Source organism: Capricornis sumatraensis, chromosome 11 (assembly GCF_032405125.1).
Source record: "Capricornis sumatraensis isolate serow.1 chromosome 11, serow.2, whole genome shotgun sequence".
NCBI classification, from domain to species: Eukaryota; Metazoa; Chordata; class Mammalia; order Artiodactyla; family Bovidae; genus Capricornis; species Capricornis sumatraensis.
Window position 1 is genome coordinate 65,917,340 of NC_091079.1, and position 72,089 is coordinate 65,989,428.

At 39.7% G+C, this 72,089-nt stretch overlaps 1 protein-coding gene across 2 annotated transcripts; it reads right to left on the reverse strand.

Moving 5' to 3' along the window:
• Positions 1 to 8,820: 8,820 nt before the first annotated feature.
• MED30 (mediator complex subunit 30) lies at positions 8,821 to 32,552 on the reverse strand. Of its 2 annotated transcripts, XM_068983958.1 has the most exons (4): positions 32,242 to 32,552; positions 25,162 to 25,320; positions 23,137 to 23,238; positions 8,821 to 9,209 (listed from the first exon to the last, which is right to left on the reverse strand). In XM_068983958.1, exons 1-4 carry the CDS (start codon positions 32,416 to 32,418, stop codon positions 9,114 to 9,116), a joined length of 534 nt encoding a protein of 177 aa, XP_068840059.1. In that variant the 5' UTR covers positions 32,419 to 32,552; the 3' UTR covers positions 8,821 to 9,113. The 2 variants fall into 2 exon arrangements, with proteins under 2 accessions (XP_068840059.1, XP_068840060.1); XM_068983959.1 differs by lacking the exon at positions 23,137 to 23,238.
• Between the last annotated feature and the right edge of the window lie 39,537 nt (positions 32,553 to 72,089).

The window sequence follows — 72,089 nt, forward strand, 5'->3', positions numbered from 1 at the left end:
TCCAGGTTGAGGAAGAGGATAAGCCAATGCTGGATTCACCAGCATGTGACATAGAAAGGCTGGAAGTAGAGCCTTCTGAGAGGGAGCTGTCAGCTACCAGGGTCAGTCCCAGGAAGGTTAGCGTTTAGAATAAAACAGCCAGGGATTGGAGACTGACAGGACAGAAGTGAGACACAAACAGATGGAATAGAAAAAGCTCAGGGCAGGGGGAGAGTTGGGCTTCCCACGTGGCGCTAGTGGTAAAGAACCTGCCTGCCAATGTAGGATACCTAAGAGGGAAGGGTTCAATCCCTGGGTCAGGAAGATCCCCTCAATCCGCTCCAGTATTCTTGCCTGGAGAATCCCCATGGACAGGGGAGCCTGGCGGGCTACAGTCTGTAGGGTTGCACAGAGTCAGACACGACTGAAGTGACTTAGCACGCACCAGGGGAAGAGTTAGGGATTTGCTGACAGAGAAAATGGCAACGGCAATGCATCTGCTTGAGCTTTGACATTTCCTCAGTGCGAGGACACCTGAGTGCTGCTTTGTCAGAGGCAGTTGGAGGAAGAAAGGCTGCAGAGAGGGGAAAATAATTGATGAATTGCAACCTTTATTTTGAACTGAACTCCACATAGAGATAAGGATATCTAACATCTAGGTATTCCTTTCCCTTCTCTGTGGAGACACCAGACTACACCCTTATTTCATCTTATCCTTGTAAATGGCCAAGGGGGTTGTTAAGGGAAGCAGTGGTAGATTTAAAGTATTTAGCTTTTGTAAGTATAAACTTTCCAGTTTTAAAAAACGAAGATCATGGCATCTGGTCCCATCACATCATGGCAAATAGATGGGGAAACAATGGAAACAGTGACTCTAAAATCACTGCAGATGGTGACTGCAGCCATGAAATTAAAAGATGCTTGCTCCTTGGATGAAAAGCTATGACCAATATAGACAGCATATTAAAAAGCAGAGACATTACTTTGCTGACAGAGTTCCAACTGGTCAAAGCTATGGTTTTTCCAGTAATCACGTATGGATGTGAGAGTTGGACCATAAAGAAAGCTGAGCACTGAAGAGCTGATGCTTTTGAACTGTGGTGTTGGAGAAGACTCTTGAGTCCCTTGGACTGCAAGGAGATCCAACCAGTCCATCCTAAAGGAGATCAGTCCTGGGTGTTCACTGGAAGGACTGATGCTGAAGCTGAAACTCCAATACTTTGGCCACCGGATGTGAAAAACTGACTCATTGGAAAAGACCCTGATGATGGGAAAGATTAAATGCAAGAGGAGAAGGGGATGGCAAAAAATGAGATGGTTGGATGGCATTACTGACTCGATGGACATGAGTTTGAGCAAGCTTTGGGAGTTGGTGATGAACAGGGAAGCCTGGCATGCTGCAGTCCATGGTTTTGCAGAGTTGGACATGACTGAATGACTGAACTGAACTGAAATATAAACTTTTCAGTTTTCACATCTGTTAAAAAATAAAATCCATGTAACATACTATTTGTCCCTTGTACAGAGAGGAAAACCAGGTCATAAGCAAGCTGAAAAATTTGCCCAAAGGAACAGCTGTGCATGATCAGCCACTCAGTTGCGTCTGACTCTTTTGCGACCCTTTGGACTATAGCCCACCAGGCTCCTTTGTCCATGGAATTTTCCAGGCAAGAATACTGGAGTGGGTTGCCATTTTCCTCCTCCAGGGGATCTTCCCAACCCAGGTATTGAACCCGTGTCTCCTGAGTCTCCTGCACGGCATGCAGATCCTTCACGTGCTGAGCCATCAGGGAAGCCCAAAGGAACAGCAGGTAAGCAGCAAAGCTGGAATATAGCGAGTTTGTCTGTAAGACTCACACCCTTGCCAACTATTCAGCACTCAGTCTCCTAGGGTGAGAATTCTCTAAGAGCTGAGCTATTACTCTCATGATCTAGAAGCACGAGACTCTTCACTATCTTCTCCTATCCTCTTCCCCACAAATACAGTGTCTTGTAAACAAGTAAATAACCCAGTGCTTGTGCAGAGATCCTTCAGAGGTTCAGGGGAAAAAATACATGCTCAAAACAGAAGCTAACAGGCCCAGGAAATGCCTCAAACTCTCTGACCTCACAAGGCCAACAGACTATATTTCTCCAACCTTGCATGGATTGACAAGAGCAAGCAACATTTAGGAATCCATCAAAATGAGCAAGGTAATAAACACGCTACAACTCTGTTTTATGCTTTAGTTATTTCTCACCTGGACTACTGTTAGCACCTTGGCAGGTCCTTTTCTTTCATCCATCTTGCTTTTACTGTCTATTCAAAACATAGAAGCACATTTATTTTTTTCTCCCCCACCAACTGTAATTCTCAAACCATCCTTTGTGCAGGCAATTACACCAGTTTTCTATTTCATCAGAGAATTCAATTTAAAATTTTAGTGCCAGTGGTTCAAATACTTACTTCATACATAGCTTCAGGTTTGTATGCTGTTAATTTACATTTATGTTTCCGTTCACACCTTGCATTCTTTAATTGATTTATTTGTTAGTGATGCCATCTGTAGATTTTAAGTATTGAGCTTTCGCAAATGACTTTTATTCCCCTTCCCAAAGCTGTTTGGAAAACTATTTCCCCCACCTCATTGCAATTAAAGCGGAGCTACATTCTTATTTTCAGAGTGGAACATTTTTAATGCATTGCCTTCTTGTATCTTTAGGTTGTTACAAGTCTGGGCATAGACAGTAATTTTTTAACCACAGAGATACTCTTTTCCTGTGGAACCTCTGGGAAGGAGACCTCTAGCTTGAGCTCTGTTATCTGCTCTATAGGCACCAAGAAAATCTAACTCCCTGTACTATAAAACCTGGCCATTGATTCTTTGGGTTGGTTGCTGAGCCTCTAATTTGTAAAGAAGAAATTATCTGAGAAGCCTGGAGTTTGTGTATATAGACAGCTCTCTTCTAACTTGTATTCTGTAACCTTTGAGCAAAGGGTCCTTTCTCTCTTGGTATATTCACCTCCTAACCTGGCGCCGAGTCTGTAGGTGATCTACAAATGGCTGTTACATGAATAAATTATATCCAGGTTAGTTATTTTATCGGTCTTAAGACATGACCATGTTCAGCATGAAACGAGGAACAAGAAGTGTCATCTTCCTTTTGTTTTCACTCAGTCTCTCTAATGTCTTGAAATGATTATGACCTGTAAGGATAGAAGATCATGCATCAGCCTGCTTTTCCTTTGCCTCTAAAAGTTGTTGACTAGATGGCCTCCTCTCTCCAGTTTTTCCCTAGTCAGTTTGATTGTGACTGAGAAGAGTGAGGGCTCTTTGCCCCTGAAACATGAGAGTGTACAGTCAAAAATACCTTGGTTTCCAACCTAGAACCTATTATACAGAGTGAAGTAAGTCAAAAAGAGAAAGATAAATATCATATTCTAATGCATACATAATCTAGAAAAATGGTACTGAAGGATTTACTTACAGGGCAGCCATGGAGAAACAGACATAGCGAATAGACTTGTGTACTTGGAGAGGGGGGAGGAGAGGGTGAGATGTATAGAAAGAGTAACATGGAAACTTACATTACCATGTGTATAGCTGCCAAGTCACTTCAGTCTTGTGCGACTCTTAGCGACCCCATGGACTGCAGCCTACCAGGTTCCTCTGTCCATAGGATTTTCCAGGCAAGAGTACTGGAGTGGGGTGCCATTGCCTTCTCTGGTAAAATAGATAGCCAAGGGTAATTTGCTGTATAGCTAAGGAAACTCAAACAGGGGCTGTGTATCAACCTAGAGGGGTGGGATGGGGAGGGAGATGGGAGAGTTCAAAAGGGAGAGGATATATGTATACCTACGGCTGATTCATGTTGCAGTTTGACAGAAAACAGTACAATTCTGTAACGCGATTATGCTTCTATAAGAAATAAATTTTAAAAATACCTTGGTATATAGGTGAGTTTTAGGGTTTTGTCTTAAGTTCTTTGCTCCAAATATTTAACTGTTACTGGAAAAATCAATCCTTCTAGATTATTTCCATGCTCATAAATCTACATGCAGCAATGCCTCCTACCTTGGCTGAAGGTTGGAATCACTCAGGAGCTTTAAAATACATTGCTGCCTGGATCACACTCAAGCCATCCTGATTGAATTGGCCTGGGACACGGCTTCTGCACAGGAGTTTTAACATTTTTCCAGTTGATCCTAATGTTCAAGCCAAGGCTGAGAACTACTCCTGTAGAGCATTATTTTTAAATACTTAAAAGGCTAGAACTCTAAATATGGCATGAAACATTTTATATCAATATGACTATTTTTAAGACTTTTTATGTTAAAATACTCATGACTATCACTGAACTGCCTAGAAAAAAATGTTTTTCGAGTGCACTTGGATATCTTGTATCAAATATGCATATATTTAGACCCTACCTTAGAGATTCTGATTCAGTAAACTTGCGCTAAGTCCAAAATCAGCATTTTTATGTGCCTCACACTTGATTCCTGTGTTCACTGAGCTTGACAAGGTCCTGCTTCAAAAAGGCATAAGTTAAAACAAGTAAGTTAAAACAAGGTAGTTCTGGACAACCTTAGGCTCATGCCACTTGGTGATCTTGTGATCCTGTGTCATAGAAGAGTAAGACCTCAAAGTACAGAGAAAATATAGGTTTACTTTTTCCCTTTAAGTTTTGAACTGTTTGGGGAATGCAAATTACATATTGACAACAGTAAGAATTTTCCCAAAAAAATGCATGCATGAATGAATCATCAGTACATTCATACATTTAGTGATATAAATGCATTAGTGTACAATTCAACCCTATGTAAAAAGATAAAGATATGAACTTAAATATATTAGCTCTACTTCAAGTTTTACAAAAAGATATGAAAAAATTCAAGACTGCTTCCATGTTAAAAATATATATGCATCTGGAATACCTTTCAATTTGGTCTTAAAAAAAAAAAAAAACAGTCCTTGGACCACAAATGTTTTAAAGGAATAGGAAAAATTTTAAGGCATCCAGTTATGTTGCACAAATTTAAGAATACTCAGGATAACAAAGTCTTTGAGCTTTAGGACAAAGTACACATTTTAGTTTAAGGCAGAAAAACTTCTCTATCTAGCTTAAACTTCCTTGGGAATTCAAGGAAAAGAAAATGAATTACTCAAACTGGAACTACATCAAAATGTCAAGTTAACACATTTTGGCTTGTAATGGTGCCAAAGGATCTAATGCCTGAGTGATGAGGGCCTTCGGTTTCCAAATCATTTTAAAGATAATTTCATTACCAGGATGCTGGAGCTTTCATTTTATTTTTTCCTTAGTTCTTTTCTATTTCTGTTTTAACCCATGCAAGGCTAACCAAGACCTGATAATATCACATTGCAATTTATAGAAAAACTTGCAAAACAAAACAAAAGACTGCAAAGAAAACTGTCAGCACAGAAGACCACAAATCAAGAAAAAAACGCACAATTTTCTCAGGATAGTCAGTGATGCACTTAGTTTTCTCTAAACTTTTGTCAGATTTTTGAGAGCTGAATAACTTATATTGTCTGAGACAGTATTAGAACCTGTGGTTGCCATTGTTGTTAGGTTTTTCTTACAAACTTTTCGGATTGGTTCTTTTCCCCCTAGTATGTGTTCCGTGCTCAGTAACTTTTCCATGATTTTCACACCCAATTCCTAGCCGGAGAGATGGGCTTATAACCTGGGTGATCTAATCTTAGTGCCCATGTACGTAACAGTTAGTCCAAAGGTTGGCTACTTGACCCAAGCTGTGCTGATCAAGGTCCACTGGAGTTCTTAACATAGAGTGGGAGAAGGGGCCCAGCCTCTGGGGCCAGGGCATAGAAAAGATGTAATAAGCCAGTGGGAGGCCGTCTTTCCCAACATATGGAGAAAGCCTGTCTACAATAGGAGAGGATGAAGCAGAGAGAGACAGGAAATTAGGGGTAAGCAAAGAGAATCCTAGGGCATTGATTCTTGGTTCTATCTTGAAGCCTTGGTTTCTGCAGCTTTTCTATGCTGCTATGAGCACTTCTCAAGCATCATTTCTTGCTACATGAACTAGTAAGTTCCCTTTTTGGCTTAAGCCATTTTGAATTGGGTTTCGAACACTTGCAAGTAAAATTCTAAGACATAATATAAGATCAATTAATCCCACTTATCATTGTACAGACAAGAAAACAGATTTATTTGCGCGAGGCCACACATCATGACTGAATTGCCTTTCTGGCTCTTCGGTCTCCTGGCATGCTCTCCCTCAAGAAAAAGCTGAAACTTTGTTAGGGGAGTCTGTGTTTTTACTGACCCTCGACACGTAAGCAGGGCTTCCCAGGTGGCACTAGTGGTAAAGAACCTGCCTGCCAATGCAGGAGACATAAGAGACATGGGTTTTATTCCTGGCTCAGGAAGATCCTCTGGAGAAGGGCATAGCAACCCACTGCAGCATGCTTGCCTGGAGAATCCCATGGACAGAGGAGCCTGGCGGGCTACAGTCCATGGGGTTGCAGAATTGGACATGACTGAAGCAACTTGGCACAACACATAACCAGTCTCAAGCAGACTAGTGAGTGACTAGTTTTGAGGACTTCAAGAGCAGAGAATTCAAGGTTCTCAGAATTTGGGGCTCCTGCTGTGTACCTGAGTAGCTGCATTGATTCTTGCTCCACAGAGAGGCTAGCTATAGAATCAAGCCCCCAAAGATGCAATTTCCACATTCCCTTCAAGAGCTAAGTTTGTGACACCTTGAATGATCTAAGGAGTTGAGTATTTTTTTTAAAAAAAGAAAAAACAGAAAACCCCACTTGGTTAAAACATTTTTTATAACTGTTTTACAAGTTGTCAGTATCAAAACACTAAATTCCCAGTAGTAACCTGCAATCTACTATGCAAAGAACATACAGTGAAAACCTGTAAGAAAAACCCTTACATGTCCACCTGATGGTAGGCTAAATAAACTGTAAAAACCCTTAGATACTGCAGACTACTGGGGCAGATTGAATAACTGTCTTCTTGTCATAACCTTCTATACCTTTGGGCTTCCCAGGTGGCACTAGTGGTAAAGAATCCAACTGCCATTGTTGGAGACACAGGTTTGATCCCTGGGTCGGAAAGATCCCCCAGAGGAGAAAATGGCAACCGCCTCCAGCATTCTTGCCTGGAAAATTCCATGGACAGAGGAGCCTGGTGGGCTACAGTCTACAGGGCTGCAGAGAGTCAGACATGACTGAGCGGCTAGGCACACAAAGCACATCTATACTTTTACCTTCTGCTTTGCAACTGTTGTGCTTTCCACTGTGGGCAGAGTCAGCTCCCCATTTGACTAACACTGTGCTTGCTCGCTCGGGTGAACTTGTTCTGACAAATGTATTATAGTTGGGTCTAAAGATGCCTCCATGCTTTGGCTTGTCTTGTGCTTCCACTTGTGAAAGGTGGGCATTTGCATAACTTAACATGAATAGGCAGTATTTGCAAATGCTAAAAAAATCCCACAGGTACCTAAGGGTACACAGTAAAAAGTAAGGATCTTCTTTACCCTCATCCTCAACCACCCAGGTCCCTCCCAAGAGGAATTTGGTACCCTCTAGAGATTCCATCAGAGAAGGCAATGGCACCGCACTCCAGTACTCTTGCCTGGAAAATGCCATGGACATAGGAGCCTGGTGGGCTGCAGTCCATGGGGTCGCTCAGAGTCGGACATGACTGAGCGACTTCCCTTTCACTTTTCACTTTCATGCATTGGAGAAGGAAATGGCAACCCACTCCAGTGTTCTTGCCTGGAGAATCCCAGGGACAGGGGAGACTGGTGGGCTGTTGTCTATGGGGTCACACAGAGTTGGACACAACTGAAGTGACTTAGCAGCAGCAGAGATTCCATATATTACCAAGTCAAATAGCAGTATTTATTGAGTCAGAACCAAGGCCAGGGGGTAGGAGCTACTGGATCAGGCTGGAAAAAGTCCTTCCTGAGGAAAATCTGACTCTCTCTTGAGGATGCACCGTTTATAATCTGAGAGTCCAGCTGCTTGTAGGCAGACCTATAAACGACTTATTACTGTAGACCAACTACCAAGCTACAAAAGAATTTGTCATTTAAACTCTTAAGAATTCACTGTTTCCAAAATTTGCTTAAGGTTACTTTAGGGTATACTTGAAAAATCAGATAGGGGATTGCTTCGTGGCCTAAAGCAGGTAGCAAATAAACACACAGTTGGCATTTCAACAAAATTTTCTCTCCTTTTAGAGACAGAACATGCCAAGTAAGAACCATGATAAAAGAAATCTTAATTTTCATCTACTTACAGCAATAGATAAGCTAACTGTTCTTTTATTCTAACTTTCAGTTCAGTTCAGTTCAGTCACTCAGTTGTGTCTGACTCTTTGCGACCCCATGGACTGCAGCACACCAGGCTTCCCTGTCCATCACCAACTCCCAGAGTTTACTCAAACTCATGTCTATTGAGTCAGTGATGCCATCCAACCATCTCATCTTCTGTCATCCCCTTCTCCTCCTGCCTTCAATCTTTCCCAGCATCAGGGTCTTTTCAAATGCATCAGCTCTTCGCATCAGGTGGCCAAAGTATTGGAGTTTCAGCTTCAACATCAGTCCTTCCAACGAACACCCAGGACTGATCTCCTTTAGGATGGACTGGTTGGATCTCCTTGCCAGTCCAAGGGACTTTATTGGGACTCAAACTAAAATTTTTAAATTGAGCTCAAATGGTAACTTTAATGTTTAATTTGTACCACAGATGGACTGAACTTGATATTTTCATCTGCAAGAATGTTTAAACCTTTAATTTTCTCCTAAACAGGTAATGAAATGAACAAAACAATCAGTGATCAAATTTAGAAATTTATTTACAAAAGTTAATTATTTTTGCTTTTAAAAAACAATTATTCAATTCATGAAGAGTAACCAAAAACAAATCTCATCAAAATGTATTACAATAGTCTTTCACAGAATCAATAGCTTTTTAAAAAACCACCAGTGAATACTTTACTGTAAAACCACAGTGTAAAAAATAGAAACTTTAATTCTAGTGACTAGACTGAAAGCTGATAAATAATCTTCTTCAAAGGGAAAAAATACTTGAGGGGAAAAAAAACGGTATAACATGTGTAAAGCCGGAAATTTAAATATCAGTTTAGTTCCTCATTGCTAACATGGCATTTATATCCCAGATGAGATTTCGTAATTGATCCATAATTTGCTTCAGCTGTTGATTCTTCTGTTTGAGTTTCTGCAGAAACAAAAGAATTTATCAAAAAATGTTTCATGAAATACAGACCATGAAGATATAAGATTAAAATGTCATTAAGTCAGAACTCTAATGAACCAGACAGAAATTAAGCTAAACACTTCCTTAAGGCAGAGGAGGAGTAGGAAACGGCAACCCACTCCAGTATTCTTGCCTGGAAAATTCCATGGACAGAGGAGCCTGGTGGGCTACAGTCCATGGGGTCCCAAAGAGTTGGACACGACTGAGGGACTATAAGGCAGAAGGTCTCAATACTTTTCTGGCTGCAAACATCCAGTGAAAGGCATAATAAATTCTAATTCAGCCAACAGAGCCTATGGCTCCAGCCCCCTACCTCCTTTTCCTCCTCCATTTGAACCACTAAAGAAAATAAGCTAAATGTTCAATTACAAAACCTAAGCATATAGGTTTCCACAAGGCAGTGTAGCTTAATGGTTAAGAATATAAGCCCTAAAAGCCTGGGTTCTCTGGGTTTACGCTCAGCTCCTTCACTAAGTAAACATTACTTAATCTCTCCGTGCGTCAGCTTCCACAACAGAAAAATGGGGATAATAACTGAACCTATTTCATAAGGGTTGTTATGGAGAGTAAAAGATCTGATTCACATCAAGTGTTAGCAGTGAGCCTAGCATACGAGTAAGTGAAAGTGAGTGAAAAGTCAAAGTGTCAGTTGCTCAGTTGTGTCGGACTCTTTGAGACCCCATAGACAACAGCCTGCCAGGCTCCTCTGTCCATGTGATTCTCCACGCAAGAATACTGGAGTGGGTAGACGTAAGCATCCAACAAATGTTACTGGTAGGCACAGAACATAAACTGTCAATAGAGAATATAAAGTATAATAAAAATGCAATTGATCTTTCAAACATGGCAGAAGTCACTAATTTCTCTGAAGTGCAATCTACTTCTAATTCTGAAAACTGAAGACAGGATGCCACAGCCCTGATAGAATCTTCTTCATAACTGAGATTTCCTGGATGCCCTGAATGCACATGGAATGTGTCTGTTATCTCCAGATCTGGCTCTCTAACAGGCCACAGTTTATCAACTTCTTATTAAGCATCTTTCCTTCAAATCGTATGTAGTAAATGTCTGTGTAGATAAAACAAGATCAAAATAGAGAATTTCAAAGTGTTCACTAGTTGTTATAATAATCATCACTCTTAAGTGACCTCTTGGAAATATTACATTTGGAAGTAATACATTTAGTTAGATAATTTTAAAGACACTACATTAAAATACCTCTAGATCAAGTCATACATAATCATGTTCATTTAAGGAGACCTAGAAATGTTAATTTTGATTTATTAAAGAGCAAACTGAGATTACATAAATTGTTCATATTCTATCTAGAGTCAGAGAGGGAACAGGAGGAAAGGAGCCAAAAGGGAGGAGGAAGAAATTCCTCTTGGTATTCAGCTTCTTGAAAGGCCAAGTTTGGTGACAGAAGCTTAGTGATCACACTTTCAGTATTCATTAAGCAGGAACTGGAAGTAATAAAATTATATTAATGAGTGGTTAAAAAGAGACTTTCAAATCAGTATCAAAACAGAGGTTACAGGTGGCTCCCACAATGGTTTCATCAATGGAATAAATGCTACTTTCAAGAATACTCACTTGGAAATATAAATTCTGATATTAAAAAATTTAGCTTCATTAACTCAAAAAATAAAGAGAACTAAAAAAAGGTAGGATATTTTCAAGGTAATACTCAACTTTAGGGAACAGTAAAAATTTTTAATGTAAAGAATGCCATATTATAAGGCATTAGGATAGTTTGTCTCAAAGAGAGCACTAAGTTTTAAATTTTAAAAAATTAGCATGCAACTAAAAAATACCTGGGGCCAAAACACATCATGAAAATATCAACACCAAAGCTGACAGCTATGCTTATTAGTGGTTAAACTGTAAATAAATTTTCATGACATGATACAGGATTTAATATATACAATCTTGCCACTGATTGATTTTAACAGAGGTTGACAGCTGCTATTATCAAAATCCATCAGCTGTGCCTAATTTGTTACATTAACAGGTGAATGTGTAAGTAGAGTACTGAAAAAAATGTTTATGCTAAGTAATACTATGTAATTTAATATTCATCCAAAGGCTGTGACAATTGATCAAAGCAGTCTGTCCTCTGTGTCCATGGTTCTGCATCTGCAGATTCAGTCAGCTGCAGATTGTGTAGTACTGAGTATTTTACTGAAAAAAATCTGCATGTAAGTGGACCTGCACTATCCAAACCTGTGTTGGTCAAGGGGCAGCTGTGGTTGTAAAATCAAACCAATTAATTTTGACTTTTAATAGCATCTGTGTAATTATGTAATTAAATTGTTGTTTAGTCGCTCAGTCCTGTCTGACTCTTTTGTGACTCCATGGACTACAGCCTGTCCATAGGATTCCCTAGGCAAGAATACTAGAGCGGGTTGCCATTTCCTTCTCCAGGGGATCTTCTCGACCCAGGGACTGAACCCACATATCCTACACTGGCAGGCAGATTCTTTACCACCAAGCCACCAGGGAAGCCCATAATTAGATTAGACCAACATTTTACCATCTGAAGGTGGTTATTTAAAATAAACATTTTTCACAGAAACACTCAGGTATGTGTGCCATTAAGGCAGAAAAATATATCAATTGATCATGAGTTTACTCAGTGTTTTATAATTTTTCAATTATATTTTAATCTTATATTCCAGAAGGGAGGTACAAAATTTGAAGAAGTAGAGGAAAGGAAAAAATAATTAGTAGCACTAATTATACATAAGATAACTTGGTTAATAGGATATGTATTATGTTTAATTCACATTTATGATGCTTTATTTAAGGAATAAGTTAAAAACCTTTTTGGGTCAAAAAATCCACTTTGGTTTTTAGCTGTTAACTTTATTCTCTTTTGCCTTTTTAAGGGGAATTTGAATTTGAGTTAACCAAATATTAGGCCTCTCCCCTTAAAAAAAAAAAAAAATATATATATATATATATGTCTCTGTTTATCACTTAGTTCTTCAGTCTTTCCTCAAATTAGACTGACAATTTCCAGGAGTAAGAGAGAGCTATGAGGCCAATCAAATGAATACTTCTCCCGCCACTCAAGAGAAGATACTTTCTCTCTAAATTTTCTTTACATTTTTTTTCCAATGGAAATACAGGGCTAAGCTTTAAATCTGTTTAATTTAAAACATTTAATGGATTCTTTCCTTTTTGTAATAATCTTCAGTTCAATACCATGTTAAATGAAACAAGTTTTACCCCAAAGCCAGAAGCACATACAACAGCAAATTCAACAGATTCAAATGGTTTAATCAAAATCAAAAAGTGTTCTCAAATGCCTGAAGTAGAAATGGGAACAGAATTTAAAATATGGGTTTTTATTCCAAAACTAAATAAACCTTCAGAAATACTATTTTGTGTATTGAAATAAACTTACTGCAGATACACACTGTGGACTAAACACATGTTTCTTTTTTTTTCTCATACCCTAATAAAATGGCAGGAGGGGAATGAAAAGGCTATAAATTCCCATGGAGAAAAATGATCAGAAAGGAGACAATAGTAGATACCAGGTGGTACATGTTAAGGTGGGGCATAGAAGGGGAATAATAAATGAGAGGAATGGGAAATGACATGGGAGGAAACCACTGTACCACCCAGAAGGATGCCACTGAGAATGGCTGATCCTCCATGGAGAACTGGAGGCAAGTGCCACCGCAAAGTCTGCTGTGAGGCCTGGGGACGAAGGCTGGAGGGGAAGAGCTATAGACACAAGCGAGAGCCTAGGCTGCTCATTCCTACTTCTCATCAACACGGGACTAGGTCCCCTCTCCAGAGTTCCGTACCCACTCCCCCTTTGAGGGAACCAGGTTTGTTTCTTATGAACCAAATAGCTGGGGATTCTGGGATTCAGTGCCACCAGCACAGAAGGCAAGAAGACAGGAGACTATCCCTCTATGTAGGACACTGGAAGATTCTGAACAGCCCTAAAGAAAAAAATCTCAGCAAATGATCCTTGGGGTTCCCCCAAAGAAAAAAGCCAGCTTGTTTCCAATCTTGCTATGATGAAAGCCAATTCACAAAGCCTATGATTAGTGTCTTAGTGCTTCACTCCCAAATAGAAATGGCTCATGTTTAAGCATCCAATGCTCCACAGATCTTTGATCCTCCATCTACAAAGACAACAAAACATAATAGACAGGGGTTGACAAACTATGGCACGTGACCTGTTTTTCTAAGGCCTGTGAACTGAGGATGGTTTTTACATCAGAACAAGGATCACCATGTCTCACGAAGCCTAAAAATATTTATAACTAGACTTTTAAAAATCTACCAAATGCCATATGAGAAGATTATGGAAGAACAGTTCTAATTTCCGAGGGAAATTAATTTACAACATATAATTTTATATGCAGCAAAACAATCAACTGGACAGATACAGAAAGACTAAAATCTTCAGTTCGGTTCAGTCGCTCAGTCGTGTCCGACTCTGCGACCCCATAAATTGCAGCACGCCAGGCCTCCCTGTCTATCACCAACTCCCAGAGTTCACTCAAACTCATGTCCATCGAGTCAGTGATGCCATCCAGCCATCTCATCCTCTGTCGTCCCCTTCTCCTCCTGCCCCCAATCCCTCCCAGCATCACAGTCTTTTCCAATGAGTCAACTCTTCCCATGAGGTGGCCAAAGTACTGGAGTTTCAGCTTTAGCAGCAGTCCTTCCAAAGAACACCCAGATCTCCTTTAGAATGGACTGGCTGGATCTCCTTGCAGTTCAAGGGACTCTCAAGAGTCTTCTCCAACACCACAGTTCAAAAGCAGCAATTATTCCACGCTCAGCTTTCTTCACAGTCCAACTCTCACATCCATACATGACTACTGGAAAAACCATAGCCTTGACTAGATGGACCTTAGTTGGCAAAGTAATGTCTCTGCTTTTGAATATGCTATCTAGGTTGGTCATAACTTTTCTTCCAAGAAGCCTCTTTTAATTTCATGGCTGCAGTCACCATCTGCAGTGATTTTGGAGCCCCCCAAAATAAAGTCTGACACTGTTTCCACTGTTTCCCCATCTATTTCCCATGAAGTGATGGGACCAGATGCCATGATCTTCGTTTCCTGAATGCTGAGCTTTAGGCCAACATTTTCACTCTTCTCTTTCACTTTCATCAAGAGGCCTTTTAGTTCCTCTTCACTTTCTGCCATAAGGGTGCTGTCATCTGCATATCTGAGGTTATTGATATTTCTCCCAGCAATCTTGATTCCAGCTTGTGCTTCTTCCAGCCCAGCGTTTTTCATGATGCACTCTGCATAGAAGTTAAATAAGCAGGGTGACAATATACAGCCTTGACGCACTCCTTTTCCTATTTGGAACCAGTCTGCTGTTCCATGTCCAGTTCTAACTATTGCTTCCTGACCTGCATATAGATTTCTTAAGAGGCAGGTCAGGTGGTCTGGTATTCCCATCTCTTTCAGAATTGTCCACAGTTTATTGTGATCCACACAGTCAAAGGCTTTGGCATAGTCAATAAAGCAGAAATAGATGTTTTTCTGGAACTCTCTTGCTTTTTCCATGATCCAGCAGATGTTGGCAATTTGATCTCTCGGTCCTCTGCCTTTTCTAAAACCAGCTTGAACATCAGGGAGTTCACGGTTCACATATTGCTGAAGCCTGGCTTGGAGAATTTTGAGCATTACTTTACTAGCGTGTGAGATGAGTGTAACTGTCTGGTAGTTTGAGCATTCTTTTCCATTGCCTTTCTTTGGGATTGAATGAAAACTGACCTTTTCCAGTCCAGTGGCCATTTGCTGGCATATTGAAGGCAGCACTTTCACAGCATCATCTTTCAGGATTTGAAATAGCTCAACTGGAATTCCATCACCTCCACTAGCTTTGTTCGTAGTGATGCTTTCTAAGGCCCACTTGACTTCACATTCCAGGATGTCTGGCTCTAGGTGAGTGATCACACCATCGTGATTACCCAGGTCCTGAAGATCTTTTTTGTACAGTTCTTCTGGGTATTCTTGCCACCTGTTCTTAATATCTTCTGCTTCTGTTAGGTCCATACCATTTCTGTCCTTTATTGAGCGTGTCTTTGCATGCAATGTTCCCTTGGTATCTCTAATTTTCTTGAAGAGGTCTCTAGTCTTTCCCATTCTGTTGTTTTCCTCTATTTCTTTGCATTGATCGCTGAGGAAGGCTTTCTTATCTCTCCTTGCCATTCTGTGAAACTCTGCATTCAGATGCTTATATCTTTCCTTTTCTCCTTTACTTTTTGCTTCTCCTCTTTTGTAAGCCCTCCCCAGGCAGCCATTTTCATTTTTTACATTTCTTTTCCATGGGGATGATCTTGATCCGTCTCCTGTACAATGTCAGGAACCTCCGTCCATAGTTCATCAGGCACTCTATCTATCAGATCTAGTCCCTTAAATCTATTTTTCAATCCACTGTATAATCATAAGGGATTTGATTTAGGTCATACCTGAATGGTGTAGTTGTTTTCCCTACTTTCTTCAATTTAAGTCTGAATTTGGCAGTAAGGAGTTCATGATCTGAGCCACAGTCTGCTCCCAGTCTTGTTTTTGCTGACTGTATAGAGCTTCTCCATCTTTGGCTGCAAAGAATATAATCAATCTGATTTCGGTGTTAACCATCTGGTGATGTCCACGTGTAAATTCTTCTCTTGTGTTGTTGGAAGAGGGTGTTGCTATGACCAGTGCGTTCTCTTGCCAAAACTCTATTAGTCTTTGAAGTGAAGTCGCTCAGTCGTATCCGACTCTTTGCGACCCCATGGACTGTAGCCTACCAGGCTCCTCTGTCCATGGGATTTTCCAGGCAGTATTACTGGAGTGGATTGCCATTTCCTTCTCCAGGGGATCTTCCCCACCCAGGGATCGAACCTGGGTCTCCTGCACTGTAGACAGACACTTTACCGTCCGAACCATCAGGGAAGTCTGCCCTGCTTCATTCCGTATTCCAAGGCCAAATTTTCCTGTTACTCCACATGTTTCTTGACTTCCTATACTTTTGCATTCCAGTCCCCTAAAACGAAAAGGACATCTTTTTTGGGTGTTAGTTCTAGAAGGTCTTGTAGGTCTTCATAGAACCGTTCAACTTCAGCTTCTTCAGTGTTACTGGTTGGGGCATACACTTGGATTACCATGATATTGAATGCTTTGCCTTGGAAACAAACAGAGATCATTCTCTCATTTTTAAGATTGCATCCAGGTACTGCATTTTGGACTCTCTTGTTGACCATGATGGCTACTCCATTTCTTTTAAGGGATTCTTGCCCATAGTAGTAGACATAATGGTCATCTGAGTTAAATTCACCCATTCCAGTCCATTTTCGTTTGCTGATTCCTAGAATGTTGACGTTCACTCTTGCCATCTCCTGTTTGACCACTTCTAATTTGCCTTGATTCATGGACCTAATATTCCAGGTTCCTATGCAATATTGCTCTTTACAGCATTGGATCTTGCTTCTATCACCAGTCACATCCACAACTGGTTTTTGTTTTTGCTTTGGCTCCATCCCTTCATGCTTTCTGGAGTTATTTCTCCACTGATCTCCAGTAGCATACTGGGCACCTACCGACCTGGAGAGTTCCTCTTTCAGTATCCTATCATTTTGCCTTTTCATACTGTTCATGGGGTTCTCAAGGCAAGAATACTGAAGTGGTTTGCCATTCCCTTCCCTACATTTCTCCTGAAGAAGCCACTGATGTATGAACCTTACAAACAAGGGAGGAAATAAACCAAGAAAGAGGAAGATGGGAGGCTGAGGAGAGAGTAAACTTAACTGAAGAGGTGAAGGCAAGGCCCCAGGACAGTAGTTGAATACCAGGCTTAGTGAGCATTCAATTCAGACCTAGTAAGATCGTCCCAGCAAGACAGAGGATTCTGGGGGCAGGCTGGAATGGGGAGAACAAACCTATAAGTCATCTGATAATTTGATGCTGGAAAGTTGGGAAACAGTACTGAGCTGCTCCCATAGATGCATAAAGAACTAATCAAAATTTTTCAAAATTACAGAACTATTTGTTATGCCCAGGGTCCGAGTCCCCAAAACTGAGAGAATAAGACATCCACAGCAATGCAAAGGCAAAAAGGGGTTCCTTGCTAGCTCGAGTTTAGAACAAAGGCAGCGAGTTGGCAAGGGTTGATTGGCTGCAGGGGGTTCCTCGTATTTACTGAGTGGCCAGTCATCATCCCTCTGATTGGCCAGAGTTATCATCTCTCTGATTGGCCAGAGTTACCAGCTCTCTGATTGGCCAGAGTTACCAGCTCTCTGATTGGCCAGAGTTACCATCCCCGGAAGCCCCAGAAGCATGACTCAGGGATTATTTTTGGCCTAGTGCACCTCTCTGAGCCTGTCATGGCTCTGGTGAGGTTGTAACATATTAAGTCTAGGAAAACAAAAAAATGTTCAAGGAAATATAACTCTGGTTTCCTACGTGGTTTAGCAATAAACAGTATCTATGTGCCATAATAATATGAACACAGAATATTTACTGAATCCCAATTATGACATAACCCCACTGAAAGAATTGGGGGAAGGAAAGAGGTAGGTGGGTCCCAGACAGAGACCATAAAGAGACCTACATCTTCATATGGAGAAATACTTTCACATATCAAATGCTTTGTATCAATTATATCCTTATCTTAAAATTCACAAAATTCTAGCTAGTAAGAATGTTTTGATTACACACTGTCAAGGAATTACTATATTCTGATTATTTGAAAAGAAAGTGAAAGTGAAGTCGCTCAGTCGTGTCTGACTCTTTGCGGCCCCATGGACTGTACCCCACCAGACTCCTCCACAGAATAGGCTATTTCAAAATCATATTAGAAAAAGGGAGAAACTTAGAGAAACAGGAAGTGAAATGAAACTTATCTTTAGAGAAATGATCTCATTCTGAAGCTTTTCTTCCCTGCCCCACCAAAATATCATAATATCTTCTAGGTTAGAGAACAAACTATATTTAAGTCACATGTAGCATTCTGAAATCAAAGTTATCATCACAATGGTGTTTTATTTACCTATACATTTCATAACATCCTTACTACAGAGAAAAATAATAGAACACATCCATTGTGAATTAATACATAAGATTATCAACAGAAACATATAACACTTCTTAATATATGGATGTCTCATCTCTCTGGACTACGAAATACCACTTACTCTTCAAGATTTAACTTAAAAGTTTCCCCTCCTAATCTCTACTGTAAATTCTTTATGCTTATTACTGTTAAATTTGCTGAAAATACTCTTAATGTATAGTCCACCTCATAAAATTTTCTTAAATGTTATTTTAGAAAAATCTTTTTTTTTCTGAGTTTATATATATATTTTTTTCTTTTAGTTTTCTAATATTTTGTTTTACAAGTCTTATTTTCAACTCTGAAATTCATTTTGACACATGGTGTAATGTAAAAACTAGCTAAATTTCCCCCAAAGTGTCTATTTTTAAAAACTAATTTTCCACATAATCCCTCTTATGTCATGTTAAATTCTCATATATTAATATAATAGTAAGACAAGTTTTCTGAGTATTATTTCACTAATCTGTCTGTATAATTGTAAGGGATTTGATTTAGGTCATACCTGAATGGTCTAGTGGTTTTCCCTACTTTCTTCAATTTAAGTCTGAATTTGGCAATAAGGAGTTCAAGATCTGAGCCAGTCAGCTCCTGGTCTTGTTTTTGCTGACTGTATAGAGCTTCTACACCTTTGGCTTCAAAGAATGTAATCAATCTGATTTCAGTATTGACCATCTGGTGATGTCCATGTGTAGAGTCTTCTCTTGTGTTGTTGGAAGAGGGTGTTTGCTATGACTGGTGTGTTCTCTTGGCAAAACTCTATTAGCCTTTGCCCTACTTTGTTCTGTACTCCAAGGCCAAATTTGCCTGTTACTCCAAGTATTTCTTGACTTCCTACTTTTGTATTCCAGTCCCCTATAATGAAAAGGACATATTTTTTGGGTGTTAGTTCTAGAAGGTCTTGTAGGTCTTCATAGAACCATTCAACTTCAGCTTCTTCAGCATTATTGGCTGGGGAATAGACTTGGTTTACTGTGATATTAAATGGTTTGCCTTGGAAATGAACAGAGATCATTCTGTTGTTGTTGAGACTGCATCCAAGTATTGCATTTTGGACTCCTGTTGACTATGATGGCTACTCCATTTCTTCTAAGGGATTCTTGCCCACAGTAGTAGATATAATGGTCATCTGAGTTAAATTCACCCAGTCCAGTCCATTTTAGTTTCCTGATTCCTAAAATGTTGATATTCACTCTTGCCATTTCCTGTTTGACCACTTCCAATTTGCCTTGATTCATGGACCTAACATTCCAAGTTCCTATGCAATATTGCTCTTTATAGCACTGGACTTTGCTTCTATCACCATTCACATCTACAACTGGATGGTGTTTTTGCTTTGGCTCCATCTGTTCATTCTTTCTGAACTATGGATGGAGGTTCGTGACACTGTACAGGAGAAAGGGATCAAGACCATCCCCAAGAAAAGGAAATGCAAAAAAGCAAAATGGTTGTCTGAGGAGGCCTTACAAATAGCTATGAAAAGAAGAGAAATGAAAAGCAAAGGAGACAAGGAAAGATATACCCATTTGAATACAGAGTTCCAAAGAATACCAAAGAGAGATAAGAAAGCCTTCCTCAGTGATCAATGCAAAGAAATGGAGGAAAACAATAGAATGGGAAAGACTAGTGATCCCTTCAAGAATTAGAGATACCAAAGGTACATTTCATGCAGAGATGCACTCAATAAAGGATATAAATGGTATGGACCTAACAGAAGCAGAAGATATTAAGAAAAAGTTGCAAGAATACACAGAAGAACCATACAAAAGAGATCTTCACGACCCAGATAACCATGATGGTGTGATCACCCACCTAGAGCCAGACATCCTGGAATGCGAAGTCAAGTGGGCCTTAGGACGCATCACTACGAACAGAGGTAGTGGAGGTGATGGAATTCCAGTTGAGCTATTTCAAATCCTGAAAGATGATGCTGTGAAAGTGCTGCACTCAATATGCCAGCAAATTTGGAAAACTCAGCAGTGGCCACAGGACTGGAAAATGTCAGTTTTCATTCCGATGGATGTGAGACTTGGAATATAAAGAAAGCTGAGTGCCAAAGAATTGATGCTTTTGAACTGTGGTGTTGGAGAAGACTCTTGAGAGTCCCTTGGACTGCAAGGAGATCCAACCAGTCCATTCTAAAGGAAATCAGCCCTGAATATTCATTGGAAGGACCCATGTTGAAGCTGAAACTTCCAATACTTTGGCCACCTGATGTGAAGAATTGAATCATTGGGAAAGACCCTGATGCTGGAAAAGATTGAAGGTGGAAGGAGAAGGGGATGACAGAAGATGAGATGGTTGGATGGCATCACCGACTCAATGGATATGAGTTTGAGTGATGGACAGGGAGGCCTGGCATGCTGAAGTTCACAGGGTCACAGAGTCAGACACAACTGAACGACTGAACTGAATTGAATCTGTCTGTTCTTATGCCAGTATTTTACACTTAATTATTGTTTTTATAATATGCTTCATCTAACATTTTAATTTTTGAAGCAAAGAGTCTGTTCATTTTATTACTCTTACTGGAATTTTTTTTATTATATGTATTTGAGTATGCTCTCAAGGAAAAAAGTTCCAATTTTTTTATTTGTTTTTTGATTGGTATTGCACTAAGATCTTACTATTCTGTGCAATTTCAAGAGAATTCACATTTGTACTTATAGAGTGTTACTGACACTATTCTGTAAAGCAATTATCTTTGAATTAAAAAATAAATAAAAAACTATGAAATAATCAAGACTGGCATTTTTAGAGTAGTTATTGCCCATGTAAGAATGTCATGTGTTTTTTCAACTGTTCAAAATTTCTTTATGAGTCTGGCTAGGGGTTTATGAATTCTGTTTATCTTTTCAAAGTACCAGCTTTTAGTTTCATTCATCTTTGCAATTGTTTTCTTTGTCTCTATTTCATTTATTTCTGCTGTGATCTTTATGGTTTCTTTCTTTCTACTAACATTAGGTTTTATCTGATCTTTCTCTAGTCATTTTAGGTGTAAGGTTAGGTTCTTTATTTGGGATTTTTCTTGGGAAGGGACAGTTAGGGAGTTTGTGTTGGACATGTATACACTTCTATATTTAAAATGGATAACAAAAAGGACCTACTGTACAGCACATGGAATTCTGCTCAATGGTATGTGGCAGCCAGAATGGGAGGGCAGTTTGGGGGAGAATGGATACATATGTAAGTATGGCTGAGTCCCTTTGCTGTTCACCTGAAATTATCATAACATTGTTAATCAGCTATACTCCAATATAACATAAAAAGTTTTACCAAAAAATAATCCTTTTATATATATTAAGTTTAGTCTCATATATTATGGAAATCCTAACTACTTAATATTTGTTGTTGCAACTGTGAATAGGATCTTATAATCTAACTGGTTTATAACATTATAGGAAAATGGTATAAATCTTTAAGCTCTTTTATCAAATATTTACTGCCTCTACTTGTTAATCAGTGAGCTGCTTTGAGCTTCAGAAGTTTAAGCTATAATGTTATGTACTACCTGAACAAACTTAACAAATTTGTATATAATAACTTTTGCTTCATAAAGGTTGTTTCACTGGCTATAATTTCTAAAACAGCATCAAACACAGTAGTATAAGGCATCTTATTTTCTGCCTGTTTTTAATATGACTGGAGAAGGAAATGGCAACCCACTCCAGTATTCTTGCCTGGAGAATCCCATGGACAGAGGAGCCTGGTGGGCTGCTGTCCATGGGGTAGCACAGAGTCAGACACAGCTGAAGCAACTCAGCATGCATGAATGCTTTGAATAAGGAAATGGCAACCCACTCCAGTATTCTTGCCTGGAGAGTCCCATGGATGGGGGAGCCTGGTGGGCTGCCATCTATAGGGTCACACAGAGTCGGACACGACTAAAGCAACTAAGCAGCAGCAGCAGCAGCAATATGACTAGTTCTGTATTTCATTTCTATGAAAAATGTTGACTACATATCTGAGATTAAACATTCTTTTTTTAAGACTATCACATTAATAATTTTAAGCATTCTTTGAGTCAGCAACATTTTAAGTCTATCAAATGTCTTCTAGATCTGAGGAAAAACAATTTTTTTCAATTTGACCTACAGACCTTATATAAGTAAACTAAGTCATCCTCCTCTACCTCAGAAAACCCTCTTTGGCTGTGGTAGATTAATTAATGTCCTGATGAATTCTATTAACTAGCATTAAGAATTTCAGGAGTGAGGCAGGAGGTGGGGGCACTTATTTTTAAGTAAAGCACCAAGACTGGTAGTTTCATTTTGTGTGCTATTTGTTAGCCATGCTTCTATCCCAGAATGGACCGACAACACCCCTTATTTCCCTGTGTTTCAAGAGAACTATCTGAACATTCTCTTCTGAACTTCTGAAAGTACTCAGCAATAAATTCAAGTTAGGAACTTTTGTAGGGTGAAGGGTGGGATGGGGTAACTTGATAACTCTCAATTTCTTATTCAGCTGTTGAGACAGTCACATCTCCTACTTGTAAAGTATTATCATTTGCTGCTCCAAATATGCTGTATCCTAGAGCACTACAATTCTGCCTGGAGAAGAAAATGTAAATGGGTCGTGACAGAGCACCTATGAGGCCTTTCTAAGAGCTTTATTGCCTGAATTCTGGGATCTTCTGACTAACTAGATGGCATTTCTGTTTACCTCTGAGTTTGGGGTTTTACTCTAAGTAGGTTAAATTTGCCACAGAAACAACTTCAGGTCCAAATTATGTTTTTGAGTTACATAGACTCCCTTTTAATTTTTATCAATAATTCAGAAATGTAAGACATACACACTAGCAACTCACTTTATTGACTTCCGCAATTTCTCGCCTCTCTTCACTAGCAAAACGAGGTGGGCCAGCCCGGTCATCTTTTGAGCCATCTTCTTCTACGTATGGAATAAGTTGCTGAGAGTGACAGACACACGTTAAAAGTCAAAGATATGACACACAATTTCCAATTATACTGGCATAGATAATACATCCAATTAAGATCAATTTTACACTTTTAACAGTACAAAAATACATTTTAATTCAAGTGATGGCCTAAAATAAAAGCATTAGAAGTATATATCATTTCAATAAGTTCTGTACATTTGCTTTTTGGGTTTCTTTTGCAAAACTGTCCTTTTAGCAAAATTAGTTGTCACATGTAATTAAGTAATGTCCTACTCAGTTAATCAGCAAATATTTAATTTGCAGACACTGGGTGAGCAGACACTGCAAAAATAATGCCAAATAAGATACAAGTCCTACCCTTAAGTACTTTATGTCCATTCAGCTAGAATAGGCTTCCTTGATCTATACTAGAAAGAAAGGAACTTCATGGACATATATAATTGTGATTTACTTGTTATCAAAGTGTCTATGTAGATTTCTAGATGTCTTATATTTGGGAGAAAGTTTTTTTGTAAGAGAAAAAGTTTATATAGCAATGAAACTTCCAGCAGAATTATAATTAGATATGTATAGATTTGTGATGACATTTGTTTGATGAAACCCCTTACAGAGTCACCAGAGGCTTGTCTCTTCCATCTTATATCACCAATGCAGGAATAGGACACAGTAAGTAACTAGTATAACCAGTAATCAATCTGGCCAAACTTCTGTGAATTCTTGGGACAAAAATAAATTTGCCTACATCCACAACTACATTCTTCCTTTCCTTTCTCCAAATGCAGACAGTGGTCCTTCATCTCAAATACATTCAGTCTTCATTCCTGTACACTGATTCCTCTGCCCTCCCGACTTCCTTATTTATTTCCCCTGACCTCACCTGACTGTTTTCTTCCATTTTCATCTAAACAAGTTCTCCCATTTGGAAGGGGTGGGAAGCGGGGACCCAAACTCTATCCCTCCTACCACCTACTGCTTTCTTCTTTTGTTTTTAGTCTAAGCTTCTTGAAAGATGGATATCCACTTTTTGGCTTCAGTTCCTTACTTTCTGTTTAATCTTCAGCTCACTGTGATCTGACTTCTGTTGCTATCTTTCCACCAAAGCTCCGACCAAATATACCAACAAATTTCCTCTAGTAAAATCTGCTGGACAGTTTTCATTCCTTATTTTCCTTGACTTTTCTGCAGCCTCTGTCAGAGTCCACCATATTTCTGACCCTCCACATCTCTGACCACTTTTTTTCAGGCTGTATTGCAGTTTACTCTTTCCCTGTTCACCCCATATATACTGCTCACTCAAATAAGCAAGCACTGATGACATGAAACTGTTCTTTATATAGAGTGAGAGAACATTTAACCCCACTCCCTGCCATCAGCTACCTCTGCTGGCAGAGATTATCACTTGTCAACAGGAAAGGACCACCTATAAAAATAACTGTATACCTGATTAACTAAAATATACCTATGACCCAAGATTAAACTTAAATAAATATATTTAAAAACTAGAGTGATTCTACTAAGATAATTTAATAATGATAAAAATGGTTATAACCTTTATCCATAAAGAACTTACATGAAAACCACTGTAAAAGTATTTTACAATACTATTAAAATGTCTGCTAAGACATCATGCACTGATTTAATTAAAATGAGACACGGAGAGCAATAATAGAAGCTGCCACAGATAATCTCCCCCAACAACAAAAATTCACTATCAGCCTGGATGCTAAAGTCTGCAAGAAATTATCAACATGAAAAGACAGTTCTATATATATACACACACACATATATCTCACAATTTCATCTTTTCTAGTCAAAAGTGAAACCAGTATGATCAAAATCTGGAAATACTGTGAAAATGGAAGAGAAAAAAGGAAAAAATTACAAACGTCCTAAGCCTCTTACATTCACCCTCCCTCGACCACTAAAACTTGCCTCTACTGGAATGGGATCCATCCCTCCGCAGTTTTCATTGCATTTATCATAGACCAATCTCAGCTTCCTGAAGAGAATAGAAAGTTGGCGAAGATGATCCTGTAGTTTTGCTAACCGGTCTTGGTATGTTCCAGTATGGTAAGTGACACCATTTGGCAGCTTCTCGGACAAAAACCCCAAAACATAAAGTAATGAAAATCAAGATTTTCTTTAAGCAAAGCTAACAAACAGAAACAGTCTTTGAGCAATGCATAAAAGCCAGCTGTTCCTGATAATGAATCAAGTGCAACTTTAAGAATTTAACAGTAATACATGCTCATTTATTAATTAGCTCCTTAGCATACTGTCAAGCAGTTCTACAAGACTTTGTGATAAGCCTTTCTGATCAGCTGAAATGCTTTCTGCCTCTCACTTTTGATTATATTTATACCACAGCTTTGTATTATAACTAAAAAGAATATACAATTTTAATATCACTTAAGATAATGTAAAAGCAGCAAGGTGCTGAACTCAACCAGGAGCTGAATTCAAACAACTCAAAATACAATTTTAAGGAAAAGAAGAAGAAAAGGAAAAAAATGAAGATAGGACTTTTCAGTAGAAGAAAAAGAAGAGTATGCTGCTATTGTTGTAAAAACAATCTCAAGATACCTTAACTATTATAATTAAGATGCTCTAGGCATGTATTTAGAGAAGGCAATGGCACCCCACTCCAGTACTCTTGCCTGGAAAATGCCATGGACATAGGAGCTTGGTGGGCTGCAGTCCATGGGGTTGCTAAGAGTCGGACACGACTGAGCAACTTCACTTTCACGCACTGGAGAAGATGGCAACCCACTCCAGTGTTCTTGCCTGGAGAATCCCAGGGACAAGTGAGCCTGGTGGGCTGCTGTCTATGAGGTCGCACAGAGTCGGACACGATTGAAGTGACTTAGCGGCAGCAGCAGCAGCAGGCATGCATTAAAACATAAAACTGTCACCAAAAGTTTTACTTTAAAAAGAAATCAATAGCAGGCAATATATAGTAACAAATCAATCTGTACTTGAAAATTATTAATAAATTATTACAAATAACTGCTATGATCATAACTCTGTCTTGGATGCTTACATATTTTTAATTCAGGAATTTTACCAAAAGAAGCCAAAATACATACCGAAATGACAAAAATCACACATAAATGGAAAAACTGACTACTACTTACAACTAAATGCACTTTTTGTGCAGTGCTGAAACTTACAAAATCTTCCTCTCTGTGTACATCTTTACAATATTTTATTCCCACAATTTGATCTGTGAAATTATCCTAAAACTAGAATTAACAAAGTTTGTACCATGGTTTCTAGTATACAAGGTAATTTCATTAAAATCACTAATTCATACACTTATCGTAGGGATTATAAAGTGACTTAAAATCAAAAGTCCAACTAATGTCTAATAGCTAGAAGATCAATCCAGTCTTTTCTAAACCTCACTTCATCCTTTTTCTCTTTTCTAAACAGCTGAGGTAGGAATCAAAAAAAGCCTGATACAGTGTTCAGAGAAGAAAATAAGAGCCACTATTGTTCCAAGTAGGTAAAACCATAAATACGGAGGGGGGATAAAAAAGACCAAAGGCATATACGTAGTTATATATATATATAGTTATTAAAAGGTAATAGTTCATAAAAGATGTAATAGGAAGATAGGCTTAATAATTGATTTTCTTCTTTTATTTCATTTCTAAATTTCCTATAATGTTATGGTTTATAACTGAAGGAGATGGATCTTTTAAAATTCTTTGAAATTAGTTTTTTATAATATTAGGATTTTTGGAAGTTTTCAAGCATTAAAACATTCTGCAGATGATATCTCAAAGAAAAGGATTAAAGTATCAAAGACTCAATTAGTGAAAACAGTTTAAAGGACAAAAGCACTGAGAGTTCACCCTCCACAATACTATGTGGGATTTCTCATGATCTTTCAATTTATGAACTTTCAAAACATTAAAAAATAAGAAAAAATTTTCAAAGGGTCACTGCTTTCTTGTTTGGGTGACAATAAGAAAATAATAATTACACTTTACATACAGAAGCAGGCTATACCTTTATTATGGTATTACATTTTTTTGTACTATTATGGTACTACATTTTTTTGTACCTACATTGTAGATACTACACACTTTGCCTATATTTTGTATTTAATAAAGACTAGAAGATACTCATGATGTACTCTGCATAGAAGTTAAATAAGCAGGGTGACAATATACAGCCTTGATGTACGCCTTTTCCTATTTGGAACCAGTCTGTTGTTCCATGTCCAGTTCTAACTGTTGCTTCCTGACCTGCATACAGATTTCTCAAGAGGCAGGTCAGGTGGTCTGGTATTCCCATCTCTTTCAGAATTGTCCACAGTTTATTGTGATCCACACAGTCAAAGGCTGTGGCATAGTCAATAAAGCAGAAATAGATGTTTTTCTGGAACTCTCTTGCTTTTTCGATGATCCAGTGGATGTTGGCAATTTGATCTCTGGGTCCTCTGTCTTTTCTAAAACCAGCTTTAGAAGTTCACGTTTCACGTATTGCTGAAGACTGGCTTGGAGAATTTTGAGCATTACTTTACTAGCTTGTGAGACGAGTGCAATTGTGCGGTAGTGTGAGCATTCTTTGCCATTGCCTTTCTTTGGGATTGGAATGAAAACTGACCTTTTCCTGTCCTGTAGCCACTGCTGAGTTTTGTGCTGGGCTGGAAGAGGCACAAGCTGGAATCAAGATTGCTGGGAGAGATATCAATAACTTTAGATATGCAGATGACACCACCTTTATGACAAAGTGAAGAGGAGCTTAAGAGCCCCTTGATGAAAGTGAAAGAGGAGAGTGAAAAGCCTGGCTTAAAGCTCAACATTCAGAAAACGAAGATCATGGCATCTGGTCCCATCACTTCATGGGAAGTAGATGGGGAAACAGTGGAAGCAGTGTCAGACTTTATTTTTTGGGGCTCCAAAATCACTGCAGATGGTGATTGCAGCCATGAAATTAAAAGACGCTTACTTCTTGGAAGGAAAGTTATGATCAACCTAGATAGCATATGGAAAAGCAGAGACATTACTTTGCCAACAAAGGTCCATCTAGTCAAGGCTATGGTTTTTCCAGTGGTCATGTATGGATGTGAGAGTTGGACTGTGAAGAAAGCTGAGCGCCAAAGAATTGATGCTTTTGAACTGTGGTGCTGGAGAAGACTCTTGAGAGTCGCTTGGTCTGGGAGGAGATCCAACCAGTCCATTCTAAAGGAGACCAGTCCTGGGTGTTCATTGGAGGGACTGATGCTAAAGCTGAAACTCCATTACTTTGGTCACCTCATGGGAAGAGTTAACTCATTGGAAAAGATTCTGATTATGGGAGGGATTGGGGGCAGCAGGAGAAGGGGACGACAGAGGATGAGATGGCTGGATGGCATCACTGACTCAATGGACATGAGTTTGAGTGAACTCCGGGAGTTGGTGATGGACAGGGAGGCCTGGTGTGCTGCAATTCATGGGGTCACAAAGAGTCGGACACAACTGAGTGACTGAACTGAACTGAGAAGATACTCACATTTCTATCTCTATTTAATATAGTACACATGTGTAAGAGTATGTTTTGTATGTAAAAGCTGAGCACCAAAGAATTGATGGTTTTGAACTATGGTGTTGGAGAAGACTCTTGAGAGTCCCTTGGACTACAAGGAGATCCAACCAGTCCATTCTGAAGGAGATCAGCCCTGGGAATATTTTGGAGGGAATGATGCTTAAGCTGAAACTCCAGTACTTTGGCCACCTCATGCGAAGAGTTGACTCATTGGAAAAGACTCTGATGCTGGGAGGGATTGGGGGCAGGAGGAGAAGGGGATGACCGAGGATGAGATGGCTGGATGGCATCACTGACTCGATGGACACGAGTCTGAGTGAACTCCGGGAGTTGGTGATGGACAGGGAGGCCTGGCATGCTGCGATTCATGGGGTCGCAAAGAGTCGGACACGACTGAGCGACTGGACTGAACTGAATAAACATGATCCAAGGATCATCTGCATGGAGATCCTACCAGTCCATCCTGAAGGAAATCAGTCCTGAATACTCATTGGAAGGACTGATGCTGAAGCTGAAACTCCAATAGTTTGGTCACCTGATGTGAAGAACTGACTCACTCATTCCCCTGATGCTGGGAAAGACTGAAGGTGGGAGAAGAAGGGGATGACAGAGGATGAGATGGTTGGATGGCATCACCGACTGGATGCACATGAGTTTGAGCAAGCTCCGGGAACTGGTGATGGACAGGGAAGCCTGGCGTGCTGCATTCAATGGGGTCGCAAAGAATCAGACATGACTGAGTGACTGAAATGAACAGGGGAGAGAGGTTAGACAGGTAGCAGAGGAGGAGGAATGTTCACTGTAATGTCCCTTTTCATTTCTGAATTCAGAATATATTTTATATTTTTTTTAAAAAGGTAAGATTTAAAGCATAACAAATAGAACCAAAGCAATACTTTTTCATGCAAGGAATCAACCTAGGTTCTAGTGATTTGGAAGGAGACATCTGTTAGCCCCATGAAATTTTATTCAGAATGTTTCTTTATATGTGCAGTCTTCTCAGAAGAGTTTGTAGTTTCCATCAGATTCTCAAGAGGCTAAAGGACAACTAATAAAAGAAGGACTTCTCTAAAACCAATGCTCAGAAATAACCTCAGAAGTTGGTATTTATGGCACATCATGCTTCTGGATTAATAATATAGAAGATAATTTTAAAAATTTGAACTTAAAAATGTATTAACAAATAGTTTATATGTAGTCTTGTTTGTATCACTTCCCCTCCCAGCTTTCTATAAATTAAAGAGCACACTGTTGCTTAATTTACAGCCAATTATGATATGACCCAAAGGGTCTTAGTGAGTTAAAACACAGAATTCACAAGCACAAAGAAATAGTTATTGTAGTCCTTACAAATTGGCTTTGAATATATGTCCACATGTAATCTAGTTATTGATAGTATCTTTTGAGAGTTCAGTTCTTTCACTGTCAGTCATGGATGTGTATTAGCTCTCTGTTCATAGTATAAACTGTTGATAGCAAGTTAGTATAATAAAGAGGTTAGTAGAAAAAGCTACCAGTCATACATGATGTTGAGTAAATTCTACTTTCTTTAAGTCTCAGTTTCCTTAATTGTAAAATAGAGATAAAAATACTTCTTAGAACTGTTATTATAACAATGTACCTGACTAAGGAAAGTATTTGATAAATGTTAGCTATTAGTTCTACTAGTCCAATACAGCAGCTTAAAAATAAATAATTGCTAAATTCTGAGAGAGCATTTAATTTGTATTTTAATCATTTTACATTTTAATCTGTAAATTTTTAAAATAATTGCCAAAGATTTCATATCTCCTCTTGGATTCCTTTTTTATCTCACAGTGGCTTATTCACAGGGTCTTAAAATATTTCCGTACAGTTGTACTACTTCTAGAATCAAGAGGAAAAATACCCCAACCATTTTATTTTAAAAGGCAATAAAACACCACTAAACACTTATTTAGTGTACCAGCTGAAATAAGAGTTTGAAAGTTCTAAGAGTCTGAGGACCTGGTTTCAAATTTACCCTACACTGACTATCACCTCTGTCACTTCACCTCTCAGAGCCATAGAATCCTCATCCATAAAACAAGAATGATATCCACATCACACAGCAGTAAGATAAGCCTTAAAAATGGGTTAGTAAAATAGGAAAATGGTGCTGGAATGACATGATATCCAAACGCAAAAAAAAAAAAAAGACAGATCCATATCTATCATTATTTTAAGAAAGTAACTCCATGTGGATCATAGACCTAAATGTAAAACCTAAGACTATAAAACTTCAGAAGAAAACATAAGAAATCTTTGGGTTAGGGAAAGATTTCTTAGGTATGGCACCAAAACCCAAAATCTGTAAAAGGACAAATCAATCAATTGGATTTCATCAAAATTTAAAATATCTGTTCTTCAAAAGACAATGTGAAGAGAATAAAAAGACATGCCACAGGCTGGGAGAAAGTACTGATGAAACAGAAAGACATACAATTCCAAAAAAAGGAAAAAGAAAGACACTAACAACTACTGGCAAGGACGAGGAAACTTTTGGAAAAGTTTCTTAAAATGGTAATCAGTCATTTCCCTCATAACCCAGAAATTCCATGCCTAGGCATCTACCTACTCAAGAGAAATGAAACACATGTTCACACAAACACTTGTAGCTGAACACTCAGAAGTATTATTTATAATAGCTCCAAAGTGGATACAAACCAAATGGCCATCAACAGATACACTAATTGTGATATATTCATACAATAGAATACTGTTCAGCAATGAAAAGGAATGACCTATTGATATTTGTTGAGTGAAAGAAGCCAGATCCGCGCCCCCCACCAATCATAGTGTATGATTTCATGTGTATGAAACTCTAGAAAATGCCAACTAGCTATGATGCCAGAAAGCAAAAGAGAGACTGCCTGTGGATGGAGAGCCAGAAGTAAAGATTTAAAAGGGACACGAGAATGTGCTCACTTCTCCACAGAGGGAACTGTGGGGTGACGGACGTTGGTTTCACAAGTACACGTGTCAAAACTTTGAATAAATGCATTGTATTGGGAATCAGTTAGACCAAAATAAAGCTGTTTAGCAAAAATGGTTAGCAGAATCTGAATTCAACTCCTTGAACCATCACAAAGTATTCTGTGGAAAAATATGAGATTAAAATAACCCAAAGAGCGTGGAGGAGTGAGGCCCACCTCTACCTTGAAAGATACAAGAGTTCGCCTAGAGCCTACAGAACCTGGTCGAATCTAGAAAATGCGGCTTCATCCTTTTCAGAAATCTGGTCTGCAAAACATCACCTTCACATCTTGGGGACAGACACTTTATCGGGGAACACTTCTGAATGTAAATGGGGGCGACCCCATACTCGTGGATTGCCCAGGGCCGCCGCATCGACGCCGAGGGACCCCAGATAACAATTAAACCAGCTGCTCCTTCCCTCTCAGAAGCACCTCGCTTTCTCCAAGCACACCCCGGAGCGGGGCCCGTCCTCCTTCCCACCTGCATGTTCCTCAGGAGCTGGAAGATCTCCATGGTGCGGTACACGATGTCTTGGACCGTCTCCTGCCCGATTCGGCAGAGCGATGCAGTGTTAACCTCTCGGGCCGCCTGCTGGGCCTGGGGCCCGGCGAAGGGCCCGGGCGCCATCCCCGACGCCGCCAACGGAGGGGTGGACATGGCGTGGCAGCGGCGTCAGGTCAGCAGGGCTGGAGGATAGGTGTCGGGGATGTCCTCCAACGCTGCTCGACCTCAGGCCTCGGCGTAAGCAGGAGCTTGTGAGACTCGGGCGGTCTGATTTCAAAACAGCAGCCGCCACTTCCGCCACGGTGACGTGGCGCGCCGTCAGACGTCACAGGGCCCGCCCACTCGGCTGGTCCCTGGGAACCTGTGGTTCAAGGACGACTGGGATTGGACTGGACGCGCGGGCGGGTCGGGTCGGACGTGTTGAGCAGCCAATCACCGGGTGCACTCCAGACAGAGGGGGCGGTGTGCGGGGTGGAAGGCAGGTGGGCTTTCCCACAGTTCGTTTCCCAGTCTGAGCCAGTGGCTAAAATTCTTAATAGAACTCTGAATTCGCGTTAATTTCCTTGCTGATTATTGCCTTGTCACGAGCCTACGAAGTTTGTAGTATTACTTTCCTTTCACAACTAGAAGGCAGACTCAGAGGGGGTAGTTCGACGTGTTTCGTCACAAACAACTTGCAACTGAAAACCTGAAATTTGAGTTTTTGATATTCCAAGCTTCACTGTGACATGATACTAATTTCCCACCTGTTGTTGTTTCCTGCTAAAAAGTCCGTTTATTTGACAAGGTTTCCTGATCACGGAAAGTATAAAATTAACACTTCTGTCTCTCATGGCACACAATTCCTCCACTTCCTTCCCTTTTCTCACTTTGGCACTATGTTATATATAATTTTCAGTCTGTTTTCTTTCTGACTTCTCCTTGTTTTATTCACACACACCAGATATCCTGGACTAATATTCAAAGTTAGCACTGCCAAACTGGACAAATCACATCAGCGTCCATGTAAAGCCTGGGAGTAACCATCAGTTCAGTTGTCTCTCAGTCGTGTCCGACTCTTTGAGACCCCATGGACTGTGGCCAGACTTTCCTGTCCATCACCAACTTCTGGAGCTTGCTCAGACTCATGTCCATCCAGTCGGTGACATCCAACCATCTCATCCTCTGTCGTCTCCTTCTCCTCCTGCCTTCAACCTTTCCCAGCATCAGGGTCTTTTCCAGTGAGTCAGTTCTTTGCGTTAGGTGGCCACAGTATTGGAGCTTTAGCTCAGGCATCAGTCCTTCCAATAAATATTCAGGGCTGATGTCCTTTAGGACAGAATGGTTGGATCTCCTTGCAGTCCAAGAGACTCTTCAAGAGTCTTCTCCAGCACCATAGTTCAAAAGCATCAATTCTTTGGTGCTCAGCTTTCTTTATAGTCCAGCTCTCACATCCATGCATAACTACTGGAAAAACCATAGCTTTGACTAGATGGACCTTTGTTGGCAAAGTAATGTCTCTGCTTTTTAATATACTGTCTAAGTTGTTCATGGGCTTCCCTAGTAGCTCAGATGGTAAAGCATCCACCTGTAATGCAGGAGACCAGGGTTCAATCCCTGGGTCGGGAAGATCTCCTGGAGAAGGAAATGGCAACCCACTCCAGTATTCTTGCCTGGAGAACCCCACGGACAGAGGAGCCTGATGGGCTACAATCTATAGGGTCGCAAAGAGTCAGACACAACTGAGCGACTAACACACACACACACACACAAGTTGTTCATAGCTTTTCTTCCAAGGACCAAGTGTCTTTTATTTATTTATTTATTTATTTATTACCAAGTGTCTTTTAATTTCATGGCTGCAGTCACCATCTGCAGTGATTTTGGAGCCCAAGAAAATAAAGTCTGTCACTGTTTCCATTGTTTCCCCGTCTATTTGCATGAAGTGATGGGACCAGATGCCATGATCTTCCTTTTGTTGATGTTGAGTTTTAAGCCAACTTTTTCACTTTCCTTTTTCACTTTCAATAAAGTTTTTTAGTTCTTTCAGTTCAGTTCAGTTGCTCAGTTGTGTCTGACTCTTTGTGACCCCATGAATTGCAGCACGCCAGGCCTCCCTGTCCATCACCAACTCCCGGAGTTCACTCAGACTCACGTCCATTGAGTCAGTGATGCCATCCAGCCATCTCGTCCTCTGTCGTCCCCTTCACGTGCTGCCCCCAATCCCTCCCAGCATCAGAGTCTTTTCCAATAAGTCAACTCTTCCCATGAGGTGGCCAAAGTACTGGAGTTTCAGCTTTAGCATCATTCCCTCCAAAGAAATCCCAGGGCTGATCTCCTTCAGAATGGACTGGTTGGATCTCCTTGCAGTCCAAGGGACTCTCAAGAGTCTTCTCCAACACCACAGTTCAAAAGCACCAATTCTTCAGTGCTCAGCTTTCTTCACAGTCCAACTCTCATACCCATACATGACTACTGGAAAAACCATAGCCTTGACTAGACGGACCTTTTTTGGCAAAGTAATGTCTCTGCTTTTCCATATGCTATCTAGGTTGGTCATAACTTTCCTTCCAAGGAGTAAGCCTCTTTTAATTTCATGGCTGCAATCACCATCTGCAGTGATTTTGGAGCCCCTAAAAATAAAGTCTCACACTGTTTCCACTATTTCCCCATCTATTTCCCATGAAGTGATGGGACCAGATGCCATGATCTTCGTTTTGTGAATGTTGACCTTTAAGTCAACTTTTTAACTCTCCTCTTTCACTTTCATCAAGAGGCATTTTAGTTCCTCTTCACTTTCTGCCATAAGGGTGGTGTCATCTGCATATCTGAGGTTATTGATATTTCTCCCAGCAATCTTGATTCCAGCTTGTGCTTCTTCCAGCCCAGCATTTCTCATGATGTACTCTGCATATGAGTTAAATAAGCAAGGTGACAATATAAGGATGGTGTCATCTGCATATCTGAGATTATTGATATTTCTCCTGGCAATCTTGAGTCCAGCTTGTGCTTCATCCAGCTCAGCATTTCACATGATGGGAAACCTTTGGGATTGTTGATAGTATTAAGTGAGATTCTGAATATAAAGTACTTATAGTTCAAAGCATAAGTATTCAATAAATGTGTTCACATGTGTAACAGTGAGAAGAAATAGGTAAAGTGAGAAGTTAGAAATAAAGTTGTCCCAGGACAGAGGCAATAGGAATACTAAGGGACATAAACAGGAAAAGAAGGCCATAATAACAAAGTTGACAATAGTCTGAGAGATTGAAGGAAAATCAAGATAATATCATACCATGGAAGCCACAGGAAACACAGGTTATTTCAGAAAGGAGCTCTTGGTGAACAGTGTGAGATCCTGCTGTAAAAGGAGGTATCTTAACTTAAATAATAGGAATATTAAGTGGAAAATTCTTGCCTGACATCATGTAGAAAAAATGGTGAAGTGAGACAGCAACTATGTGTTCAGTCCAGGAGCTATGCTGCCTTTTTCCTCTGCAACAGAATATCTGATTTTAATAGACATCAGGGTGAATATATGTCTCAGTCTTCATTACATGTTGGCAAGGCTGTTTTACTGGGTCATAGCCAGTGGGTTAGAAGCATGGGTGACACGTGAGGCTATTGGCAGTTATGTCTAAAAGAGGGAGCCATCTGAACAGCATGATAGCCAATGAAACAAACAGGCAACCTGTGGAATGGGAGAAAATATTTCCCAAACCATAATATTCACATAAGGGGCTAATATCCAAAATATATAGGCACTTATACCACTAAATAGCAAAAGGACAAATAATTAATTTAAAAATTTGACAGAGGCTCTCAATAGATATTTTTCTAAAGAAGACATAAATATGGCCAAAGAGTCCATGGGAAAAATCAAATCAAAATCATCAGGGAAATGCAAATCAAAATCACAAGGAGATATCACCTCACACCTATTAAAATGGCTATTATCAAAGATAAGAGATAAGAGTTGGCTACAATGTGAAGAAACGGGAACCTTTGTGCACTGGTGGTAGAAATGTGAATTGGAACAGCCACTGTGGAAAAGAGTGTGGAGGTTCCTCAAAAACTTAAAAATAAAACTACCATATTATGTAGCAATCACACTTCTGAGTATATATCCAGAAGAATTTAAATGAGGATTTCAAAGAGATATCTACATTTCCATGTTCATTGCAGCATTATTCACAGGGGCAGGGATGTAGAAATGACCCAAATAGTCATCAACAGATGAATGGATAAATAAAATGTGGTGCGTGCATGTATTTCAACCTTTAAAAAGAAGCAAATTCCATCCCTTGTGATAAAAAGGATAGACCTACAAGACGTTATGATAAGTTAATTAAGTCAGTCACAGAAGATCAAATGCAGCCATGATTTATCTTATATGAGGGGTCTAAAATAGTCAAATGTATAGAAGTAGACAATAGAATGTTGGTTACCAGGAAATGGAGACAGAGGTTTATGGGGAGTTGTTCTAATGGATAAAGGTTAGTTATGCAAGATGAGAAAGTTCCAGAGATGTGATGTACAATATAATCAGTATAGTTAATAAGATATTGTATACTTAAAAATGTGTTAAGAGGGTTAATCTCATATTGTATCCTTTACACACACACACACAACCACAAAGGGACACAAGGAAATTGCTGGAGGTGATGAATACATTTATTACCTTGATTGTGATGATGGTAAAATGAGCATATACATATGTCCAAACTCATGAAATTGTGTGCATTAATTGTGTGCAGTTCTTTGTATACCAGTTATTCTTCAATAAAGCTTGAGGGGTGGACAAAAAGAAGAGAGCCTCCAATTGCTCCTTCCAACTGGAATTCAGACATTGTGGCTGCCACTCAAATGAACTCTTATTTGGGGACATTTTTTGTCACATGCAGCTGAATCTAATTTTAGCTACTGAAGTGGCAACTTTGGAATTTGACCTGAGCTCCATTTAGTTCTTCTTGATTCCAACGTAGTTTCTCCTAATACAATGATTTACCGCCTCTCCTTTAAATGATCCAAAAAACAGACCAGAGCCCCTTTTGACCTGGTCCACCATCCCCAGTGGTGCCGCAAGCTCTTGTGTAATTTCAAGAGTGGAGTTCGTTTTGCTTCTGTTCCCACAGAAAGTGCTCACCTCTGCACTTTCTAGTACCTGGGCATGCTCAGTTGTTCAGTCATGTCCAACTCTTTGAGAACCCATGGACTATAGTTTGCCAGGCTCTCTGTCCGTGGAATTTTCCAGGCAAGAATCCTGGAATGGGTTGCCATTTCCTCCCCTAGGGGATCTTCTTGACTGAAGGATTGAGCTCCTGTCTCCATCTCCTCCATTGGCAGGTGAATTCTTTACCATTGAGCCACCTGGGAAACCTAGCACCTAGGAGATGAACAATTCTGGGATGTTTTGTGGAGTTAGGACACTGCTAGTTGAATCAAAGGTTACAGGTCACTGTTGTTAGTCTGAACCTAAAAGACAATATTTGAGAGTACACTGACTGGAAAGCAGTGGACACTCAGGGTAGGGAGGAGAGAAATACAGATTATGGAAAGATATAATGAAAGGAAAACCCCTCTCAAGTCAGCACAATGGAAACCAGATTTGCTTTGTCTTTACATAGTTTAGTGGGCTTAAGCTGGTCTATTGGAGAAGGCAATGGCACCCCACCCCAGTACTCTTGCCTATAAAATCTCATGGACGGAGGAGCCTGGTAGGCTGCAGTCCATAGGGTCGCTAAGAGTCAGACACGACTGAGCGACTTCACTTTCACTTTTCACTTTCATGCATTGGAGAAGGAAATGGCAACCCATTCCATTGTACTTGCCTGGAGAATCCCAGGGACAGGGGAGCCTGGTGGGCTGCTGTTTATGGGGTTGCACAGAGTCGGACACCACTGAAGAAACTTAGCAGCAGCAGCAGCAGCAGCAGCAAGCTGGTCTATAACCTGTTTCACTCCTAAACTCTTACACTTTTCATGAACTCACACGTGCCATAGAAAAGCTTCAAAGTAACCTAGGGACATTTGGAAATTTTACCACATAGGACCTAGCAAAGCAAAGGATTGGGTGTAAACCATCATTGACATGACCTTGGCCTGCCAGTAGTGATGTTGAAATGCCCATTTGTGCACAATTTATTCATGACTGATAGACTATATTTTTCACTTCAGCCACTCATGTCAAGAATATTCCCTCTGGATACAGAATTATTGAATTTAAACAAACACTTATTGGGCACCTATAATTGGTCCAACTAACAAGCATTTAGGTTGATTTAGACTATTGCCTACACCTAATTAGTATTCCAATTTAACAAACTATGCTAACTGATCCCTGAAGATTCATTAGTAAAGGTTTTCTTTGCCTCACAAATGCTCAGTTAGAATTCCATACTTAAGAAATGCATGAATTAAATCACCACTTCACACTGAAGAATGGTTCCTCCCACAAGTTTAGAGAACTTGTGTGCCCTGGTCAACTGTTTTGGGTATTTAAGCACTTAATGTCTCTTTTCTCCCTAGATGTCACATATATTGCCATCCAAAGTCTACTATTCAGACACATTTAGCAGGGATCAAGAGATGTTTGTAAATATCAGTAATGAGAGCATGAGGCTTTAAATACGCAAACATGGTTTGGGATGCAAAGGCTTAAGTTGTATATGAATTTGCCTATTGTTTGTGGTGTGTTGTCTCACAATTGCATAAGCTGATAATGGTTGATGGTTATTCTTTTGTTGTGCTTGAAGTCAATATTCTACTCCTTCTTTTTGAGTTGTATGGCCATCAAACAAACTGGCAAAATCTTGTTATAAGGGCTTTATGATCTTTGATACTTCAAGGTGAGCTGTAAGTGAGAAAGAATAAAGTGAATAATTCACCTGTCAGAATTTTCAGTACCCTTGTCTGCTACAACTTCTTCTAAAGTTTGTTTCAAACATTTTCATGGAGTACTGGATGGAAAGCCTTCTGCATTACTGTAAATGGTCTAAAGCGTGATCTTCAGATTCCTTAGTAGAATGATTGGGTGTAATCACTCACCTAGAGCCAGACATCCTGGAATGTGAAGTCAACTGGGCCTTAGAAAGCATCACTACGAACAAAGCTAGTGGAAGTGATGGAATTCCAGTGGAGCTATTTCAAATCCTGAAAAATGATGCTGTGAAAGTGCTGCACTCAATATGCCAGCAAATTTGGAAAACTCAACAGTGGCCACAGGACTGGAAAAGATCAGTTTTCATTCCAATCCCAAAGAAAGGCAATGCAAAAGAATGCTCAAACTACTGCACAATTGTACTCATCTCACACACTAGCAAAGTACTGCTCAAAATTCTCCAAGTCAGGCTTCAGCAATACGTGAACCATGAACTTCCAGATGTTCAAGCTGGTGTTAGGAAAGGCAGAGGAACCAGAGATCAAATTGCCAACATCCACTGGATCATGGAAAAAGCAAGAGAGTTCCAGAAAAACATCTACTTCTGCTTTATTGACTATGCCGAAGCCTTTGACTGTGTGGATCACAATAAACTGGAAAATTCTGAAAGAGATGGGAATACCAGACCACCTGACCTGCCTCTTGAGAAACCTATATGCAGGTCAGGAAGCAACAGTTAGAACTGGACATGGAACAACAGACTGGTTCCAAATAGGAAAGGGAGTACATCAAGGCTGTATATTGTCACCATGCTTATTTAACTCATATGCAGAGTACATCATGAGAAACGCTGGGCTGGATGAAGTACAAGCTGGAATCAGGATTGCTGGGAGAAATATCAATAACCTCAGATATGCAGATGACACCACCCTTATGGCAGAAAGTGAAGAGGAACTAAGAAGCCTCTTGATGAAAGTGAAAGAGGAGAGTGGAAAGGTTGGCTTAAAGCTCAACATTCAGAAAATGAAGATCACAGCATCTGGTCCCAACACTTCATGGGAAATAGATGGGGAAACAGTGGAAACAGTGTCAAACTTTATCTTTTTGGGCTCCAAAATCACTGCAGATGGTGATTGCAGCCATGAAATTAAAAGAGGCTTACTCCTTGGAAGGAAAGTTATGACCAACCTAGATAGCATATGGAAAAGCAGAGACATTACTTTGCCGACTAAGCTCCGTCTAGTCAAGGCTATGGTTTTTCCAGTGGTCATGTATGGATGTGAGAGTTGGACTGTGAAGAAGGCTGAGTGCCGAAGAATTGATGCTTTTGAACTGTGGTGTTGGATAAGACTCTTGAGAGTCCCTTGGACTGCAAGGAGATCCAACCAGTCCATTCTAAAGGAGATCAGTCGTGTGTGTTCATTGGAAGGAATGATGCTAAAGCTGAAACTCCAGTACTTTGGCCACCTCATGGGAAGAGTTGACTCATTGGAAAAGACTGTGATGCTGGGAGGGATTGGGGGCAGCAGGAGAAGGGGACGACAGAGGATGAGACAGCTGGATGGCATCACCAACTCTATGGATATGAGTTTGAGTGAATTCTGGGAGTTGGTAATGGACAGGGAGGCCTGGGGTGCTGCAATTCATGGGGTTGCAAAGAGTCGGACAGGACTGAGCGACTGAACTGAACTGAACTGTTTAAAAATATAGGTATTGGCTGCATTCACACTGCCCCAGTCTACTGCTTCAGTATCTAAGGAGATGCCTGGGAAACTCTTTCAAATTACACCTTTTTTGTCTCTCTTTCTTACCGAAGCCCCTCAATTCCATTTGTATTTTGATATAATTTATTTCCCCACCTCTCACCTTACCTTATTGAAAACTTCAGATCTAAGAAACAGGGTCCTTCATCGATTGCTTTAGAGAGAATCATCTTACAACCAATTTTGTTTAGTTAGGGTAATGATGTAAAGTGAAAATACCTGTATTTTAAAATGTTAACACATATTCTGAAGAGGTAAAACTATTAAGGTATGGTAAGCCAATGCATTTCGCTTAGGAGAACATCATGTACAGATTGAATTTTGAGCAGATTTTTGAGAGAGCAGTTACAGATAATGGTGTGGCCGAGGAGCGGGAAAGCATCTCATGTTTTGGCAAGGGATGAAACAGACAAATCAGGGGTGACGAGTCAAAAATGTTCAGGAGAGCAATAATGTTGGGAGAAAGTACTGACTTGTCACTGGCCAAGTTTTCAGAAAGGACCAGTTATGACAAACAGCTCCTACTTTCACTCACTTTTTCCTAAGGTCAGAGAGGTGAATGAGTGATGAGAGACTGGATCTAGGGTCAATTAATCAATCTCCCATCCCCCCATCTTCTTTCTCCTCCTTTGGCTAGCCTCCACAGTGCAGTATCCTCACCTCCTCTCCCTCAGGCGCTGTCCCTACCCTGCCTGGGACTGGTTGGCAATTCAAGAGAAAGGCAAAGGAAAACCATATTCTATCACCTAGCTGATAATCTAGGATAAGGCTGATATTTTACCTTTATCCCTTTGAATTTTCTGTACCCATTCTCATCATATTTGTTCTGCTGGGTTAAAAGAAAGGCAATATTATGTCCTTTAAATCTCAACGCATGGTCTAATTGCAAAGGAAGTAGAGAATTAAGATAAACCTACTTATCTTCCTGAAAGTCCACTTTCACCATGTCAGTCTCTGTTTATCTCCTTCATGTGATTTCAATCATCTCCATAAAAAGTCTCAGTTTCTCTGATTTCTCAAGGCCTCCCATTTTTTACTTCTACTTTACTTAAGCAATCTTATTTCTCACTGTGTGGAGCAGATCAATCATGGTCCTTGCCATCCTCAGGGCCCTTTCTAAGGGGAACTGTTCTTCCTACTTAGGCACAGTCTTAGGTATCCATTTCCATACCACATGACTCCTGGTCCCAGCTGCTGATTAGGGATGGGCATGTGACCCAAGGGCAACCAGTATGTACTCTGACCAGCAGTATATCACCTGACTTTGTACAAAAAGCTCTGCTCAAACAAGGATGAAAGTAATAAACTGAGATGATCAGAAAGTGTTTCTCAGGAGTTTGAAGGGGAAAGAAAGAGTGAATCAGGCAGTAATCTAAGGGAACAGGGTAGTTGGAAGCTAGACAAGAAATGAACTCAAAGAGAAGCAGAGACTGACAGAGGCTGGTAGTGTTGGAAAGGATGACTGGAAGAAGCTTGCATTTCAGGACCATGAAACTTCATGCACCATCTTCCTACCATAATTTATTTGACCTCAGAGGATGTGCTTTTCCACACAAGTTGCTCACAAATTTGCACATAAGCTGTGGACTCCTGAACACGCCTGATGGGGTCCTGCATGCTCTGTTCATGTCCTGCCTTTTCTTAGCTCTTGCCTCTCTGGCACCCATGCACTGAGCATTGTCACATTGTCCTTGAAGCTTTTCAAAGATGCCAGGTTCTTTCCAACCTCGGAGTTTTCCTACAGGTTCTTCTTGAACCCTGTGATTTACTTTACCCCACCTCATTCACTCCCAACACTTTTATTTCCCTGCTGGCTTCCTCTTCATTTAAATTCCAAGTGAAATGTTAGTCCCTTGGACCTCCCCAAGTGAAATGTGATCTCTGTCTTATTCTGAACACTTCCTGTTCCACCGTTTCATAGCGCTAGTCATCCTTTGCAATGATATCTTTACTTGCACATTTATTTACTTGATGACTACTCCTTCCATTAGTCTAGAAGCCACATGTGGAATAAGGAGAAGGTGCATATTTCTTCACCACTGTGTTCTTAGCATTCAGCTCAATACCTAGGACATTGTAGATTTTTAATAGCCATTAAATGAATGAATGAATTAATGAAATATATTAAATGATTTCCCCACTTTGGCTCAATCCTAACTACCTTTCTTAAACCCAGATGTCAGATCCTTCACTCCTTTCTCTATCTCAGTGCTTCTTTTTTTCTCCCATCTTTTAATTACATTTATAGTTCAATCACTAAAAGTGCTTTTGACCTATATTATTATATCGTTCGTTATTCCCTAATCGTTTTATGCATGGTTCACTAATTTATCCACTGATGAAAGCAGGGACTTTGACACATGCCATGGACCCCCTCCTTTCTTAAAGTGCCTAACACAGTACTAGACATGTTATGAAAATTTAATAAATACTTGGCAGCCTGAATCAAGTCCCTTTCTGTGATTGCACCAAAAGAGAGATATGAGATGCTATGCAGTTCTAGAGACTTACATTGAAGTCTCACATATTAGGAAAAAAGTTCATCAGGATAAGGAACTGTGCTTTCTGTCATCCTTGTCTCAACGACTGAGAAATAAAGGCCCACAGTCGAAGATCTGGAATAAGCCCCGGGGAGGTTTTAAAGTCCATCTAAAAACATAGTCCTAATGTGTTTCTCAATTAAAACTTAGACAACTAAGACCTGCTTTATGCTTTGAATACTAATAATTAGATTCATTGGTTCCCTTTGCATGAACAAAGTCATAAGTGGGGAGAAAGCCCTGTCTATTCATCTCAAATTAGACTTTAACATTTCCTAGCATAAAATTCAAAAGTATTGCTTTTAGTTCTACTTTTTGGACCTAGCTACCTTACTTTAAAAAATCTTATCTTTATCTCACCTCCATACCTAGATTATAAAAATCTCTGAAAGCAGGCACCATATCTTCTTTCTTTTCAAAGAAATAGTTTTTATTAATTTAGTTTTACTTATTTAAATAAAATTTACATGCAATAAAGCTGCACATATTTCAAGTGTACAGTCTGAGTTTTGACATATGTTTACACCCAATAACTACCACAGTCAAGATGTTGAACTTTGTTAAAATTTATTTATTTATTTCTGGCTGTGCTGGCTCTTTGTTACTGCTCAGGCTTTTCTCTAGTTGTGGCGAGCGGGGGCCCCTCTCCAGCTGCAGTGCACAAGCTTCTTACTGCGGTGGCTTCTTTTGCTGCAGAGCCCCGGCTCTAGGGGACGTGGGCTCCAGCAGTTGGCAGCTCACAGGCTTAACTGCTCCGGGGCCTAAGGGATCCTCCTAGATCAGGGATTGGAACTGTGTCCGCTACATTGGCAGGTGGATTGTTAACCACTGGGCCAGCAGAGAACCCCAAGACACTGAACATTTCTAACACCTCCAAACTTTCTATCTGATCTTGAACCTTGTGCCTCACTGTGTGTCCCTTATGTTTTGAAATCACTTACCTATTTCTGTTATTATAGATCAAATTTCATTTATAGATCCCTTATATTATGAAATCACTTACCTATTTCTATTATTATAGATAAAATTTCATTTTATAGACTTTTATAAAAGTGTAAACATCAGTATATGCTCTTTATTGCCTGGATTTTTTTTCATTTAGTATAATAATTTTGTTGACTTTATAGAGCTTCTCCATCTTTGGCTGCAAAGAATATAATCAATCTGATTTCAGTGTTGACCATCTGGTGATGTCCATGTGTAGAGTCTTGTCTTGTGTTGTTGGAAGAGGGTGTTTGCTATGACCAGTGCATTTTCTTGGCAAAACTCTATTAGTCTTTGCCCTGCTTCATTCTGCATTCCAAGGCCAAATTTGCCTGTTACTCCAGGTGTTTCTTGACTTCCTACTTTTCCATTCCAGTCCCCTATAATGAAAAGGACATCTTTTTGGGGTGTTAGTTCTAAAAAGTCTCATAGGTCTTCATAAAACCGTTCAACTTCGGCTTCTTCAGTGTTACTGGTTGGGGCATACACTTGGATAACTGTGATATTGAATGGTTTGCCTTGGAGACGAACAGAGATCATTCTGTCGTTTTTGAGATTGCACCCAAGTACTGCATTTTGGACTCTTTTGTTGACCATGATGGCTACTCCATTTCTTCTGAGGGATTCCTGCTCACAGTAATAGATGTAATGGTCATCTGAGTTAAATTCACTCATTCCAGTCCATTTTAGTTCACTGATTCCTAGAATGTCGATGTTCACTCTTGCCATCTCTTGTTTGACCACTTCCAATTTGCCTTGATTCATGGACCTGACATTCCAGGTTCCTATGCAATATTGCTCTTTACAGCATTGGACCTTGCTTCTATCACCAGTCACATCCACAACTGGGTATTGTTTTTGCTTTGGCTCTATCCCTTCATTCTTTCTGGAGTTATTTCTCCACTGATCTCCAGTAGCATATTGGGCACCTAATGACCTGGGGAGTTCCTCTTTTGGTATCCTATAATTTTGCCTTTTCATACTGTTCATGGGTTTCTCAAGGCAAGAATACTGAAGTGTTTGCCATTCCCTTCTCCAGTGGACCACATTCTGTCAGACCTCTCCACCATGACCCTCCTGTCGTGGGTTGCCCTGCAGGCATGGCTTGGTTTCATTGAGTTAGACAAGGCTGTGGTCCTTGTGTGATTAGATTGATTAGTTTTCTGTGATTATGGTTTCAGTGTGTCTGCCCTCTGATGCCCTCTTGCAACACCTACCATCTTACTTGGGTTTCTCTTACCTTGGACGAGGGGTATCTCCTTACCGCCGCCATTCCTGACCTTCAACGTGGGATAGCTCCTCTAGGCCCTCCTGTACCTGCGTAGCCACTGCTCCTCAGGTTGCTCCTCCCTGCCACCAGCCCTGGCCTCGGGCGTCAAATTCAGACTCAAATTGAAGAAAGTAGGGAAAACCGCTAGACCATTCAGGTATGACCTCAATCAAATCCTTTATGATTATACAGTGGAAGTGAGAAATAGATTTAAGGGCCTAGATCTGATAGATAGAGTGCCTGATGAACTATGGAATAAAGTTCGTGACATTGTACAGGAGATAGGGATCAAGACCATCCCCATGGAAAAGAAATGCAAAAAAGCAAAATGGCTGTCTGGGGAGACCTTACAAACAGCTGTGAAAAGAAGAGAGGCGAAAAGCAAAGGAGAAAAGGAAAGATATAAGCATCTGAATGCAGAGTTCCAAAGAATACCAAGGAGACATAAGAAAGCCTTCCTTAGAGATCAATGCAAAGAAATAGAGGAAAACAACAGAATGGGAAAGACTAGAGATCTCTCCAAGAAAATTAGAGATACCAAGGGAACATTTCATGCAAAGATGGGCTCGATAAAGGACAGAAATGGTATGGACCTAACAGAAGCAGAAGATATTAAGAAGAGGTGGCAAGAATACATGGAAGAACTGTACAAAAAAGATCTTCACAACTCAGATAATCATGATGATATGATCACTCACCTAGAGCCAGACATCTTGGAATATGAAGTCAAGTTGGCCTTAGAAAGCATCACTATGAACAAAGCTAGTGGAGGTGATAGAATTCCAGTTGAGCTGTTTCAAATCCTGAAAGATGTTGCTGTGAAAGTGCTGTACTCAATATGCCAGCAAATTTGGAAAACTCAGCAGTGGCCACGGGACTGGAAAAGGTCAGTTTTTATTCCAATCCCAAAGAAAGGCAATGCAAAAGAATGCTCAAACTACCACGCAATTGCACTCATCTCACATGCTAGTAAAGTAATGCTCAAAATTCTCCAAGCCAGGCTTCAGCAATACGTGAACCGTGAACTCCCTGATGTTCAAGCTGGTTTTAGAAAAGGCAGAGGACCCAGAGATCAAATTGCCAACATCTGCTGGATCATGGAAAAAGCAAGAGAATTCCAGAAAAACATCTATTTCTGCTTTATTGACTATATCAAAGCCTTTGACTGTGTGGATCACAATAAACTGTGGAAAATTCTGAAAGAGATGGGAATACCAGACCACCTAACCTGCCTCTTGAGAAATCTATGTGCAGGTCAGGAACCAACAGTTAGAACTGGACATGGAACAACAGACTGGTTCCAAATAGGAAAAGGAGTGCGTCAAGGCTATATATTGTCACCCTGCTTATTTAACTTATATGCAGAGTACATCATGAGAAACGCTGGACTGGAAGAAACACAACCTGGAATCAAGATTGCCGGGAGAAATATCAATAACCTCAAATATGCAGATGACACCACCCTTATGGCAGAAAGTGAAGAGGAACTAAAAAGCCTCTTGATGAAAGTGAAAGAGGAGAGTGAAAAAGTTGGCTTAAAGCTCAACATTCAGAAAACAAAGATCATGGCATCCGGTCCCATCACTTCATAGGAAATAGATGGGGAAACAGTGGAAACAGTGGAAGCAGTGTCAGACTTTATTTTTTGGGGCTCCAAAATCACTGCAGATGGTGACTGCAGCCATGAAATTAAAAGATGCTTACTCCTTGGAAGGAAAGTTATGACCAACCTAGATAGCATATGGAAAAGCAGAGACATTACTTTGCCAAAAAAGGTCCGTCTAGTCAAGGCTATGGTTTTTCCTGTGCTTATGTATGGATGTGAGAGTTGGACTGTGAAGAAGGCTGAGTGCCGAAGAATTGATGCTTTTGAACTGTGGTGTTGGAGAAGACTCTTGAGAGTCCCTTGGACTGCAAGGAGATCCAACCAGTCCATTCTGAAGGAGATCAGCCCCAGGATTTCTTTGGAAGGAATGATGCTAAAGTTGAAGCTCCAGTACTTTGCCCACCTCATGGGAAGAGTTGACTCATTGGAAAAGACTCTGATGCTGGGAGGGATTGGGGGCATGAGGAGAAGGGGATGACAGAGGATGAGATGGCTGGATGGCATCACGGACTCGATGGACGTGAGTCTGAGTGAACTCCGGGAGTTGGTGATGGACAGGGAGGCCTGGTGTGTTGCGATTCATGGGGTCGCAAAGAGTCGGACATGACTGAGAGACTGAACTGAATTGAACTGAACTGATAATAATTTTGAGTCATTACCTGTTGATGCAAATATTAGTAGGTGGTACCTTTTGACTGCTGAGTACTATTCCACTGTATGGTCCTACCATATTTTGTTTATCTCTTCACTCCTGATGGATATTTGGGTTATTTCCACTTTTAGAATATTATAAATGAAGCCGCTATGAACATCTGTAAACATGTTTTCGTATAGAATCAGGTTATAGATAGTGGAGTCACTGGCTTATAGATAGTGTTTGTTTAAATTTTAACAAATCTGCTAAGCTTTTTTCCAAAGCATTTGTACAATTTGACATTCCCACCAACAGTTTCTGAGGTGAGATCACCCGCAGCACTTGGTATTGCCAGTGTTTTTAATTTTAATTCTTATGAAAAGTATTTAATTTATGTATATCATTGTTTATTTTTTTCTCATACTGAGGAACATTTTTTTCCATGTGCTTATTTTCCACGTGTGTATCTTTTATGACATGTCTGTCAAATCTTTTGCACATTTGTAAACTGGCACGTTGTTACAGTTCTTTTTTAAATTCTGGATTCAAGTTCTTTGATATAACTTTCAAATTTTAGCTTCTTGTGGAATTTTAGGTCATTGAGAATTTGTTGTATTTTTCTGCTTCTTTGTGTTTTGGGGTATTTTGAATTCTACCATGGGCATTCTGAAAGTTTTGTTGTGTAGACTCTGGGTTCTATTATATTCCTCTGAGAAACTTTGTTGATGTTTCCTTTTTTTGCCATCAAGTAATTTGGTACAACATAAGCTATAACTCTTTTCTTACTTTCTGTGGGCAGTCATCTAAATTTTAGTTCAATTCTTTAGGCCTTTGCTGTATTGTTTTAAATCTGTCCCACATATGTTTAGTTAAAGTGTCAACCTGAACCTTTTAAAAAAGTTTTCATGCATAGGATTAGGGATTTACCTCTCTGGGATTTTCTTTCCACCATCCAGTGTTGGCTGTTGTGCAGGCTCTTTCCTTGGTTCTTCTTTCAAGAAAGATGATGGGCTTCTCTTAGAGTTTTAGCTTCTTGAGTTTTAATAAACTCTGTTACTGCAGCCCAAATCTGGGGGAAAACCATAGGAAAATGCAGAACTTACCCCATGCTTGTTGCTGCTCCACATTTCTATACTTCCTTCCATAATCTGCCTGCATTTGTTTACTCTTCAGAATCTTCAGGTTTATTTTTTTTTTCCAGAGTCTATTATTGTTAGAAGGGGGAAGACTGGTCTGAAAGGGGGTTATGCCCCCACAACTGAAGGGAACTCCGTCATATTCTGTTATCTTATCCCTTGCTCCATCTCTGTAAAGCTAGAGCAGGAGCTTAGAAATCAGGTCTCCATTTTTCTTTCTGCTTCTTCATGAATGCACATAGCCAAGACAATTGAAAAGACATACAGGATTCAAACAGAAGTTGGGAGGTTGGGGATGTGGTTAAGGGAGAGAGCAGAAGTGTCAAATTTTCCTAAGCATTGCAGAATAGATATGTTGGTTCTTAAAGTCTCAATTAGTGGACTATATCCACTTTTTTTCCTGCTTGTTTATAATACTTACCACTGTTGAACTTCTACTGTGTGCCAGATATTGTGCTTTACGCATGTTATCTTTAATCCGTATGTCTACAACAACTAAAGATGTTTTTTTCAACCCTGTCTCCTCGCATTAGGGAACAGGTCTCAGGAAAGTTAAACACACTGTGCAGTAGTCACATAGTTCCTTGTGCTTTGTCACTCAGTCGTGTCTGACTCTTCGTGATCCCACGGACTGTAGCCCGCCAGGCTCCTCTGTCCATGGGGATTCTTCAGGCAAGAATACTGGAGTGGATTGCCATGCTCTCCTTCAGGGGATCTTCCCAACCCAGGGATCAAACCCAGGTCTCCCTCTTGCACGCAGATTCTTTACAATCTGAGCCATCAGGGAAACCCAAGAATACTGGAGGGGTAGCCTATCCCTTTTCCAGGGGAACTTCCTGATCCAGGAATTGAACCGGGGTCTCTTGCATTGCAGGTGGATTCTTTACCAGCTGAGTTACCCTTGAAGCCCTTGGAGCACAAATCCTCTTCTTTCTATTATGAAGCCCTATCCCATTCCCCTCACCACTCTACTTTTCAAGCTTGAATTCAGTGTGTTATTGTCGTTGCCTCTCCATAATATTTTGACATGGGCATCATTTCTTTTGTTGACTTAGAGGGCTGTTGATTTCTCCCAGAAGAGTTACCATCTCTACAACGTATGCTCAGATCTAAACAAAAATTGGGAACTGAAAAAAGGTCTGTATTTGCGTTACAAAGGGAAGGCCAGTCTCATTTCCCTTTTTTATCAAAAAGTGCGCTCCAGGTATTTGCTCACTCAAGCCTTCAATAAATGCTTGTTGAAATGAACTGAGTCCTTGGGAAAGTGTTCAGGAAGATCAAGCAAATCACTGAAACAGCCATGACAGTTCAAAATCATATACAACTTAAGATCTATTAGCCCTTTCAATTGTACCTTAACACATACATTGTAGCAACTTGAAACTCATTAGCAGCTTGTTTTCTGACTTGTATGATCAATGTTTGCTTTCCACTTATAACATTTTCTCCTTGCTATGCTTCACAAAAGAAGAGATGAGAGCTAATGGATAAGTTCAGTTCAGTTCAGTCAGTCAGTCATGTCCGACTCTTTGCAACCCCATGAATTGCAGCATGCCAGGCCTCCCTGTCCATCACCAACTCCCGGAGTTCACTCAAATTCACATCCATTGAGTCAGTGATGCTATCCAGACATCTCATCCTCTGTCGTCCCCTTCTCCTCCTGCACCCAAATCCCTCCCAGCATCAGTCTTTTCCAAGGAGTCAATTCTTTGCATGAGGTGGCCGAAGTAGTGGAATTTCAGCTTTAGCATCAGTCCTTCCAATAAACACCCAGGACTGATCTCCTTTAGAATGACTGGTTGGATCTCCTTGCAGTCCAAGGGACTCTCAAGAGTCTTCTCCAACACCACACTTCAAAAGCATCAATTCTTCGGCACTCAGCTTTCTTCACAGTCCAACTCTCACATCCATACATGACCACTGGAAAAACCATAGCCTTGACTGGATGGACCTTTGTTGGCAAAGTAATGTCTCTGCTTTTGAATATAAACATACCCAAATCAGGGAAGTTTTATGCATTCTTAAGAAGCTTCTTAACATTTTTTAACATCTTTCAGAGTTAAAAACATAGGGGCTTAAGTCCATGAGTTCTTTTCTTTACATAATATTATCATCTGGTTATTTCTGAAAAAGCTACAGATTTTTCTCTATGACTCATTCAGTGTTTATTTAACAAACTTTTATTGACCACCTGACTTGTGCCTGCACTGTTCTAAGCCCTGGAGCTAATGCAATGAAGAAAATAAAGAAAAATCCTGGCTCACCTGAACTTACTTTCTAGTTGCAGGAAGAGCCAATAAACTGTTGTTGTTGTTCAGTTGCTAAGTCGTGTCCAACTCTTTGTGACCCCATGGACTGCAACACATCAGGCTCCTCTGTCCTCGACTATCTCCTGGAGTTTGCTCAGATTCATGTCCATTGTAAATGGAGCTATCCAACCATCTCATCCTCTGCTGCCCCCTTCTCCTTTGGCCTTCAGTCTTTCCCAACATCAGGGTCTTTTCCAATGAGTCAGCTCTTTGCATCAGGTGGCCAAGGTATAGGAGCTTCAGCTTCAGCATCAGTCCTTCCAATGAATATTCATGGTTGACTTCCTGAATACACTAAGACATTAATAAAATGACAGACAAAAAAGTGAAGTATATACTATGTCAATGGTGGTAAGGTCTATGGAGAAAACCAAATCAGAGAAAGGAGATAGACAATGTTGGTTAATTAAACTAATCAGAGAAGACATCACATAGTAGATAATCTTTGAATGGTGATCTGAAGGAGATAAGGAGTCAGGCTCTGATGTATTGAATAGTAACTTTTCTGTTTGAGAGTGACAGCTTGTCATCTCTCTTACTTGACCAAAGGTTTGAGGGCCTTGAGCAGGGAGGTACTGAGAAGGGAGCTGCCTGGCATGTTCAAGACCCAGCAAGTAGGTCTGTGGGGCCAGCACATTGCAAGCATTGGCAGGTGGAAAGAGGTTGGCATATCATTCAGTTCAGTTCAGTCGCTAAGCCGTGTCCAACTCATTGAGACGCGATGGACTGTAGCATGCCAGGATACCCTGTCCATTACCAACTTCTGAAGCTTGCGCAAACTCTTGTCCATTGAGTCAGTGATACTATCCAACCATCTCATCCTCTGTCGTCCCCTTCTCCTCCTGCCTTCAGTCTTTCCCAGCATCAGGGTCTTTTCCAATTAGTCAGTTCTTCACATTAGGTGGCCAAAGTATTGGAGCTTCAGCTTCAGCATCAGTCCTTCCAATGAATACTCAGGGCTGATTTCCTTTAGGATTGACTGATTTGATCTCCTTGCAGTCCAAGAACACCACAGTTCAAAAGCATCAATTCTTTGGTGCTCGGCTTTCTTTGTAGTCCAACTCTCTAAAAGAAAGTAGGGGAAACCACTAGACCATTCAGGTATGACCTAAATGAAATCCCTTACAATTGTACAGTGGAAGTGACAAATAGATTCCAGGGGTTAGATCTGATAGAGTGCCTGAAGAACTATGGACAGAGGTTCATGACATTGTACAGGAGGCAGGGATCGAGACCATCCCCAAGAAAAAGAAAGGCAAAAGGCAGGATGGTTGCCTGAGGAGGCCTTACAAATAGCTCAGAAAAGAAGAGTAGCTAAAGGCAAAGGAGAAAAGGAAAGATATACCCATTTGAATGCAGAGTTCCAAAGAATAGCAAGGAGAAATAAAACCTTCCTCAGTGATCAGTGCAAAGAAATAGAGGAAGACAGTAGAATGGGAAAGACTAGAGACCTCTTCAAGAAAATTAGAGATACCAAGGGAACATTTCATGCAAAGATGGGCACAATAAAGGACAGAAATGGCATGGACCTAACAGAAGCAGAAGATATTAAGAAGAGGTGGCAAGAATACACAGAAGAGCGATACAAAAAAGATCTTCATGACCTAGATAATGACGATGGTGTGATCTCTCACCTAGAGCTGGACATCCTGCAATGCGAAGTCAAGTGTGCCTTGGGAAGCATCACTATGAACAAAGCTAGTGGAGGTGATGGAATTCCAGTTGGCATATCATATAAGGCACTTATTCTAGAAAGACATGGGGTGCAGAGCTGGTTTGAACAGAAGAGAGATGGTCTGACTTTTATTTGAGCAGGATTTCTCTGAATAGAATAGACTATAGGAGACCCAGATCGGGGAGGGGAGGGCATAACAAACAAACAACGGTGGAGACAGCTAAAATAATTCAGAGGCAGCCCATCTTGAAAAATATTTCACACAGTGCACATTGGGATGAAGGTGCATTCCACTCTCATTGACAGTTTTTTTTAAATTAATTTTTGTTGGAGTATAATTGCTTTAAAATGTTGAGTTAGTTTCTACTGTGTAGCAAAGTGAATCAGATTGAGTTTGACATCTATACACTACTATATATAAAGTAGATAACTAATAAGAAGCTACTGTATAGCATAGGGAACTCTTCTCAATACTCTGTAATGACCTATATGAGAAAAGAATTAAAGAGTGGAGATATATATATATATATATAATTATCTTTGCTGTACAGCAGAAATATAACATTGTAAATCAACTTACTCCAATAAAAATTTAAAAAAAATAGTTCAGAGGCAGGATCCTGAAAGGCTGGACCAGGGTAGTGATAGGGGCAGAGGAGAGGAGTGGTCACACTCTGGATTTGTTTTGAAGGGAGAGCCAGAACGAACTGCTGAGTGTAAGGAGAGCAAAAGAGAGGTCAGGAATGCATCCAGAACTGTGGCTAGAGCACCAGGACTGATGTAGTCATCAGTAACTCAGAGAGAGAAGGCCTTGAGAAGAGTACGTTATGGAAACATAAGAGGATAGTTTTAACCTGTAATGTGTGAAATGTCCATCAGACATCCAAATAGTTAGACACAAGGATGCAGAGGTTAGGAGAGAGGTTGGCTTAAAGTTATGGTGGTGAGAGTTTTCAGAATATAGATGATGTTTAATACCGTAAGGATGATTAAGATTGCTTCTGATTTTTGGAGTGCTGTAAAATTAAGAGATCCAGGAGATGAGGAATGATAAGGACAATAGGCTGAGAAGGCAAGGACAGTGATACAGGTGGCAAACAAGGAGAGTGTCCTGAAACCCAGATTGAGAGAGTATTTCAAGCAAGTGAGCAATCCGCGAGTCAGATGCTCCTCATGGGTCAAATAAGGTGAGGAACAACATCACAGAGGTCATCAGAGATCATGATCACATTAAAACAGTTTAATTAGAGTGAAGACTGGTTGCAAAATATTATAGAAATAATTGAAAGAGAGAAACTGTTGCTGGTGAATATAGAAAATGTTTTCCAGGAATTTTCCTCTAAAAGAAAGGCAGAGAAATAGAAGGTACCTGGAGGAAGCTGGAGGGTCAAGAGGTTTTTTTTTTATTTAATAAGATGGGAGAAATTATAATATGGTTATTTACCCCTAGAAATGATCAAACAAAGAGAAAGAAATGATGGTGCAGCAGAAAGTGGGAGAAATTGCTGACAAATTCTAGGAGTTTATGCTTATAGAAGTGACAGAATAAAGAGAAAGAAATGATGGTGCAGCAGCAAGTGGGGGAAGAAAGGGGATGGAGTCTAGTGCACAAGTAAAAGAGTTGGCCTTGGATGAGAGTTCATCCAAGAGTAAGAGGAGAGAGCAGGGAAGACTGAGCCTCTTGGCAGAGATACAGGTGCATGTGGAATTTTCATTCTAATTACCAAAACTTTTAGTTGATAAGAGGAAGATTAAAAAATTTAAAATTGTGTTGGCATGTAATGTAAAGGCATAGTAAATATTAATAATTTTTAATTGGGAAAAATCAAAGTTGGAAGAGGTCAGCTTCTCAGGTCTTTCATTTTTCAAGATGATAAACCAAGACCAAGATATTAACAAGCTAGTTATTGCTTGGATTGATTTCATCTCATAATCCAGTGCTTAGCTCAGGATGATGTGTTACTTTGCTACCTAAAAATGTGCCTACCATCTGTTTGTGAAAAAAAATTTACATCAATAAACAATACATATACCAAGTAAGAATATAGTATTCAGTTCAGTTCAGTCGCTCAGTCATGTCAGACTCCTTGTGACACCATGAATCGCAGCACGCCAGGCCTCCCTGTCTATCACCAACTCCCGGAGTTCACTCAGACTCACGTCCATTGAGTCAGTGATGCCATCCAGCCATCTCATCCTCTGTCGTTCCCTTCTCCTCCTGCCCCCAATCCCTCCCAGCATCAGAGTCTTTTCCAATGAGTCAACTCTTCCCATGAGGTGGCCAAAGTACTGGAGTTTCAGCTTTAGCATCATTCCTTCCAAAGAAATGCCAGGGCTGATCTCCTTTAGAATGGACTGGTTGGATCTCCTTGTAGTCCAAGGGACTCTCAAGAGTCTTCTCCAACATCACAGTTCAAAAGCATCAATTCTTCGGCACTCAGCCTTCTTCACAGTCCAACTCTCACATCCATACATGACCACTGGAAAAACCATAACCTTGACTAGACGGACCTTTGTTGGCAAAGTAATGTCTCTGCTTTTCCATATGCTATCTAGGTTGGTCATAACTTTTCTTCCAAGGAGTAAGTGTCTTTTAATTCCTAAATTACAGTCTTTTATATTCGTTCACCTAGCCATCAAAACCACCATGAGTTATGCATTATTGTTACCAATTTTTCAGATAAAATTAGCATCTCAAAGCAGTTAGCTAACTTGGCTAAGAATCCACAGCCACAGGTAGCAAGCAGAATCAGATCTGAAATCCAGATTTTCTGACTCAAAGCCTATATATGCTCTAATATATTTTGTTATTTCTAGTAATGAGATCTCAAGTCATATTCTTGAGTTATCCAAAAGTTTCTATTATCTTTAAGTCTTCTATTAAGAGAGGAAAATAAATAAGTCAAATGGAGTTAAAATAAATGTGCTAACACTTGAGGGAGTTGTTTCAGTTGTCTGAAGTTACAGCTTGTCCAGAACTCCCCTTTTCTCTATGATAAATGAGATGTGGAAACACGAAAGAGAATTGATGTCTAGAAGGCAACGAATGAAAATAAAACTTTTGGGGGATGGATTTAACTTAAAACTGAAACAAACACACTTAAAAGTTACTGATGCTCTGTGGTATGGAAACATTTTTAATATTTCTTAGACCTTGAAGTCACTGGTGGAAAGAAAATCTTATATTTGAAAGATGTGATATAAGAGGTGATTCCAGTGTACGTAGCTTGCAACCCAAGAAGCTGAAAAATCCAAATATTTCAGAATCAAAGTTTTTGCATTAGTTTTGTTCCTGATACCCACAATCCAACTAATGTGAGCAGAAGCTAGTTTTCTCAGGATGCTGAAGTAGAAAGTTGATCGGATAACATTGCCCTACTTCCTCTCATTTAACCTTGAGACGCATGCTATCTATCCCTGGGTCAGTTTATCTCTGTCTGGATGCTAGACTGTTCCCCTGGATCTTTTGTAGAATTTTTGTGGTCTTTTGGGCCAGTCAGTTATCTCTGTGATTGAAACTGAGGTTTTGCCATCTTATTGGTAGGAATATATCTCCTATCTACTTTTTCATCTTAAATTTTTGGTAGCTCTTTACTGTGGTGAAATGTTTTTGTCAAGAAGTAATAACAATAATGACAATTTATGGGGTATTTACTGGATGGTAGTCATTTTACAGAACACTTTAAAAAATGTGTTAAAGTATAAAAACGGTTCATTTTATTCTACCAGTGATCTTATGTAAGTACTATTTTTATCCTTCTTATTCTACACATGAGTCATGTGAAGTTTAGAGAAGTTACGTGACTTGTCCAGGGTCCTACGGCTAGTAAACATTGCTTATTTAACTCTGGGTATTCTTTCATGAAGGGAGGACTTTGGGGAGAGGCTTCAAACTGCTTTGCTTTTCTGAGGGAGGCCTGGGGAGAAAGGTGGAAAGACATAACAAGCTGACAATACAGTCTTTCTAGTAGTTTATGGTCTCCTTCTTGCTGGAAATCTCTGTAGTCCTCAGAAAGGCAGTTATTATGGGACCATCAGCTGGGAGAGGCACCAAGAAAGGTTTGACTTTCCCTTGTATACCCCAATCTGCAAGGTGAGAATCCCTGTTCTAATTAAGTGCGGACTTCAAACTCAAGTTGGTATTATAGTCAGTGCTTTAATGGAAATGAAGACTAGACAAAAGAAGTTAGAAGTCAATTGAGAGAGTACCGTTGACATATATACACTACCATTTGTAAGGTAGCTAGCATTTTGGGACAGAATACACAAACTTGCCACCAAAACTAAACAGCTGTAGCACATATTTTTTCAAGAACAGATTGATGAGGAAAAAAGTCTTAAATACTGTATTGTTAAAATAAGTGCATACGTGCCACACACACACACACACACACACCAAAATCCCAGAGCTACACACACACACACACACACACACACACACACAGAACAAAATCCCAGAGCTACTTTGGTAAATAATAATTTGATTTTTAAAGATCCCCAGTCATGGCATTGTGCCATTGCAATTTTAATAAGTAACTACAAACTTTAATTAACTAGCTGTGAAATGCAAACTGTCCAAGCTACATAAGCATTATGTGTTAAACATGACTTCAGAATGAAACAAGCTAATTTAATTCTAGTAATCAAGTTAATACATAAGAGATTCATTGAGTATTGCCTTTTCCTACATTCTATTAATGGTTTGTGTAAAACTCAGCCACATAAAATGCAAAATTGCCTCAAAATTGCAGGCTACATATCTAATTGAATCAAGAGAAAATAAATATCAATAAAAGGCTGACTTGTGGAAACAATATCCAGTATTCAGATATGGTTGCTTGGTATGTGTTTTGGTTATGCACTTTCTTTTTCATGTTCACTGATATCTGTATTTTTCTTGGAAGTCCAGAATTTATATCTTGGGGATAATATATGAACAGTGGAGAATCTGAATTTAATGACTTACTACATCAGAAAATCTTTTTTTCTTTTAGAATGTCATACACACCTACATATACACACATACCCATGTATGTGCTATGTGTGCAGCTCAGCTCAGTTCAGTTCAGTTCAGTCGCTCAGTCGTGTCCGACTCTTTGTGACCCCATGAATCACAGCACGCCAGGCCACCCTGTCCATCACCAACTCCCAGAGTTCACTCAGACTCATGTCCATCGAGTCTTTTCCAGTGAGTCAACTCTTCGCATGAGGTGGCCAAAGTACTGGAGTTCCAGCTTTAGCATCATGCTCAGTTATGCCCAGTTCTTTGTGACCCCATGGATTGTAGCTCATCAAGCTCCTCTGACCATGGGATTTCCCAGGCAAGAATACTAGAGTGGGTTGCCCTTTCTTTCTTCAGGGGATCTTCCAAACCCAAGGATCAAACCTGTGTCTCCTACTTTGGCAGGCAGATTCTTTACCACTGCTCCACTATATAAATACTTTAGTGTAACTCATTGTGATAGCCAGATTTATTAATATTCAATAAACATTGTGAAACTGAACTTGATCTTGCATGTCTCCATCCAAATGATAATTGTGCTACGTTTCCTACCCCTTTCATTGTCTATGAAGCAAAGCCTGTCCATACTGTATCTACCGAGTCTTATAGGCTACTGAAAACTCAACATATCCAAGAGAAATTCATCCTCTTTCGAACCATAGATGGTTCATGTCATCAACATCTGCCTAACCATGCAAGTCAGGAATTGTAAAGTCATCTTTTCTTTGCTCTCTGTCAATAATCCCTGTCCATCCATTTCTGTCTGCGTTGTCACTACCCCATACGCATGACCTCTGCCTTATTTTAGGGCACCATATTTTTATCCAGGCTTCCACAGCATGCTCCTAAATGGCCTCCATGACTTCTTTTTCCCCTATCATTCTACACCCTGTTAATAGAGTTATTTTTTCTAAGATACAGTTTTCATCCTTTCCCTTTTGGAAATTTTGTCGAGTAAAGTGTGTGTTAGTTGCTCAGTCGTGTCTGACTCTTTGCAACCCCATGGACTGTAGCCTGCCAGGCTCCTCTGTCCATGGAATTCTCCAGGCAAGAATACTTGAGTGGGTAGCCATTCCCTTCTCCAGGGGATCTTCCTGATGCAGGGATTGAATTCGCATCTCCTGCATTGCAGACAAATTCTTTACTGTCTGAGCAGCCAGGAAAGCCCAAAAGAAAGTGTTAGTCACTCTCTGGAGTACAAGATGGAGTCTAAATTCTTCAGCACAACAGTTCAGAAGTCTGTCTCTTTCAGTCCCATCTATGGCCTCTTTCTCCAGCACTTCCTTCAAGCTCACTGAAATTCTTAAGCTCCAGAAACATGCTATAAACATCTCTGCATCTATTCCTTTACTCATACTGTTTTCTCTGGCTGGTAAATTTCTTTTTTCCAGTCTTGGTTTAAACATTATTTGTTGTTCACTCACTCAGTCATGTCCAATTCTTTGTGACCCCATGGACGGTTTTCTCTGTCCTTCACCATTTCCCAGAGTTTGCTCAAACTCATGTCCATTGAATCAGTGATGCCATCCAGCCATCTCATCCTCTGTTGTTCCCTTTTCCTCCTGCCCTCAGTCTTTCCCAACGTCAGGGTCTTTTCCAATTAGTCAGCTCTTCCCATCAGGTGGCTAAATTATTGGAGTTTCAGCATCAGTCCTTCCAATGAATATTCAGGACTGATTTCCTTTAGGATCGGCTGGTTTGATCTCCTTGCAATCCAAGGGTCTCTCAAGAGTCTTTTCCAATACTGCAGTTTAAAAGCATCAGTTTTTCGGTGCTCACCCTTCTTCATGGTCCAACTCTCACATACGTACACGACCACTGGAAAAACCAAAGCTTTGACCATACTGACCTTTGCTGGCAAAGTAATGTCTCTGCTTTTTAATATGCTGTCTAGGTTTGTTATAGCTTTCCTTCCAAGGAGCAAGCGTCTTTTAATTTCATGGCTGCAGTCACTGTCTGCAGTGATTTTGGAGCCCAAGGAGATAAAGTCAACATTATTTACTTCTAATGAATAAAGTGTGGCACAAGTAATGGATTGCCTTTCAAGACTTGGTGATACAAAACTTTGGTTGTTGTCTTGGTGCTCAGCCTCTCTTGCTCTCTCGCTTGCTTTCTTTGAGGGAAGCCAGCTGTCAGGTTGTGAGTTGCCCATATAACTCGGAATTGAGCACGGCTTCTGTCTGTAAGGAAGTGAGGCCTTGGGTCCAAGAGCCTGTGAGGAGCCAAATCCTATCAACAGAGGGAGCTTGGAAGAAGATATTTTCCCAGCAGTAGAAAAACAATATATTCTCTTTGATATCATGGTATCACTATATCACATTGTCCTTTGAGAAAGATTTATTTGAGGTCTCCTTCCATGGGCTACTCAGGCACTACATGAGGCAGTAATTCGAAAATCGAAAAGGACAGGTCCCTTCTTCCTCTTCTCTCCAAACCTGCTTCCTGTCTGCCTGCAGGCAAGCTCAGGTCTTCCCTGTCCTATACAAGTGAAAATGAAAACCCTGGAAACTCTTGCCTCAACGCTCATCTCTCTTCATCTACTTATCAACTGCATGATGAGTCCTTAGAACAAAAAGACTGCCAGTGTGATGTGGACACAGTAATACAGGGAATAATACATGAGGTGGGGCCAGAGGAGAAGGTTATTAAGACTCACATAGAGCAATATAGGTCATGATGCAAAACTTGGTTTTATACTAATACCGTGAGAAGATCGCATCATTAGTGGTAACCAAATGGCAGTTTTATCTATTAGGCATTATAACCTTAGTGGCTAGACTAGTATATGAGCTTGTCAGTAGCTTTTTTAAGATCTGGAAAAAAATTCAGAAGGTTTCTAAAAATTTCAGAAACCTCTCAAAAAATTTTTAGAGGAGCTGTATTTAACAAGTGACATGGGTGTGATTTTATATGTTTGAAATAATATTGGGTGGGAGCCTCTAAACTTTAGAAACTAAGGAGGTCTCTTAATAGCTGTGGATCAGCTTTCAAATACCTAAAAAGAGCAAAGTATCTCAGGGGACAAAAATGAATCAAAAAGTGAATAATATATATGTATATAAGATTCTGTGAATAATATCCTATAGTTCTCTGAGATAGTAACAATGTATGCATATACATAATATTGTATATTAAATATCAGATATTAAATATATATTTCAGGCAGCTGTCTTTTTTTATTTGTATGTAAGATGCATGGAATCAAGAGTTCAGCTACAATATATACATCACTAATATATAATCCTGCCCATTGAGTAAGGATCGAGTTTATTTTCAATGTCATAACAAGATATATCTGGCAGTTCTTAAAACTAGACCAATAAATATTTACTTGATATTTTCCTTGAAGAGTATCTGAGAATTTATTTTCTAGCTGGCTAGCAGACTGGGCTACTTTTTCCCTTTGTTAATTTTTGCATCATATTTATTAGATACATACAAAAACATGTTCTTATGCACAAATACACACAAACATACATATAAACACACAATTATAATGATCAGGCATCTCACATCGCCAAAGAAAATTGAAGTGAGTTTTTGCTTTTTCTTTATGTTCCAATATAACCTGGAACCCTGCCAGCCACATCAGAATTGGATACCATCTGTGAAATTAATTTGAAATTCACTAGGTTTAATTTGCTTGCCTCTAAATCAGCCATGGCATCCTTCCAAATTTATTTTTCCAAGTTTAGACTTTAATTTTATTCTGAGATCCTTCTCCTGAGTGTATTTTGGTCCCTTTCACTAGAGAACTCTCCATTTTATCCTTAACCATTTATATTTCCTGTCTTCCCAGTAGTTGAGTTAGTAGTTTGTGTCTCAAACTAAGCCTAAGTAAAGTTTAAAAGGAACAATGTTCTTTGGTTCAATAATTCCCAAGTCATTAAAATTTTAGTTTTTTTAGTTGCTGGTTTCTACAAATGTTCAGGCTTCCCCAGTGGCTCAGTGGTAAAGAATCTGCCTGCAACGCAGGCAATGTGGGTTTGATCCCTGGGTCAGGAAGATCCCCTGGAGAAGGAAATGGCAACCCACTCCAATATCATTGCCTGGAAAATCCTATAGCAAGAGGAGCCTGGTGGTCTACAGTCCATAGAGTCACAGAGTCGTACACAACGGAAGCGACTGAGCATGTGCCCGCTCTACAAATGTTCAGCTTGATTTGGAAGTTGTACATGGCAGGGAAGATGATGAAGGATGAAAAAAAAATCAACGCAGCCATTTCTAACCTTCTTAGCCCAGGAAATCCTTTGGCATAATTTTCAGGTCTCAGGGAATTCCTGTATAAAATTATTATTATATCTATAGCTGTCAGTAAATTAGTTGGGTCAGTGAGTTGTAGATATAGCAAACCATTAATAATCCTCAACAGTTTTTTGAGCGTAGAAATGTGCTTTTCTCCAGGTCAGTTTATTTGACCAACGTTTGAGGTATTCTTTTTGTACAGTTCTCCCTTCTCACATTCTAATACTAGTCAGTAGTGAAGGTGCAGGAAACATCAGTTCTTTTGGCTTTTAAATTCTTGCTTGATTTTTTTTTAAACTTCATCCAAGTAGGCTTGACTAATTTCTACCGCTGAGTTGTTGAGGATCTATTGTATAAGGCAGATGACATGTAGAGAGTCGTCTTACTCCCTACTTAAAACTGAAAATATCTTTGTTGCCCAACTTTCTTAAAAACCTCCAGTAGGTAAGCTTTTTTGAAATTATTTTTTCTTTCTTTTTAACATTAAAAAAATTCATAAGGCAAAGATAATAAATTTCTGTTAAATAATTGACTTGAGCCAGAAGAAGAGTTTAATTTGTTGAAAGGTAGGCTTGGTAGATTCAATAAAAACCCAAATAGATTTTTTAACATGTCATTCATATATGAAAATTGTCGACCAGTGTTATTAATACATTAACTTATTGTGCTAACAGTGAAACCTTTACAGCTTCTGACGCTACATGTGTCCTCACATTTTACCCACTTGAACATAACATCCTGGCATTATTAGGTTCTTAACTTTTATGGGAAGTGCATTCTACCACTGAATAACTTGGCTCCTGCTCTTTTTCACTGGGAAAAATTATATCTCTATATATCTATAGACATTGATTTTTTTAACAAAACCATTGGCATTCCATTGTAGTGCCAAACTTTATGTATGTGTGTCTATCTCTGTTTCACTAGTGCAGTGAAATGACTCACAAGATTATAAATCTTCATCAGTAGACATAGACTGTTTATAAACCAAAGACTAGAATCCTTCTCCTTCACCTTATACCTACCTTAGAAACTTAACCACATTATATCATCAGACATGTTTTTAAACCCAAATATTAATAATATATAAAATATAAAGGTATAGAAAGCCAAATGAGAAAATCACCCAAAGTGTAAAAACTTTATAACAAAATTGAATTAGAAGTTACACAATTCACTTTCTGCAACATTCACAATAGCAAAGTGGCAGGGGGTGGCTAGGCCATAAGATATGAAAATTTCTTCTTTAAGATAGAGATTTCTCATAAATTGGTTGGTGACACAAGACGGGAGGTTAGGGGAAATGAGCTGACACCATCAGTCTCCTATCTTCTTTGCACTTTTGTGCAGTGAAGTGTTCACCAATTATCAGCAACCTCCTTTATCCCACATCAAAACCTGAAAAGTGACTCAAGCAGATGAACTCATGATCCTACTGAACTCTCTCTTTCAGGATTGACAGACCGTCTATCAAAATACCTAACAGGGCCATTCAGTCACTACTTATCTCTGCAAGCACTCACACTGAATGGCCCAATAAGTTAAAAAGATACAGTGGTTTGTTTTTTTTTTTCTTTCCAATTAAAGTCTCTGTTGTAGAACCCTTAACTACATGGAATCCTTCTGAGAAATACTGTTTTACAATTGAACAATCCCAGCTCTCCCTCCTTCCCTACTTTGACTAAGAAGTCAAAGATTCTTTTGTGCATCTACTGAAGAAACACATATTCTTCTGGTGATCTAGAGCTTGACCTATGACCCAATGCATTTCTGTGAGTGGATACAAGTGTGGCCAATGTGGAGACGCATTACTCAGTTCTTCTTTCAAGATACAATTCCCACTGACAGTCTGCAGTGCCATGCTTCCTCCTCACGCACTGCAGTATTTGAGCCAGAGTCTTGTTATTCTCAGGTCAGTCCCTGGCCAGTGACCAAGCAGGGTGATGGAATGAGGTGCTAGCCATTTCCACCCAGTGACAGGTTCCTCCAATGAACAGTCTTTGTTCCAGAGTTCTCCTTTGGACTAGCAGAGACTTGTGACATCTGTATGACAGTCTAATGCCAACTGCCCCCATCTAACCCAGCTTCCTTCCTTTTCCTTTTATAGGAGTTAGTCTCTAAAAGACTGCTAACATTCCAAAGTCCATCTCAACCTTTCCCTCCTAGAGGATCCAACACAGCACAGTTGGTACCAGGAGTGGCTGAAAAAACAGGCATGTAAAATGGTGCTTTGAAAATGGACCATTCACTGACTGGCTGGTAATGAGGATCTTATCCCTCAGATAGCCACTAGTACAAGGTAGTGGCCTAATTGTTAAAATGTTTACCCATGGGGAGCAGGATGTTGAGCTGGGATGGGCCAAGTTCTGACCAGGGCAATAGATCAGAGTTTGACATGTACCAAGAAATAATAAAGATCAAGACAATGGAATTGGATGGTTATTACTATGTTGCATTGAATATCTTTGCTAACTTATAAAGAAGCCTTCATCTTATGCAAAGAAAGCTGATGGTTGAGTTCAAGATTTGATATAGTGGCTGAACTCCAAAGATGAGTGAAGGTTTGAATGAGGCAGACCTGTTGTGTCAAAGTCAAGACAAGCTGGGAAATCCTAGGACTGTGGTTGGACTTTTGGCCTAAAGATTTGATTTCCCAGACTGATCTGGTCTTCTGGCCTCGAAGAAGTCACCCACTCCTTCCCTTAAGAACTAGCAAGTCCTCCCCCAACTCCCACCAAACTAGAAGACTAGACAATAGGTTTTCCACAATAGAAGCAGCTTCCACTGCTTTCCTGATTTCAGGTCCTTAACCAGGGTTAAGTAGCAGCATAACTCAGCCAGGGATGAAATGCATCTAATAAAGAAAAATAGAGCTATACACCCAAGGAGCCCTAAGACCAGCCATCATGGGCAAGATGGGGCTGGGGTGGACCTTTTCTTTCTTTTTTTTTTAAAAAGTAAAACTAGGAACACTTAAAAGAAGAATTATGAACTTAATTATAAATAATGTTAATAACAAGAACACTCAAGGACAAAAGGTAGGAAAAGATAAAATTAAAAAAAAAACTTTAAAAAATATTCACATTACAAACCCAAGGTGTTCATGGCAATGGATCCACCCACTCCCACTTAAAAAGTCCTATAATCTGAAATATAAATATAATTGTTCCTGTCCCTTTCAAAGAAAATTTTTTTTCCCCAATGTCCCATTCAGTCATAGCCCTGAGTGGGTTCTGAAGGCTAAGGGTGCTTGAACAAAGCAGTTCAAACATAAGATTGGTAACTGGAGAGTTTATTGACTTGGGGACACTTGTCTGGGGTATAGGATCTAACTTTGTAACAACAGCCCCAGAGGATGGTGCAAACTGTGGCTAGGATGGCTGCTACAGCTTAGATAAGGCAATAACTCATATTGAGTGAGGTTGAAATGCTTAACATTGCCTAGTAAAATATACTAGAGAAATGAATTAAAAGGCTGAGTGAAGTAGACAAGCTGGAATGGGTATATTATGTGAGGCAAGAAGAATCAGCAGAGGACTATGGTCCATGGACAGGTCCCCAAATCAAACTTTCACCTAGGTGGTCAGGAATTCATTGTGAGAAGACTATTAACATCACTATGGAGTCCAGTGTTGGCTGTTTTCTGTAAACCAGAGCTGAAGTCAGAAGAAGCTGTCATTGAAATTGGCTCACTAATAGCAATGCAGATATTTGAGATCCAATATAATGGTGTCCAGTCTTATATTTAAGTTTTTAATCCATTTAGAGTTTAGTTTTATGTATGGTATTAGGGAGTGTTCTAATTTCATGCTTTTACATGTAGCTGTCCAGTTTCCCCAGTATCAGTTATTGAAGAGAAAGTCTTTTCTCCATTGTATATTCTTGCCTCTTTTGTCATAGATTAGGTGACTATGTGAAAAGTGAAAATGAAAGTTGCTTAGTCATGTCTAACTCTTTGGTACTCCATGGACTACACAAGTCCATGGAATTCTCCAGGCCAGAATCCTGGAGTGAGCAGCCTTTCTCTTCTCTAGGGAATCTTCCCAACCCAGGGATTGAACCCAGTGTGAATTTATCTCTGGGCTTTCTATCCTAGTCCATTGATCTATAGTTCTGTTTTTGTGTCAATACCATACTGCCTTGATCACTGTAGTTTTGTAGTATAGTCTGAAGTCAGGAAGCCTGATTCCTCCAGCTCCAGTTTTCTTTCTCAGAACGAAAACTGCTTTGGTTATTTGGGGTCTTTGTGCTTCCATCCAACCTAGTGTCTGTCATCCAGTGTGAAGTAAATTAGAAAGAGACAAAAAGATATCATATGTTAACACGTATATGTGGAATCTAGAAAAATGGTACAGATGAACCTATTTGTAGGACAGGAATAAAGTTGCAGAGGTAGAGAACAGATGTGTGGACATGAGGGCCAGGGGACGGGGAGGTGGCATGAACTGGGAGACTGGGATCAACATATATACATTACCATGTGCAAAACAGATAAACTGGCGGAAACCTGCTGTATAGCACAGGGACCTCAGCTCTGTGCTCTGTGGTGACCTAGAAGGGTGGGATGGGCGATGGGACTGTGAAGAAGGTCCAAGAGAGAAGCAATATATGTATACATATAGTGATTCACTTTGATGTACAGCAGAAACCAACGCAACATTGTAAAGCAACCATACCCCAATTAAAAAAAAAAAGAATATATTCATTTTATTGTGGGCAGTAGGGAGTTATTAATTTTTAGTGGTTTTTTTTTTTTTTTTTTTAGAAGACTAGCTTGGCAATCAGAGAAGGCGATGGCACCCCACTCCAGTACTCTTGCCTGGCAAATCCCATGGATGGAGGAGCCTGGTAGGCTGCAGTCCATGGGGTCACTGAGGGTCAGACACGGCTGTGCGACTTCACTTTTACTTTTCACTTTCATGCATTGGAGAAGGAAATGGCAACCCACTCCAGTGTTCTTGCCTGGAGAATCCCAGGGATGGGGGAGCCTGGTGGGCTGCCATCTATGGGGTCACACAGAGTCGGACACGACTGAAGTGACTTAGCAGCAGCAGCTTGGCAATAGTTTCTATAGAAAATTTGATAAAGTCCCATGTACATAATGGACTAAGCATGTTGGGTGCTTTTAGATAGTCTAGCCTTTTAAAATTTGTTATTCCTCCCCCATCTCACCTCAGATATACTCATCCAAAACATTTGTTGAGAATTTCCCCAGTGGTTCAGTGATTGACTCCACGCTTCTACTGCAGAGGGCATCGGTTTGATCCCTGATCTGCAAAGTTCTGCTTGCCACGTGGTGTGGCCAAAAAGAAAAAAGAAAAAGAAAAAAAAAAAAAGAAAGCAAAAGCAAACCATGTGTCAAATCGAGGGCTTGGGAGAAGAGGGGTGAGGATGGGATTATGTGCATGACCTCTTCCATTTTGTCCCTGCTTGATTCAGAGCTAATTTTTTCTTACTTATAATTTGCAATGGAGTAGCTGTTTCATCCCCTGCTCCAAAAGACTGGGAAAGTCATTTCCATCAGTGCCTTTGTTACTGCTCAGATCCACTACCACCAAATTGCATGTCTTGGGGAATTCATTAACAGTGAGCTTTTACCCATATATTGTAAGTACTGCATTGCCTGCAAAGGAATCTTGAGTTCCTTGGAGAATCATGTTAGTATTTATTTTTTGCAGCTCTTTTGGAACCTCTTCAAAGTGTTAGACTTTCAACAGACTGGAAATATTTTCTAACAGGAAAAGTAGTGAATTGTTATTAGACAGAACAGTGGAACATTTGTAGTAATCAAGATAATCAAAGCAAATGAGGTCTTTCAATACAAAATTTTGCTTCCATGATCAGGATAATGGAGTTAATCCTGTTTGCTTACAATAATAAATGTTTGTGGAGTTAATATATTAGTCATATAATTTGTATTAGAAAACAGTAACACACTTTGCCAAGTATGCCTTAATTGAGGCCGAGAGGGAGAGAAAGAGAAATAACACTTTGCTCTCCAAACTCTCTTTTGTCTTTTAGTGAAATCTTGTTATCAAACAGTGTATAAATATAGGCCTAGAGGTGACTTCATAGGTTGGTATTACTTGCTTTTTTCCTAAATGTAGGTAATTAGAGTCAGGAATTGTCTTCCAGTTTCCAGTGCGTTTCTCCTGGGAGTAAGGCCAAGTTACTACTTGCCTAAGAGCTCCCTCCACTGGAGGCTGAGATTTAAAATTCTTTCTGCCTAGTGTTTGCCTTCCTTCAAGATAGTCCCCTTCCTGCATACCACCTAGTACTGGCAGATTAAAGCAACACAGCACTGAGTAATGTCACTCAGGAGAGCGGCACATAAGCCCATTTATCAATCCAAGGAGGCTGAACTGGAGAGAACAAGAAAAACTCTTACAGCTCTTCCTGTCATTCTCAAGTCACATGGCTGCACAGAATATGTTCTTGGAAGCCTAGAGCATAAACTGACGGTAATCACATACCTTCAAGGTCTTGGCCCGGTTTTTCATCAAATGCACTTTTTCATGAATTATTGCTTTCAAGGAAAGTTAGAGGTTTACATCCCCAAAGCTCTACCTCAGGGTCACACTGTTTTCTTTAAGAAAGTTGACAGATTTGGCTGTATTTCTGAAAAAATGAAAACTTACTATATTTAACATTGTTTTAGGGCATTTGGGTTAATCAAATAGTCTAGTTAATCCCGAGTGACTGCTTTTGTCATACTTGGATTGCTTATTTTCAATGGATTGGAATAAAATATGACCAGGTAATTAACACAAACTATATAGGTCATGTTCAACCATTCTTAGGAGGTCTAGGGTTCACCATTATGAATATTCATTGCTAGCTGTATAACCTCTGTTGACTTACATAAGCATTTTGAAAATGTTTCTTTGTCTAAAAATGGAGCTATTTAACACGTTACTTACCTCTTGTACCAAACAATAAATTAAATAATGAATGTGAAGTGCTTTGTAAACCATGAAACCTTTTATAGGAGGTACGACTATGAGGTAGATGTTTTCAGAGTGACTGGCTGAACTTTGTAATAAAATGCGTGAATGAGTATCATGTGTAGAATTAATATCCTTTCTATAGAAACACACTCCATGCCGTAGAATGTACAAGAGCTGGTTAATAAAGACAGTTGGTTAGCCAAATAACATTTGGCCCAAGAGAAGGTATTTTTTTTTTCACAGAATAGAAACACATTAATGATTTTTTTTTCAACTGATGCTATTTTTCTGAACTCAGTTCTTTTCCATTTGAAAGAAAAGAGAAAAGGTGAAATTCCACCTTGCAGAGTTTGTTGTGGTTTGCTCTTTTAATTGAGCAAATGTTTCTAACCTATCATAGTTTCATAGGGTCTGTGAAATTTGAGTGTCTTTGCATAAATTACACTGTCAGAGTCAACAAACCAACTGACGCATACAGCCCTCCAAAGATAAATTGGATTGTATAATCCCAGTGCTGCATGTATATGTGTACATACTCATTTAAATTATCTACTTCCTAACACATTTCTCCTTCCCCCATGTCACAAATCCAATCACATCAGTAGGAGCTCAATAAATCTTGGTTGAAGGTAGTCATTATACTTACATATCATAGAAATATCAGGCTCCCTGGAAGAAGATTACAATTAAATATTAGAGTTTTTCATACACTGAAAAAACCAGAGGCACCTAGCATGTGAGCTACTAAAGTATACTTCAGATATTTTTTCTGTAGAGTGAATACTTCTTATTAACTGGAAATCATTGTATAATTTGCTCAATAAATGTTTGCTGATGACTCTGATATTGTATAATTTCAGAATTTATTTCATTTCCTATGACCAAATAAGGTGAGAACCAAACGGTCTTTCTTTAGAGGTTCAAATTTCATTATATTTATGTATTTTTGAGAGTTGCATCTCGTTACCTCCATCTTTTCCTTCTTTCCTTGTCTTTCCTGGTAGAGTGATGGGCTTCCCTCTCAGTGTTGAAATAATTCTTCGTAAATTCCACAACACATCAAATCTTTCTTTTTTCACTTCTTTTTCAAGGAGACTCTGACTCCTTGGAGGTATTTTTTATTTTTTTACTACCTATGTCCGACTATGGACTGCAGCACTCCGGGCTTCCCTGTCCTTCACCATCTCCTGGAGCTTGCTCAAACTCATGTGCATAAAGCATCTCAATATACCATTGCTGTATAATGAGAGAGTAACAAAAGAATATGCTTTGATTCTCACACTATCTTGTTAAAATCCTTGAAATGTGACAAGGTAGCATCCTTGAGAAAATATTCTTAAGCATAAGAGCAACCACTCACTTGATTTAATAATTTGCCTATAAAATCTAACTAGAAAAATCTGTACTTCCCGGGGGATAAAAGTAAATGATAATTTTGTTGTTGTTGTTTAGGGCTGGAACATTTGAAGTGAGCAGCTGGGATGATAACCTCCTTGCACTTTGTTCATACATAAGGAAAAGTGAAAATTCTGAAAAGACGTCTGTATTGTAAATCAAAATACACTGCTAAAATCAATGTAGAGTTGACATTCTGCTTGCAAATATTCTTTTGTGATTGGTTCCTGTAAATCTCTTTTCCATCTGGTTTTTATGTCTGCTCTGGGACTTGTATGCACATAGTTGTCTAGGATCTGCTCAGAATGTTGAAATAAAGTATGTGGTTTTTAATAAAAAGTTAGCCGGGAGGGGAAGACACTGTCTTGGTCATGTCTAAACTACTTGTTCGGCTTAACTTTTAGAAACTTTGGGACGTCTTTTCTTAGCAAAACAAAACTTATTTGAAGTCATGAAATAATCCTACCCTACAACTTATGTCTTTATAAAGAACATTTGCCAGAAGGATAATTACTATTTTTAAACACAGGAAGAGGGAGCAGCAGAGAAGAGTTGGTGATTGCAATTTCCTCTCTTACCATAATCACACTATTTCCATTAAATTAATGATGGAGAAGAACAATTGTTCATATAAAAGTTTCTTTTGTTACTGAAAGTTAGCTAATCTGGGAATGTCTACTACTTCCTAAAAGACAAATGCAATGATGACAAAGGAAAACAAATCAATCTGATATGTGTCATAATTTTTAAAAGCCCATAATTATAAAGTAACATCTGGAATTAATATTCTTCCTTGAGTTTTATGAAGGAATGGCATTGCAAATGGACTCTTCCGTGTGAGAACATAATCACCACTGTCATCACAGAATGTTTACTCGACTCCAGTCTGCAATTGCAGGTTGATGGTTAATCTTTATGCAGAAACCCATCTAGGATTCATACAAAGAAAAGGAGACATCATCCCACTCCTCAGAAGTATGAAGTCATATGTGTGTCAGCGCATCCCAGAGGTCACCCAAATCTCATAGCAACAGCAAGACTGTCATGTATCAAGGCTTTAGATGTATTTTTCAACCAAAATGGGTAAACCATTTGCCAAATGGAATATTAATTCTCTACTGATCCTTCATTTACCATTAGTGATTTCACAATGGTCTTAAAAACAGAGTAGCTTTCATGCCTTGACATCTGAATTTAGGGTTCTCTTTTCTTTCTTTAGTGTAGATCAGTTGTTTTCAAACTTTCATATCAATAAGAAAGAGATCACTGTTTTTGTTGTGTGTGTCCTACTCTTTGAGACCACATGGACTGTAGCCTGCCAGGCTCCTCTGTCCATGGGATTTCCTAAGCAAGAATACTGGAGTGGGTTGCCATTTACTCCTCCAGGGGATCTTCCCTGCCCAAGGATGGAACCCACGTCTCCTGGATTGGCAGACGGATTCTTTACCACTGAGCCACCA

What these genes read in the sequence shown, in the direction of transcription:
- MED30 (XM_068983958.1), bottom strand. Translation starts at nt 32,418, where the DNA reads ATGTCCACCCCTCCGTTGGCGGCGTCGGGGATGGCGCCCGGGCCCTTC. An exon ending in AGCTCCTGAGGAACATGCAG is followed by an intron (nt 25,321 to 32,241) that starts GTGGGAAGGAGG and finishes TTGTCCGAGAAG; the next exon opens with CTGCCAAATGGTGTCACTTA. An exon ending in TGGATCCCATTCCAGTAGAG is followed by an intron (nt 23,239 to 25,161) that starts GCAAGTTTTAGT and finishes TGTCACTCTCAG; the next exon opens with CAACTTATTCCATACGTAGA.